We start from the raw sequence: 71195 nt of genomic DNA, 5'->3' as shown, positions 1-71195 counted from the left end.
GATTGAATATCAAAATGGATGCTTTTCAAAGTGGAGTGCTTAAGAGAGAGCATTATCATTTCTATTTAGGCTATCTCTCTGGCATTCTATTGAACAATCTTTCTTGGTATACATAGACGAGACCGTTTTGTAACACCCGGAAGGATTAGTTGAGCCGAAAGTTCGGATATCCCGCTTTTGAGAAATCGGGATTGTCACATAGAAAAAGCGTAAGTGCGAACATCTCATTGAGATGCCAATAATGTATGATTGTTTTGAGAATGTCGGTGGCTACATATGTGAAGTCATCACGGTGGATGATAGAAGGGGGACCGATTGACTTTTCTTTACAGCTAGAGAATTCATATAAAAACTAATGGGGTCTTCTTGCAGAATTGGTACCAACCGACCAACGTTTGTATATCAAGAAAACTACCATCTCACTTGCACAAATATAGAAAACTTGAGAAGGGCGTTAAATCGATCCTTCACTCGTGATTCTTAATAATATGTCAGTGATATGCGGCAACAGATCCGATGTATAAGGACATTGACATTTTGCCTAAGAGATTCAAGTTCAATTCTGCACTCTTCCCTTTGCATATTCAATTTCAATTCACTCATTCGTACTGCCTTCGCATGCTTTAGGCAGTTGTCGCCCTAGGCAATAGCCTTGCAGGAGACGACACACTGGAATAGATCGCTTGATGCCATCGAATTCCAATGGTTCCTTTACCCACACGGCGCATGTCAGCATTCGTGTCCTTCACGCTTTCGTCCTCCCATTAGCTTCACGTTGGAGGAAGTATTAAGATAAAAAACATCCGCATACGTACATATCACGAACAATATCGAGTGAAATACGTATGACTAAATCGGTCAAACGATAACAAGTTTAGGAAGCTTTGAGAACAAGGAAGGTGTCAGGTGATGACAAATTAGCAGTCTCAAGTGTACAATATATGTATATCGCACTGACTTCGTCTACAAGAGTACAAGAAGGGACCTGCATGTAAGACGTGGAAAATAACCTCTAAAATCTAATTAAATGTATGCTCCAACAACCTGATTACATCCACTTACCACCTACATTAATACAAACGTCAACGATATCTCTAACATTGCATTCACATTCCAAGACATGATACACTGTTATGCCTGACCGTCGTAGTCAGACTCAGAGTCATCAAGAATAAACTTATTGATACAAGCCACAATGTTTCATAACTAGCATAACTTATTTAATTATGTGCCCAACATTTAGAAAGATCGATCCAAGAAAGCACCCAGCAAAACCCCAATGGAATGACAGAGTTCAGGTGAATGATCTTTCAACTTTCAAGTATGAATTAGAAAGGCCCTTTCAATAGTAAAAGCGCAAAATGCAGTAGATATCCTTGATTTGATCCTCAGATAACTTATGAAGATTAAATCATCACCTTGATATTGTAGATAAACCACATTGCAGAGTACTCCGGGCATATAGAGAACATATCTGGTGTAAATTTTCCTTCCTGACATTCTGAACCTTGTATTCATCACCGCTGTGACCTGAGGAGTGACTTTATGAAGAGTGTAGAGACCGTTCAGAAGTAGTCTGATCACTCATCTTATAAATTTCATTACTAACGAGGATCGATGACAACTTGTTACCGTTTCCTGCAACCACATACATATTCTGCAAAATGAAGACCCAGAAAGTACAATTACAGAACAATTGGAATAAGTACTTTAATATTTTTGGATAGGAAATAAAGGATTTTGTCGAAATAAAAATTCAAGAACATCAGAAATGTACAAGGAAAGAAAGAAAGAAAGAAAAGCAATATACACAGGAAAACAACACAAGACTATGTGAAGTTAGACCAAGATGTCCAAAGCCGAATAAAAGAGTACAACGCAGAAGCAACCGAAGATTCTAAATCCTCAAGGAAAAATACTTCTATAGATAGGAGGTTGCTATAGGTACTACTTGCTGGGTGGAAGAAATGATGATGTAAAAAGATGGCAAACCGAGGTTTAAGAAAGGAAAGGACGATAAGTCAATGCAGGTAACAGAATTGCTAGTCTAATCACTAGAAAATGATGCTAAAATAAATCTGACATGTAGGCTTAATGCATTCATGATATTCGGAGTTCAGGAAGTGAGTGGTGGTTGCTTTTTTTCCACTATATACTGTATTAGATGGCTTAACTGCATTTAGAAACTCTTGCATAGATGTGTGAAACCTCTGAGAATATCTTAGTTCATCCATGAATTGAAAGGAATAACAATTCAAATCTGCAGAGTCAATAACTTGATATATAAGCCAGCAAATGTCAAATTTACGGATTATTTGACTATGATTATTCGTGGACTGAGCAACACTAGAAGTGGACAATGAAGCTTGAACCGAGAGCCTAGGTCTTAAAGCAAGTGGATCAACCTTAGGACTCTGATAGTTAATGGCCCTGATAATTCCTGAATGAACTTGGAATATAGCAGGAGATAATCATTTCGATGCAAGTTTGGCCAAGTAATTCGCCTCAGACTAATTCAACGATGCACCTAGGGGACCGGCGGACCCGTTATGCGACTAGACGAACTGACGGGCTCGAAGTCAACGATCTCAAATTGAGCTCAAATTTAGCCGGTTGAAGCGAAACGGCGTGCTGATCAATACTCACAGCCGTTGGCTGTGATTAACGATGGATTTTCGCGATTCGGGATCGTTTAGATGGGTTTTTCTATTATTTTAGTATTTTTTATAGGTTAATTTAGTAAATGGCAGTTTCGTATTTTTGCGTTTTGATGTTTATTAATCCTAATAGGGTTAGATTTGGGGATATATAAGCTTGTTTTAGGGTTTCGTTTGAGCAGACTTTGGATATTTTGATTGTTAATCGATTGAGAGAACAGTTTGTTCCTCGTTATCGTTTCGATTCTTCTGTTTAGCCTAATTTCTTTCGCGCTTCGGTATCAATTGGTATCAGAGCATAGGTTACCTAAATCAATGGCTGAACAGAATCGAGGTGGTCGAAGACAGCGTACTCGTGGAGGCCGGGGGCGTGGAGTCGTTCCTGATGCAGATGAATAGCCGCGTCTGAGAGACCTGCGAGATATAGAAATTCAAGAACAGAGAAGGCAAATCCAGGATTTGGAGCGACGTCTTGCGGAGGCAGGGCTTGACGCTCAATCCGAAGAAGAAATAGAATCTGAGGATCCATCCGATGATGAATAGGAGGACGTAAACCCTTTCGGGGTTCTGAACCAGGGGCGGAATCGAGGAGTACGACCTGGAAATTAGTGCTCTTCTCAAAATTTCGGGATGAAGATCGAGATTCCCGAGTTTAATGGTAAGGCTCATCCTGATGAGTTTATTGATTGGTTACATACGGTAAAACGGATTTTTGATCTTAAAGACCTAACTGAGGGGCAAAAAGTGAATTTAGTAGCTATTAGGCTGCGAAAACATGCTTCGATTTGGTGGGAACACGTGAAAAAGCAACGCGCTAGAGAGGGGAAGCCGAAGGTGGATCGCTAGGAGAAGATGAAAAACTTGTTGCAAAAATTTTTTTTGCCTACCCATTATAGGTAAGAGGCGTTTATCGAGTATCATAACGTCAAGCAAGGTGATAAAACAGTTGAGGAATTTACAGAGAAATTTGATCACTTGCGAATGCGTTGTGATGTGGCGGAGGAAGACGAGCAGACGATTGCTCGATATCTGGCAGGGCTGCGATATGAGATCTCTGATGTTGTCCAATTACAGCAGTATTGGACATATGAGGATGTGTGCAGATTAGCCCTAAAGGTGGAGGGGCAGTTTAAAAGAAAGAGCAGTAAGTCCAAGTGGTCTAGCAGCGGTTCTAAGTGGTTAGGCAGCAGTTCCAAGTGGTCAGATAAAGAGTCCCGAGAGAAGGCAGGGAGTTCTTTAGCCCCAGCGGCAGTTAAGGGCGCTGGTTCAAAATCTGCAACAAAAGGAGAGCAGGGTAGTGCTAGATCTAGTAGGGGAGGAGCTGCAGGCAAGTGATGTTTCAAGTGTCAAGGACTCGGATATTTTGCTGCTGATTGTCCGAACCGACAGTTTGTGACACTTGTAGATAATTCAACTTTCGATGAAGACCCAACTTATGATGAATCTGATGGAGAGCAAGAAGATGTGGATCCAGATCAGGAGGACATTGTCTATGCCGATTCTAGTGAGTTTTTAGTTGTGCGTCGGGTTTTAAATATTACTAAGGTAGATGATGAATCGTGGCTCAGGCATAATATCTTTCATACTAAGTGCACTAGTGGGGGAAAGGTGTGTAGTATGATAATTGACGGGGGAAGTTGCGAGAATGTGATATCTACCACTATGGTAGAAAAGTTAGGGTTGAAAACTGTTGAACATCCTCAACCATATAAGCTATCATGGCTTAGGAAGGGGAATGAGGTAAAAGTGAGCAAGAGGTGTTTAGTGCAGTTCTCGATTGGGAAGAAATATACTGATGAAGTGTGGGGTGACGTAGTTCCAATGGATACTTGTCATATTCTGTTAGGAAGACGTTGGCAGTTTGACAGAAAAACACAAAATGACGGATTCAAAAATACATATACCTTCAAGAAGGATAGTCGGACCATTACTCTGGGTCCTTCAGATTTGAGAAAAGAAGGGAAAAGTAATCTGCTTTCCAAATCAGAGTTCCAAGAGGAGGCGGTGAATGCCCCAGAGATTTTTGCTGTTGTAGTCATGGAGCAGAATCTTGATAGTCCAGAAATTTCAACTCAAGTTCTGCCTATACTTGAGGAGTTTGCTGATGTTGTACCAGAGAGTATTGTATAGATCTCGTTCCAGGAGCTGCTATTCCTAATAAGGCAGCTTACAGAATGAATCCTAAGGAGCATGAGGAGATGCAGAGGCAAGTGCAGGAACTATTAGAAAAGGGTGCAATTCGAGAGAGCATGAGCCCTTGTGCAGTGCCAGCTTTGTTGGTTCCTAAGAAAGACGGGTCGTGGAGAATGTGCGTGGATAGTAGAGCTGTCAACAAGATCACGATCAGGTATCGCTTTCCTATCCCGAGATTTGATGATTTAATTGATCAGCTGTATGGAGCGACTATCTTTTCAAAGATAAACTTGAGGAGTGGATATCATCAGATTAGGGTGTGTCCTGGAGATGAGTGGAAGACCGCTTTTAAAACTCGAGATGGTCCGTATGAGTCGATGGTGATGCCTTTTGGGTTATCTAACGCGCCGAGCACCTTTATGAGACCAATGAATTAGGTGTTTCGTCCTTTTATAGGCCAGTTTATCGTCGTATATTTCGATGATATTTTGGTTTATAGTGCATCGACTGATGAACACTTGCAGCATTTAAGAAGGGTATTCGAGACATTGAGGGAGCAAAAATTATATGCTAATACCAAGAAGTGTCACTTCCTGACTGATCGTGTGACTTTTTTGGGATATATAGTAACCAAGGAGGGCATTCAGATGGACCTAGCTAAAGTTGAGGCTATTACAAATTGGGAGATTCCGAAAAATATTCATGAGGTACGTAGCTTTCACGGGTTTGCGTCTTTTTATCGGAGATTTGTTCGGGATTTCAGTACTATAATTGCACCTCTGACGGATTGTCTGAAAGGAAGTAAATTTGTGTGGACTAAGGAGGCAGAAGCTGCCTTTCGATTATTAAAGAAGGTGACTGAAGCACCTGTTCTCGTGCTTCCTGACTTTAATGAGATTTTTGAGGTGCATTGTGATGCTTTAGGTGTTCGTATTGGGGGTGTCTTGAGTCAAAAATGTAAACCTGTAGCATTCTTTAGTGAGAAGTTGAATGAGGCGAAAAGGAAGTATTCAACTTATGATAAAGAATTTTATGCTATTGTGAGGAGTTTGGAGCATTGGAGGCACTATCTTATTTCGAAAGAGTTTATCTTATTTTCTGATCATGAAGCCTTGAAATACATCAATGGGCAGCACAAATTGAATGCAAGGCATGCGAAGTGGGTGGAGTTCCATCAAGTTTTCAGTTTTTCCATCAATCATAAAGCGGGAGTGCTAAATAGTGTGGCAGATGCATTGAGCAGAAAACACTCTTTGCTGTCTACAATACAGGTAAAAGTTCTAGGCTTTGATATTTTTAAAGATTTATATGTTGATGATCCTCATTTTGGAGATATCTGGAGGAAGAGCAAAACGGAGCCTTTTCAGCAATTTCAGATCGAGGGTTACCTATTTAAAGGTAACAGATTGTGCGTTCCTCAATGTTCTTTGAGGGAATCTATTATTATTAAAGGACATGCAGGCGGTTTAGCTAGGCACTTTGGCGTGGATAAGATGAAGGCCTTGTTGAGTGAACATTTTTATTGGCCTCGGATGGAGCGTGACGTGACGCGTTTTATAGAGAAGTGCAGGGTATGTCATGTGGTAAAGACCAAGAGTACTAATGCTGGACTGTATATACCTCTACTTGTTCTAGTTGCACCGTGGGAGGATGTCAGTCTTGACTTTGTCTAGGGTTTGCCAAGAACGCAGCGGAGTAAGGATTCAATAATGGTGGTTGTCGATAGGTTCTCGAAGATGGCCCACTTTGTCCTGTGTAACAAGTCCTATGATGCTTCACAAGTTGCTCGATTGTTTCTGCAGGAGATTGTTAAGCTGCATGGAATTCGTAAATCCATAACCTCACATCATGATGTGAAGTTTGTGAGTCACTTCTGGCGCACTCTTTGGAGGTGCATGGGCACAAGTTTGAAGTTTAGTTCCTCTCATCATCCTCAGACTGATGGTCAGATAGAAGTTGTCAATCGAAGCTTAGGGAATTTGCTGCGGAATTTGATTGGAGATAATCCGCGACAGTGGGACTTGGCATTGCCTCAGACAGAATTTACATATAACAGATCTGAGAACCGAACTACAGGCAAGCCTCCTTTTGAGGTGGTTTATGGGCGTAATCCAATTACTCTATTGGATCTCACACCGATACCAGTTCTCAAGCAATTTAGTTCGGAAGCTGAAGAACATGCAAAGCATATCAAAGAGCTGCATTCCCAGGTCCATAATCAGATCAACAGGCAGAACATGAAGTATAAGCAGCACGTGGATATACGTAGGAAAAGAGTCGTCTTCAAGGAAGGTGATCTAGTTTGGATTCACCTTAGGAAAGAACGATTTCCAGTAGGTAGGTTTGGCAAGCTTCAACCTAGAGCTGATGGACCCTTCAGAGCTTTGGAGCGAATTAGTGACAATGCTTACAAGATCGATTTGCCGGGTAAGTATAATGTATCCGGAACTTTTAATGTAGCAGATTTATCACCTTACTACACTGAAGAGGAAGAAGATCCTGAAGAGATTGACGACAATGAAGACGAAGCAGATTCGAGGACGAAGCAGATTCGAGGACGAATCTTTCTCTAGCAGGGGAGGATGATGCACCTAGGGGACCGGCGGACCAGTTATGCGACTAGACGAACCGACGGGCTCGAAGTCAACGATCTCGGATTGAGCTCAAATTTGGTCAGCTGAAGCGAAATGGCGTGCTGATCAATACTCACAGCCATTGGCTGTGACTAACGATGGATTTTCGAGATTCGAGGTCGTTTAGATGGGTTTTTCTATTATTTTAGTATTTTTTATGTGTTAATTTAGTAAAGGGCAGTTTCGTATTTTTGCGTTTTGATGTTTATTAATCCTAATAGGGTTAGGTTTGGGGATATATAAGCTTGTTTTAGGGTTTCGTTTGAGCAAACTTTGGATATTTTGATTGTTAATCGATTAAGAGAACAGTTTATTCCTCGTTATCGTTTCGATTCTTCTGTTTAGCCTAATTTCTTTCGCACTTCGGCATCAAATTCAAACCGATAAGATTATGAGAAATTTCACAATCTTTTCAAACTAGAAAATTTCAGGCATGTCAATGCATAACATGTTTTTAGTTCATAATATAGGTGATCTTATAAAGAAACCATAAAACTATTTGTCAAACTTTTCAATGATTGGTTGTTAAGCTCCAAATACCAACCCAAAAGCAGTGAAGGGTGCACTTCATCAATTCAATCCAAATACTACATCATGCCATGCAGAAGCAGATATGAATCTTAATAAGGAAAGACACATGCAAGTGAAAAATGCGAAAGGTATCGATGCAATTTCCACGAGCAAACACATTTTAACCATCAATTAAAATAGCAGATCAGCGGAAGTCAATTACCTCCTCAGTAGGTGGAAAGAGAGTTTCACACTGCCACGTTGTCCGCCAAATAGGCGTTCATCTAAAGGGTGCCATATCATCTACAGCTTGGCTTCTTCATGGATTCCAAATTTTCTACGTACCAGGTTTCCAACAAGGTCGCCATTCAGCAAAAGCAAGTGCACTTCATTTATCTCGTGTAGAATTTACCAACTCAAGTAGACTACTCTCCAGCGAATTGATTTCAGATCCGCAGTCATCAATAAGTGCTTCCCAAGTCATAGCTCCAGGAATAATACCCTTCCTGACAATCACCTCGAGTAAATCTGGCACTTTTGAGAACAACCTTCTCTTGCACAAACTACATAATATCTCATCAACTGTTATACATTCAAATTGTGAACTCTTAACCAACAATTCATCCACTAAATCACAAGCTTCAGTAATTTTACCATTGCCACTGAATCCCTCGAGCAGAAGCATATATATTTGCAACATTAGCCCGAAACTCTTCACTCCTATTTCTCTCACAAGCTGCCTTGCCCTATTCAGCTCCCCAACTTTACAAGATCTCTCAACTATCATGATGTAAGTAGCATCATTAGGCCTGCAGCCAAGTTCTTTCATACAAGCTACCATTTCAACAGCTGCTTCAAGTTTATTCTGCTTACACAAACCATCTATATACACGTTGTAGGTATACACATCAGGGACCAAACCCAGAACAAGCATTTCATCAAATAACTCCTCTGCCTTCTCATAATCCTCCTCAGCAATGACCCCACTTAAAACCATTGTGTAGCAAACAGTATCAGGTTTAATCCCACCAACCTTCATCTGATTCAAGACATCCAAAGCATCATTACCTCTTCTATTCTTCACCAAATACTTCATCACATTTGCATAATCTACTAGCCCAGGGGAAAAACCCATTTTCCTCAATTCTTCCAAAAGGCCCAAAACCTCAACACTAGAAAAGTTCCTCTGTCCACAGAATGACGATAGTATCAGCGAGCAGATTCTCCCATCAACTGTGAATCCATCACTCATCATTCTATTCAATATGTCGATAGCATAATTCACCTTCCTCAACTGACAAAGTGCACCAATCAATATTCTAAAAGTCGATTCATCTATCCTGATATTCATCTGCTGACTCTTCAGCAAAATCTGAGGCACCATCTTCAAGTGATCTCTGCTACAACAAAGTACTGACAGTAGAGCATTCAGTGAGCAGACAGAAGGGACACACCTGAACTTGGGTATATCGAGAAACAAACCAACAGCATCTTCAATTTTGTTACAATCACCATAAAACTCTATAAGATCGCTCAAAATGTACTCGGGAGTTTCAAATTTCTCGACGCTTCGAATGTGATCGAGGACTGGTGGAATCAGGTGGAACTGCAAGGTTTCGCATAGACTCTGGATGACGAAGTGGTAAGCATTTGGGGTTGGTTCACAGTTGTAAGCAATAAAGGAGTCTACCAGAGTGGTAACAAGATTGGGTTCAGCAGGATTTTGCAGTATATGTTGATTACCGCCGTGGCGCAATGGCTCTATGGTGGTCTTGACTGCGTCTTTTAGAGTTCGCATGGCTTGTTCTGCACGGAAAGTTTGGTGCCACTTGGTTTTGTACGGAGACAATGGCCGCTTCCTGTTCCTCCTCAAAAATTGGTTCGCACCCTTCAGAGAGGACAGCCTCCTCATATTGAAATCAGAAGCGAACGGCCACGGAACAAGGACTTTAGATATTCCCAAACTGTAGCTGCTCTACCAACATGAAGGCAGGAACTCCCCTGTTATTTCATTCAGGCATTCCGTCGAACAACAAGAAGGCAACTATTAGCTAACCACCAGCAAAGAACTGTGTACTTTATTTACTGCTTAATGGGTCAAACAATCTTGCTCATAAACCAAAAACAGTCAATCTATCTGCAACAATTCAAGATTGTATAGAGATCAACCGAAGCACGTTCATTTCAAGCGTCACTTAGACCATGACAACTGTTCAGGAAAAAAATTGCTCATAAAAACGAACGTTGTTATCAACCTGTGAATGGAAAGCTTCAAGAATGGACGACGACTGCTTTCATCAACATGGGTTCCGTCAGAAGCAATACCACCCCGCGTTGTTCTTATCCTGGATTCGTTCTTCGGACGAAAAGTGTGTCCATAGGATTGGGTTTCTAGTCTAGAGATCTTTGATTCGTAAGCCATCCTCTTGACATTTCTCATTTTTTCAAATAAAAGTCTAAATAAATCTTTAAAAAAAAACAGGCATGAAATGATTAAGGAATTGAGTAAATATATTTTTCATCATTATTTGAAAGACCAGGGATCGAGCCAACCCTCTTGCCTATAGTCGCCGCCCAATCGTCAGTGGGGCGTCGGCCCATCGACAATAGGGCAGCAGTCATAGGCGGAGAGCCTGGATTTTTTCTTTTTCTTTTATATGTGTCTTCTTGTTTTTAAAGTTTTGCCTTTTTTTCTTTTTTGAGTTTGTATTTTTTACTGAAAATATTTTGGATTTTTTAACCTAATGTAATTAAGATTTTGTGTAAAAATTAGGATTTAGATCAAAACGACTCTTTTTAGTGCTTTAATTAACATTAACGCCACGTAGGACGCCATGTGAGAGAAATAAATATAGAAAAAACCGCATCAGCATTTTCCATTAGTTAAATTGGACGAAGTTAGCAGAATGATTCGATTTTCAATGAGGGTCTGTAAGCTCTAACCGGGCCAAGTCCTCGCTAGCAGCAAGCAAGGCAATCCTCGCCCAGATCTGGCGAGGGCTACCCAGCACCGGCCACAAGCCCTTGCCAATGGCTTTCGAGGGCGGCCTCGCCCAGCCCTCTCTGGGTATCGCCGGTGGTCGACCATCGTCTGAGACTGGCCACTGGCGAAAAGGAAAGAAAAAACAGAAAAAGGAAAAAAGAAAGAAAATAAAAAAAAATCAAAAAAAGTAAAGGACGAAAATGCCATTAACCAGAAGGTGAGATTAAGCCCTTATTTGAGACTAACATAACCAATTCATGCCCTTATTTAAAACAAGATCAATTTCAGACTTCTTATTTGAAAAAATGAAAGCACTTCAAGCCTAAATGAGAAGATGAGAAGAAGAGCAAAGACACCGATTGATTTGTGCAGAATATTTACATCCAATCTATGTGAGTGTGAACACTATGGGTTTGGGTGTAATGTCGAGGTTGGGAAATACTCGAATGTGTGAACGATTATAATCGTATAACTTTCCAAGTTATAAGTAGATTATTGGCAGTTGACTCTCTTCGTGCTCGTAAGTTTCGACATTCGTACAAAATTACATAAATCTTTCACATCTATTATTATTCCTCGTTTCATTTCTCTGTCGATTTCTTCTCGCTCCTAATTTAATTGCAAAGATTCGATCGGCTTGTGCAACGATATTTTTCACAGCATCTTTCAAATCAGTTACATTGAGGAGGAAACAGAGGGCTCAAAACCAGGTGTTTTAACTGATGAGGCAGCATCATTGATCCATATAATTTAGAAAATCAACGTTTCAACCAAAAGAGAAAATAAAAAAAAAAGACCACGCTTTTTCCACTCCTCCTTTGGCTTAGAGACTCTTACTTTTTGTGTTTTGATCATATTATCCTTTATGGAGCCCACCATTTCTAGTACAAGTCTACAAAAGTAATCTTTTTTTATTATTTGGATATCGTTTCTTTTTTTTTCCTTGCGGGTTTCACTTTCCTTCTTCTTTTTTTCAGGCCTTTAACGTCTTAATTCTTCACTCTTGCAAATTGCATTTGGCCTCCATTGTCATCAAAGAAAATAGATTACCTTAATTCTCCTAAGATCAAACAACCAGATTAAACATATCATGTATCATTATTTCCAACAAGTCAATTAATGAGAAGCAATAATAGCGTCACAAAACTGATGATGAAGAACTTATGGAAATGATAATAAGAAATTGAACCCAAAGGAAGAAAAAGTTTATAAGACGTAAGTATGCTACAAACTACAAAGCAACTGTGTAATTGATTCACAAGCACTGTTTTGATGCACACTATGCTCTAAACGCAGAATTGAATCACAAAATCAAGAATTTCCACGACCCAAAAGTCAAATTCACTTTTAAGAAAAGATATCAAGAAATAGTCAATAGAAACTGGGATGAGCATGATTCGAGAACAAGAAAACTAGAAAGAAAAAAAAAACAAGCTTTCGCCAGAACCGTACCTCCGATAGCGAATGAGTGTGCGGATTGTTAAAGTAAGCAGTTTTTGGGGGATTGTAGATGCAGGATAGATTTACTGAAGAAGAAAGAGAAGGAGTGGCAGGCCTAAGAGAGTGGCTTGTCAAAGAGAAAATATAGAGACGATTTGCAAAAGTAAAGAATTGAGACGTCAGAGAGGTGGAAATAAAGAAGAAAAAGGAAAGTGGGACCACAAGAAAAAAGAAGAAGGACGAATAATTAAAAAAAATCACTCTTCTAGAGTTGTATAGTGATGGGCTCCACAAGGGATGTATGGTCAAAACATAAAGAAAATGAGTATTTAAACTAAAGGAGAAGTGGAAAAAACGCGACTCAAGAAAAAAGAAAAAAGGTGAAACAGACAAATTCGTTTAACTGTCCATGTCTTGTTGTTAATCATCCGCTCGTTGTTTCAAAACAATGGTGCTTATTCGTAAAATTAACGAACGAGCCTGCCTTGACCATCTTCATAGCTAGCATTTGCACCACAATGATCAACCCTTCTCATTTGCAACCCCCACCTCCTCCCTCTCCCGCCCTCCTCATCGACTCGCCATGGCTGGAACACCGCTCCAAACCCCGCTGCCGCCCCTTGCCACGGTGGTCGGGCCCCAATACAGCATCCCTTACCCGATTGATCTCGGGATGGTGAAGAAGCTCGTCACAATCACCGAGGGGAACTTTGCCATCTCTGACTCCGCCGGCAACGAGATCTTCAAGGTCAAGCACGTATTCAACTTGATCCACACGAAGCGCGCCCTCGTAGACGCGGTGGGGAACACGATCCTGACCTTCAAACAAAAGGTTCTTATCTTAAATTGGAATTTGTCACTTATCTTCACGAAGCAACCGATAAGAGAATTGAAACGCATTTCTTTTTCTGTCATGATATGGTATTGATCACCAACAAAACCTACTCATCACCCTCTCATGTCTAAAAAAAGAGTTACGAATTTCCCCCTCTAACGCTATTCCAGATTGGTGGTTCTTAAAGGATTCTCAAAATGAACAATCTTCTTCTTGCTCTACCTCTTTCTCCTTATGAGGTCAAAGGGGAAGGGGTTTATGTTGTCTCTGGTATGATCCTTCAATGAGGTCTATCGCATTTAAACAATAATAAGATGATAACGATGACAACAGTGATGCTCTAGATAGTCAGATGCCGAGACTGAGCTTTAGTTACAATATTATGATTCGACGTGTTTTCCGCATTTCGATCATGCTACCAGTGTCACTAGTATCTTTGATAAGTTTTTTTTCGAGTGTATTTGCTATAATTTATATCTTGATTAAACCCTCTTACTTAGGCGCCAAACATTTCGTATGCAGAAAATCACTGCACATTCGAGATGGCAAGTCTTCAGAGGGGAAAGCACAGAGCCAGACGATCTGTTGTTTACTGCTCGAAACGTCCTCAATGTTCCAACTCAAGACCAAGTTACACGTGTTCCTAGCCGGCAACAAATCCGAAAGCGCCTGCGACTATCGGGTCAAAGGAAGCTGGACAGACTGGTCTTGCTCGATCTACATCGGAGACAGTAACAACATAATTGCCCAGGTGTGTTATTCTTTTGCCCTAATTTCGGGGAATACTCAGATGGCGGATTCAATGATAGCTCATAAGCATTATCATCTGTCATTTAGACACGAATAAGCAGCTTTAGATACAGATTGTTCATCGTTCCATTTCTGTATCTTCGATTCCGACGGACCAAACAGGACCACAAAGCGAATTAGCTTAACTGCTTTGGCGATCTTTGACGAAGCAGCTAGTCAGCACAAAGAAGAGAAAAGCACGGTTGATCATCGAACTGAACCTAACTATCGGCGGTGTTACGGTGTCATATGGCTATGCAGATGCACAAGAAGCAGACGATTCAAAGCATGGCAATCGGAAGGGACATCTACACAGTGACTGTCTATCCCAACATCGACCATGCTTTTATAACCGTACTCGTAGTGATTCTTAATGAGATCAATCGTGACAAGAAAGACGAGTAACCGTGACAAGAAAGGACGGAAGAGTACTCGCTGCGAGGAAAGGAAGAGGCGACGTTTGGTCACTTACCTAGTTCGTGCCATGTTCCTTTAAAATCCTGCACTTTACAATACGTGATTTAGGGGGAAAAAAAGCTCTGCGCTTTTCCTTCAAAATAAATGCCACAGCTTTTTAATAATTCTCCCTCCATCTTTGAGATGCTGTAACTTTGATAAAGGCATTACTAAATACTAGGATGAGCAAAATAACCGGTGACCCAAAAACCCATATAGGCCAGAGTTTTTCTAGCCTTATAGGTCCGGGCTGGGCCACCAGGCCTACAATAAAGTTTTATTTCGGGCCGGGTTTCAAAGAGTATATTTAATACATTACAAATATATCTCTTCTTAATAATGTATATTTCCTTTGATTATTTATAATCGCAATTGATTAAAATTAATCCTACAGATTAGGATAGGACAGTATGGATATTGCGTTACCTTAGATAGTCCCTTGCTACAGTCTATAAACACTAAGAGTAAGCAAAAGAACCGAACCGAGACCACACCGAACCGGTCAATTTTGGGCAATTCTGGATTCCTAAAAATTGGAACCGGTGAATATCGGTCTAGTTTCAGGTGTGGATCCACTCACCCAGACCACTCGGACCAGACCGATATATAAATTTTAATTCTTATTATTACAATACTAAAAACACTAATTACTAATTGCCCATTCTTCACGGTTCACTATCAATCTCGCTGAAAAGTGAAAATCCTAATTGTCCCTTTCTTCACTCACGCCTCTCTCTCGCTCACGATGCTCACTCTTAGACTCTCAATCATGCCTCTCGCTCACGACGGTGATGCTCACTCTTAGTCTGACGAGTCACGCCTCCCTCCTCATTGTCCTCAGCCCCTCTTGCTCGCGACTCAACACCACCCTTTGTCTCTCTCGCTCGACGTCTCCCTCTCGCTCACGGCTCGACGCCACCCTTTGTCCATCACTCCCTCTCCTGTAAGTCCTCAGTCCCTCTCCGGTCCGACACAAAAATACCTAGTTAGAGTGGTCTACATGAGGAATTGCACTGTGAGAAGGTCCATTATGTTTCTTGGTTTGGAGAGCCGATTACGAATATTTTGCTTTGATTTTATCTATTAGTGCTGTGATGGGACAAAATTGATAATTATATGAGGTCCCTGCGCTCAAATTTGCGGCTAAAGCATCAACGACTAATTTCTGAACCCACTCGGGAACTGGACCGGACCGGTTGGTCCGGTTCCCATGTTGGCCAATTCTCGATTTCACAAATTGGGAACTGGCGCTTCCGGTTCAGTTCTCGATTTTAAGGTAGGAACCGGCCCACCCTAGAACCAGTTGCCCTAATGATACCTATGCACATGCTACGGAATATACAAAATTATGTAGTTCTATTTTTGTCTACTTTGCCAATTACAAAAAAGTACTTTTTCAAAAATATTTTTATTTTTATTAGTTTTTTGGTCAATTACAATATTTGTACTAAAGGACGCCCTTTTTGGCAAACAGTAAACAAGATAATTATATAACTTCGTAGCTTTAATTGTTCAAGGAAATTCTACAAATAGTAAAATGTTGCTCGATAATCCTAAACCGCACAATGTTTTCCCACACACTATTAATTCTTATTTATAACATTCAATTTCGGGATGTGCACTAAAAGTTCTAAAACTTGTCGCGAAAGTGCAGTTGAATCCTAAAATTTACAAAAAGTGCAATCAAATCTTAAAACTTCTCAAATTGGTGCAATCGAGCTCTTTCGTTAACTCCGTCCAAATTAGCTAATGAAAAATGCTGACATGGCTTATTTTAATATTTTCTCTCCCCCACTAAGCGATGACGTGGCTAAATAATGAAACATAAGACTACAATAATGTCGTTTTGGTTCAAACCTGATTTTTATACAAATTTTATTTAAATTAAATTTAAAAAATAAGCTAAATTATTTTTTTTAAAGGAGAAACTTGGCGGTGCCCTCGTCGCTGCTGCCCTGCCCTCACGGACCGCAAGCAAAGGCCGCCGTTGGCATGCAAGCCTTTGCCTGCGGTCGATGAGGGTCCCCGATGACTCCCGCCAGCCATCTCCCACCCTTAGCAGCCTTCCCGGCGAGGGCTACAGCTCTCACTGCTTGGTTTCTCCCCTTTTTAAAATTTAATTTAAATAAAATTTATATTAAAAATCATATTTAAACAAAAACGACGTCGTTTTTGCCATCTGATCGCCATGCAGGATAGAGAAAAAAAAAAGATACGTCGTCATTTTCAGTTAGCTAAATTGGACGTAGTTAATGAAAGGACTCGATTGAACAAATCTGATAAGTTTTAGAACTTAATTACACTTTTTGCAAGTTTTAAGACTCAATTACACTTTCATGATAAATTTTAGAACTTTCAGTGCACATATCCATTCAATTTCTAATTAAAGTTAAAGATCTACCTATCGTTTATGCATTTAAATTCACCTGACAAGTTTCATCTTTCATCTGCACGCACCAACGCATTACCAATAGCCTAAAAGACTCGGTGGCAAAAAACCAGCATGCAAAGTCAACTTCCCTGATTCGACCCAAAAAAAAAAAAAGTCAACTTCCCTGTCGCTCTTAAACAGTTGAGTTTGTTACAATTGACCAAGACTTAGGCACGGCAAGTCTTAACATAACCTTTTTCCCAGTGAATTTGATATTCCCAACAACGTTAGATTAAGTTAGTTATGTTGATAGTCGATGCCGCTCTTAAACAATTGAGTTTGTTACAATTTACCAAGACTTAGGCACAACAAGGCTTAACATAACCTTTTCCCAGTGAATTTGATATTCCCAACAACGTTAGATTAAATTAGTTCTCTAGATAGTCGATTTCTACAAGTTTCCACGGAGAGAGAGTAGTGTGATTGCTCTCAATGGTACAATCAAGTGGTATGATGCAATTTGCTTCCCAGACTGTAAGAATATATATTTTGACAATAAATCACGCTTTTATCTGATACCGTTTGTTGGGAGCCCGCGTCAAAAGCTCGATGCCTTTGCCAGGGGAGATTGTTAATAAGGAGCCCAAGTCCGAGCCATCAACATATGTAATTAGATCCACATTCACTCAAAAGTCTAAACTTTTATAACAGCTGGCAGTGGTTCGACATAATTTCACATAGTATCAGAGCATAAGGCTATCAGTTCAAATCTTTCAAGGCCCCATTTGTCTCTCTAATTAAATATATTCACGCTTAGTTTTGGGCAAAAAAATCAGACTAAGCATGAGGGAAAGCGTTAGAATATTTAAATAATAAACCGCGCTTTCATCTAATAACTTAAATTTTTAGAACAATTGACAGTAGTCCCATAAAATCTCACACGGACCCTAAAATGTAGTTGTGTATCATTACCGATAAAGATACTCCATAGTGCTTCAATATGAAATTCGTATTGTGACAATTGACCAAGACTTAGGCAGAGCCAGAACAGAGCCAGACAGAACCACACCTGTAACCCACGTTCATTCCGCAACTAGCTTATTGACATAACGTAACAATTGACCGAGACTTGCGTAGATAACCTTTTTCCAATATATCTATCCCAAAACGTTAAACTAAGTTGCTTTCCAGACTGACACTTTCTGCCATTAGGTGTCATTATATATAGAAGACGCCCTAATATGGAAACCCGTAGGTCCTCCCACCCCCCCTACACACACACACACACACACACACACACACATACACACAGCTCAAATGGCAGAACCAGCAGGTACAATGCAATCTGCTCCACAACCCGTTGTGGGGCTTCCCTATTGTTGCCCTAACCCGGTGGATGTGGCCATTGTGAGGAAGGTGATGACCCTAAGCGATGGCAACCCCGTGGTCACCGACAACAATGGCAACCTCATTTTCAAAGTGAAGGGAGCTTTACTCACCCTACATGACCGTAAGGTCTTGAGCGATGCCTCCGGGCAGCCGATCCTCACTTTCAGGAAAAAGGTTTGCTCTTTAATGTAACTCTACACAAGTAATGGGTGTTCATAGTGAATTCTTTAATACTCGGGAACAAATGTAACCATCAGTTCTAGAATTAGATATCTACAGTTGCTTTGCATTGGTTCTAGAGCTAGACACCCAGTTATTCTTTTTTCTGTATTTGTATACCTAACACCGTCGCATGGTCGTTACACACACACACACACACAAACAGAAATATAGCATGAATAGGACACAGATATGTACAAAACACAGTACAGAAAACGAGAAATTGGAGTGAGTGAATAGTTATTGAGAGTGTGAGAAACAGTGAAGAAGGCGGTAACTGTTTACGCCTTAAAGACGAGTGAGGACCTATTAACTAGGCAAGTACATGAACCAAAGAAACTGAAGTTCGACGAATTGATTAAGTGAAATGAAGGTTCAACAGCGATCCATTTGCAGACTATATAACATGCAGAATCCGCATGAAAAAGATGTTTTGTTATCAAGAGGCTTAGGTTAAGATGATTGATGCAGATAATAACTGCTCATAGTCGATGGCAAGCATTCAGAGGGGAGAGCTCGGACATGAGAGACCTCGTTTTCACGGCCAAAACGAGTTCAGTGATCCGACTCAAGACCCAGTTAGACGTTTTTCTAGCAAATAACAGGAATGAGGATGTCAGCGACTTCAAGGTCAAGTGTAGCTGGTTTGATCGGTCTTGTGTCATCTACGCTGGAGGATCTTCTAATATTGTCGCCCAGGTAAGGAATAGACTTGAAATCTGACTTGAAAATCATGAACATATCATAAAGTCTGATTGATCAAGATGGTGCAGATGCATAAGAAGACGAGCATTCAAAGTTTGTTGCTGGGAAAGGACAAGTTTATGGTCACGATCTACCCAAACATTGACTATGCATTCATCGTCGCGCTCATCGTGATCCTCGAAGAAATAAAGCCCTTGATTGGAAGAGTTTATGCGCTTATGTAATTTTCAGTGTAATTGCTAACTAGTCCTACGTTGTCAACTGAATTGGAAGAGTTTATGCGCTTATGTAATTTTCAGTGTAATTGCTCGTTCTTACTTCCGTTTGCATGTTCGTACATATTCCTAGTTTACATTTCTATGTATTTTCGTTAAAGAACAATCCTGCATCTTAAGTGTACTTCGTCAAGCATTTTCGGAAAATGTCAAATGGCACCCTCATATTTTATCTCCATTTTACTCTGCATCATCTATTTTTGAACACATAATTGAATTCTTGAAATAAGACGATGAACAAATACTCTTCACCAAAAAAAAATATCAATCCTTCTCCTTCTTTACCACCACCTTCTCTAACAAAGGTACAACATTCCGACGTATTTAGAACAGTGACCACATGAAAGAGAGTGACTCAACAGATGATTGTGGCCGGGATAAAAGAGAAGTTATTGTATGGTCTATGCAATATTCTTTCCATAGTAATTGTTGGTGGCGGTCGTGGTTGCGCTACCGGTGATAAAAGTGGCTATAAGCGGGTGGATGGTTCGATTATGAGTAATAATTTATACTCGGTGATATGAAATTTGTATCATGCATCCTACGTTTTATTATTGACAAAACTTCTAAACTAATAGAAAAGTATTCATTCTTTTTCAGTAAAACGAATTACAAACATGGTAAAAATTCCAATGATTATGAAACCTATATAGTACCGATATGGGATAGTAAAGTACTTGAGTTTTTTATCTCGTGTATACTTCTCGGTCACATAATAATCATGTGACATGTCAATACAAAAATTGGATGGTACCACATTAAATTTATACAAATAAGCATAATTTTTTCCTTAATTCTGATCATTTAGTAGGAAGTAATAACAAAACTCAACTACTAGGTTAGTGTCATTTTTTGCATTTCTTTTAACTAATATGGTCATTGATAGACAATCTCTGATGAAACATACTTCAAGTAAACTTAATAACTTATGATATAAGTCTTTTTTCGGTCCTGTCACAACTGCGTTGATTTTCCCTACTTATATTTCTGTAAGAAGTGACAACGTATAGACCAGTCGCATGTAGTAAAGTGACATTTCCGTGATTTTGCCTAAATTATATTACAAACAAGAAAAACTTACATATTATAATAGAAGTTTTTGTATTACAAGACTTTATATAAATATTGTATACGATAATGAATTTTGTTGCTCATATACTACTATATTTTTTCTGTTAAGATAAGTCAAAATAACCATATTTTGGTCATATAAATGATTCTTTATATGCTGCATTTTTATTTGACTAAAGAAAGTACATGAAATAAGCTGGAAAATTTGTTCAAAAAGTCCTCAATTTATTGCACTATTGCCAATTTAGTCTTAAACCTTTTAATTATGTCGATTGAGTCATAAACCTTTTCACTTATTACCAATTGAGTCCATTCGACCAATTTTGACCGGAAATCACTGACGTAGATGCCAATTTTCCTTCATGGCGCAGTCGGCACTGACGTTGACATTTTTAATAATATTTTAATTATTTTAAAAAAAAATTCTTGTTTTTTTTATTATGCCAATCAAGGGTCGCCAGGCCCTCACCGGCCACTTAGCGAGGGTTGTTGAGCCCTTGCCGACCGCAAGCAAGGGCAGCCTCGCCCAAATCTAGGCAAGCCAGCCTCGCTTGCGATCGCGATGGTTGGGGCGAGGGCCACAATGCCCTTGTTGGCCATAGGATGGACATCAAACGAATTCCATGACTAGGGTTGAGCTGAGCGTACTTAGTACTAAACTCCTCGTCCTCAGGGGAAGCCTCGATGACTTGGCTAAACTCCTTAAAGGTCTCAAGAGTTTCTTCGATGGGTTTTAGCTTCACCACCATCATTATGACTGCGCTCGCTCCACTCAGTTTACTTCTAAACAGAGGATTACGACGTCGATTGAGAGAGAGAGGAGAGTTCAAAAGAGCGCAACCTCGACTCTAGTCCAGATCTGGCTCACCTAGGGTCGTGACCCCAAGCGAACATTATACTGGTGTCCCTCCAGCTGCTCCGACAATTCCGGCCACTTCCTCCTCCAATCCCAAATATGCAAATTGAGCGTCGGCCGACCCAGGCGATTGCTACATAAGCCGCCCAACGCGAGCATTGGCGAAGCAATGAGAACTACCATAGACTTGGCAAGGAGGAAACGATGAATAGTTCCAAGGGGTAAAAGAGAAATACGAAAACTTAAAAAGGGCCACGGTGCCCTCACTCGTAGCCGGCGAGGTTGGCCTCGCCCAGACCATTGCGGCCGCAGGCAAGGCTGCCTTACCCAGACCTACGTGAGGGCTGCAACCTTCGCCCACGGCCGGCAAGGGCCCGATGGCCCTCGTCAACATAGTTAAAAAAAAAAAAAAGAAAAGAAAAGATGGAGAAGAGAAGAAAAGGAAAAAAGGAAAAAGACGATAAAAAATCGAAAAAATATTAAAATATTATTATAAATATCCACGACAGAATTGACCATGCTGCCGTCCTAGGTTGTGCCACGTAGAATGGCCGACGCAGGATGATCGGCTTCCATGTCAGCAACTTCTGGACAAATAAATTGGCTGGATGAACTCAACTGGCAAAACATAAAAATGTTTATAACTCAATTAGTACAATTAAAAGTTTATGGCTTCCATGTCAGCAACTTCAGGACAAAATTGGCTGGATGAACTCAACTGGCAAAACATAAAAATGTTTATAACTCAATTAGTACAATTAAAAAGTTTAGGACTGAATTGACAAAAATACACTAGGCTATGACTTTTAGGACAATTTTCCTAGCTGAATAGTTATGTCGTGCTCGAGGATATTGCGCGGTAGATTAATGTAGGTGATTCTAATGTCTTAAGACTTGCGCATTTTCTCGAACTGATTTTTGATTTTGTGTTTGTTTCTTTTTTCTCTTGCTCGATAAGCATTAGAATGCTGTGTAAGAACTAGCTAAGAAACATCCAATGAACTAGCTGAACAAGAAAGCATGATTTTAATAATGGATTCTACAAGTATTTGCTTTTTGGATTGCACTGCCTTTCTCATTAAAGAGTAGACGCGTAAAAGATTCAAATGTTTTCTTCAGGTTAGTTGTACTTCTCAAAACGTCAAGTTGGGGATTACCATTTTAATTATATGGAATGTGTTTGTGTCGCTGCAATCTCATAAGGTGGTACGCTATTCCTCTTACTTGTAAGCCTCGGCAATGCTTTGCATCCTTTCATGTCCTTAAGGTGTGTCTGTACTTTGTTTGATAACTGCAATTTCCTTAGATGTGATGGCGTCCGAGCCACAGCCCTTTGCATTAGGTTCTTTGAGTTTTCTTTTCTTCTTTTGTTGAAACAATGTAACTAATTTAATCACTTAATGTTGACAACAACAGACTAACCACTAAAGAAGACAGTGCTTTTATTCATGTAGATTTCTCGTGGACCGCTAGTGCTGCTGGAATGCAGCTGCCGCCGGGGGCGATCTGCCTCCTAAAATAGGCGGATAGTTCTATTGATATCTTTATAAATTCTTTATCTGACTCTGTTTAACTTGGACAATGTTCTTTTGTTACATGCGGGTTCGCTTGTTTGAGTTTGAAAACTCAATTCTTTATGGACCTAGGCTCGAGTGTCAGGGCATCGAGCACGGGCACCAGGGGTTCGGGCCCAACCTCGATGGACTCGTGCGTGGGCGTCGGGGGCTTGGGGCCGGGCACTGGGGTCCCAGGCCCGGCTACTGGAGACTTGAGAACCAAGGTTGGGGGTTTTCGTGCCCAAATATAGAATTTCGGGTCCAACTATCAATACCTAGTCATATTTTGAAAAATGATTTCTGGTTTTTCACAGAGAAAATCATTTTCTTGAATTTAAATATAAGTTTTACGTTGACTACATTTCTCATTGGCTTATTTTATTAAGCGAACCAAACCAAACATCAGAAAATATTTTTCAGAAAAATGTTTTTCATAAAATAAATAGAGCCTTACTGACGAAAAGTCGCCGCTAATACACATCTTTAGGGTCAGACACTGTAGCCGTCCTTAAGAGGCTCAATAATGGGCTTGACATAGCAGTTGCCACTTCTCTTTAGCAGAGCACGTTAGGCAACGACGGGACGGCAAAGGGCGGATCATGGACTTTTAGGGACGATTTTGCCTGTCACCTTTGTCCTTCTTTATTAATAATGGAAAGCAAGTAGATAGTCTTTAATATTTGACAGCAATTATAGTTTTACGTACTACGGAAGGAATTATCTTGTTAATGCCATTTTGCTTTTTTTTGAAAAGCATATTTGTAGGCGATAACATAATTCTTTATGTGGAAAACTTTGAATTGAAGAATCTTAGATCTTCATGACTTTTTACACTAAGAGGTATGAAAATATACGTTTTATACTTTACCAAAAAAAAAACATACGTTTTATGCATAGCAATAACTTTGAAAATGATTGTTGCAAAAATAGGAGAAATGAAGATATCCGATTTCTCTCCCTCTGAACTCATTTTCTGTCTTAACGTATCTTATTTAATGGAGGATAAAATACAACATTTCATTGTCTTGGGTGGAGAAAGGAGCGGGCTCTATTTATACAGGCTATCAATAGGTGCCTTCATTAATCCATTAAATAGGTACCTTTCATCAAAGCACGTTCTATCTTTATAAGAATAGTATATTTTCATAATAGCTATTACTTCTCATAAGAATTGCACTTCTTCATAATAGTTGCATCTCTTCGGATGAACGGTAACTTCTCATAAGAATTGCACTTCTTCATAATAGTTGCATCTCTTCGTATGAACGGTAACTTCTCATAAGAACTGCACATTTTCGTAAGAGTTGTATCTCTTCATAGCCAATACGTTTTAGCACTTAAATAGTTATTAAACCATAATTAATAATATCATGTGGGCCACAATTATTATTACAATATTCTGATTATTGGACACCATAATGATGTGAATGAGACGGTTCATCTTGTCCTCGAAGTGGAGGAAAGCATTCTTATCAAGTCATTCTCTCTCTATGACATACTTTGGATGATGAGGACGAATATCTGGGAGCGACCCCTTTTGCTCCACGAGAAGCAAGAAAGAATGCAAAGAAATTCCTTTCTTGTATCGACGATAACTGAGAAGGCAAATAACACCTTTCCCGATCTCCTGTGAAGACCGGAAAGCAAGAAAGGTATCATTTCCCACGTTTCTTTCTTGTGTCGACATAAGAAAAGGAATGTTCTTTTCTTTCTCCATTTAATGTGCAACGAGGACTAATGCAGGCAGCATTCGAGAACCATTTCTTCACTCAAGAACCATTTCTTCATTGTTTCGTATCTTGTTGCCTCCAGGCTCGCCACTGTCAATTTCGGTCCTTTAATATCACCAGTACTTCTGGTAATCTCGCTCTCAGTTATTTTCACCATGCACGCATCCTTTTATTGTTTTATAAACTGTAGGACCAGAGATTTATTTAAATCGGCGATTGATTCACGCAATTTGCAATGTAGCTTAACACGTTAAATATTGATTTACTTCGAGTGGGATTAATTGATTTCGTTTTTCTCGGTTCTTCGTTTTAGTTGGTGGTACAAAGGTAATTCAAAAAGAAGGAATTCTAAGAGCAAAAGTAAAGAGACGAGAAAAAGGGTCTTAGAACTAAGTATATACGAGAGAAACATGCTTCAACGCCTTCAATTTTTTTGCAGCTTCAACCACGCTTTCAATTCTTCTCTGATATTTCATGATGTTGAATTTATGTCTCGAGTTTGAATCGTTTACGGAATGTGACTCGCTTGGATAAATTTCATATTTATCGTGAAGATATATATATTTTCTTTTGGAGAAAATATTCAAAATTGCCTATAAAAGAAATCCTTCTGATGGCACGTAAAGTGAAGGACGTCTTCAACAGAGAAGGAAAACTGGTGGGCCTTGGTCAAGGTTATTCTTTGTTGACTCTTGAAATTAAATAATAAAATAAAAGAGAAAGAAGGGGCACACGTATAAAAGGCATGGTATCTTCTGGGAGGGTTTGAAGCCGCACACGCACAGAGCTGCACTAGCCGCGAACGCCCACGAAGCTCTCAAGGAAAAAGACGCCGCGCGAGAACAAATAGAAAGTACGTACGACGTTCTTGATTTTGATCATACGAGAGCGTTTCACTTTGGGCTTCAACATGCGGGAGATTTGTGCAATGAGTTTATTTTGTCCAATTGATTTGTTTATTCGTAAACACTTTCGCTTTGGGCTTAAATCTATGTGTGGGAAACACTTGAGCGTTTGAGCGATTTGTAACTCTGATTCTCCGATTATAGTGGATTATTTATTGCTGGCTCTCCCCGTGGATGTAGGTACCAATATTTGGACCGAACCACGTAAATCTCTAGTGTCATTTATCGTTCCTCGTTTATTTATCTAGTATTTTCGCATTGACTTAATTTGCAAGATCCTATCGTTTCCGCGTTATATTTCCAACACATGAGCTAATTTGAGAGACGTCCAAGCTGCTGAATCTGTATGCTTTTCTGTCACGAGTCCATCAAAATCTAGTACTGCTAGAGAGGCAATTGGCGCGGTGACATCTCTTCTTTAGAAGGGAAAATACAGGTCAATGATTCAAATCTTGAAGTTTAGGTGCTGTTGGAAGAACAAGTGTCTTTGTAGAGGACCCACAGGGCCAATCTCAGTTAGCCAAAAGCAGGAAACTCTAGCAATAAATATGGGTAAACTTTCATTAATGATCGTTGAAAATACCTTGCAATTAGCTCGCTGAAAGTGAGATTTGATTTCATTCATCAATGCACTATGAGCTTTTGTTTTATTTGTATTTTGTCTAAATATTTTGGCAATTGATATGCTTTAACCAAAATCCAACCAATTTCCCTCCAGAGTACTAACATGGCGCCGCGTTTCAACGGCCATCAGGAGATTTCACTACACAAATAATGGCTAACAAATTCATCAAATATAGCGCCCTTGATTTTGAAGCTTTTACATTATATTCTGTGGTAAATTTCTGAAATTTGTCAAATCTACATGGATGAAACTACAGAAGAGGCTAGGATACCTGCTAAAGAGTATTTTTGCAAAAGACAATCTCTCATGGCATAACAAACTAACGGGTTAAGCAACAAGTAAAGAATTAGAAGCATCTCTATGCAAATGCAAAAGACGATGGAACTGGAACTTAAGACATGGATAAGATCAATTTCCACATAGAACTGCTAAGCAACGACACGAAAAAAGTGATTTGTAAACCGCAACTTGTAATTCAGCATTCTTTTCACTGCTACAGGGTCTAAAAATCTTTCCATGAAAGAGCATGTGCATTGTGGATAGGGTTTCGCTATAATTACTTAGAGCAGATCTCTATATTTGCTTCTGGTAGGTCTCACCATACCTTGTTACAATGACTTAAAACTTATCTCTACGTATGCTTCTAAAAAAAATTAGCCTCCCTATCCTGCACCTGGTTATCATATTTGGGTAGCATTTCAAATCCTTGCTGCCCAGAGAATTTGCACGAGCCTTCGTGGTTGAACTTCGCATTGATAGTAGTTGCTGCTATTTTTTGTCTTTTGTACTAAATGGAGCCTTACAAGGAGAGCGTATACAAAGAACCAATAAGTAATGTTGAACACCTGTTCTGATAATCAGGAAATGGAGAAGTCATCAGGGTACGATTTCGAAGTGTTTTTGAGCTTCAGAGGACCAGATACTCGTAGGGACATTACAGATTACCTTTACACCAGCATGATTGACGCTGGAATTCGGGCATATAAAGACGATGAAGAGCTTCGCATTGGGGAAGAGATCTGCGGCCAGCTTCTCCAAGCAATTGAACAATCAAAGATTTCAATACCAATCTTTTCTAAAGGATATGCTAATAGTCCATGGTGCCTTAGGGAGTTAATCAAGATGGTGGAGAGCAAGAATACAAGAAGACATAAGATCATGCCCATTTTCTACGATGTTGCACCATCCGAGGTAAAATACCAGACAGAGCACTACGGCAGTACCATTGTTTCTCATGCGAACAAGAAGCGGTTTGATGATGAGACTATCTACAAGTGGAAGGCTGCTCTAAATGAGGTTGGAGCACTAAAGGGATGGAAGCTCCAAAGCATGCCAAACAGGTATTTAATTATATCTTGCACGGTCTAGTTGTTCCAATATGCATTATTTTGTTTAGTTAAACCTAATGTGTTGATGTTTTTTCCTCCAATACTATCAGAGGCAAAGGTGAATTTGTGAAAGAAGTTGTCAATAATGTTTTGACTGAGTTGAAAAGCGCCTACTTGGAAGTATCTGATTGCTTAGTTGAAGTAGACAATCATGTGGATGAAATCATGAGTATGATAGGTTCACACAACCATGAAACGAAGATTGTTGGAATCCATGGCATGGGTGGCATGGGAAAGACGACTCTTGCTAAGATAGTGTACAATAAACTTTCTAATGATTTTGTTCATTGCTGCTTCCTTTCCAACATCCGAGAAACAAAGATTACGTGCTTACAAAATCAGCTCATATCGACCATCCTTAAAAATAAATGGACCAATGTCAATAATACCACGGAAGGGACAAAGTTGATCAAGGAAAGGATAAGCTCTAAAACAGTGCTTCTTCTACTTGATGATGTTGACAAAGCAAGTCAACTTGATGCACTCGTGCAGAAGCGTGAGTGGTTTGGAAAAGGTAGTAAGATTATCATCACTAGTAGAGATCGGGGAATTCTCAATGTGCCTACACTTGTTGATGGGACTTACGAACTTACTGGCATGGATTTTGATCATTCTCTTCAACTTTTTAGCAAACATGCATTTAGAAGAGATTATCCCTTAGAGCAATACATCTCTCACTCTAAAAGAGCAGTAAATGTATGTGGCGGTCTTCCTTTAGCTCTTGAAGTTATAGGTTCTCTTTTATCGGGAAAAAGTGTTGAGGAGTGGAATACCATATTAAAGGAGTTAGGAGAATTTCCTCAAGAGGATGTCCAAAGGAAGTTGATGATCAGCATCGAGGCATTAAATGAAGACCAAAGAAGAATATTTCTTGATGTTGCTTGTTTTTTCATTGGGTTTGATAAAAGAATTGTGACTCACATGTGGGAAAGCTGTAAATTTCTTCCTCATCAATCTCTGGGGATCCTCCAACAAAGATCTTTGATAAAGATTAGAGAAGATAACCGACTGTGGATGCATGATTGGTTAAGAGATGTTGGAAGAAATTTTATACGACAAGGAAGTGGTAGGAAACCAGAGAAGCAACAATGGGTGTGGACTCATGCAGAAGCATCGAAGGTTATGGAGAAAATGCAGGTAAATCGTATAGCTTCATTTCTTTTTAAGGAGACTGGTCACTGGCATATTCATTTTGGTTTTTGTTTCTATGAGAGTTGATTTATGTCCTCTGCACTTACCTGTGTGGTTTATCAATCTTTTTCAACGTTAAGAGAAAAGATATAATTGCTTTCCCCTTGAAGGATACAATGCTCTAAGTCATGGTTTTTTTGTAAATTTCATTTTAGTTTTTTTTATTTTGGCAGATAGGAGGTGATGTTCATGGAATTGGAAGTATTGAAGCAATATGTCTCAAGTTTGAGAAACCATCTCAATACTCCTCGATAAAAGAATGCCTAGCAAGTCTTTCAAATCTAAGGTTCCTTCAAGTGGATAGCCAAGACTTCAACGGAAACACAACCTCTATCGCTACTCAAGCAGGTCGTTTCCTATATTACCGATGGTCAAATTTTCTTCAAACCACATTTGGCCCACTTATCCTTCCAGAGTTGAGATGGCTTTCATGGAATTGCTTCCCTATGGTTTTTAAAATGACTCATTTTTCCCTGAGGAAGCTAGTAATCCTTGATTTCTCAAGGAGCAAAATCACGGAAAAATGGGATGGATGGAGCCACATCAAGGTACGATTTTTCAAATAAAATTGATGTGATTTATTTTGTTATAGGTTATCTTAATTTAACCTGAAGAGCAATATGTTGTTTTCTTTATAGTTGGCCGTGGGTTTGAAGGTCCTAAATCTAACTGGGTGCAAAGAATTGCGTAAAACTCCAGACTTGTCTTTTCATGTGAATTTAGAGCGGTTGATTCTCGAACAATGTAATAGTTTGGTTCTAATTGATCCGTCCATCAGTCACCTTAAGAAGTTGGTCTTCTTAAACTTGAAGAATTGTAGTAGTCTCCGAAAGCTACCAAACGAGATGGAAGCACTGGAATCTTTAATGGAGCTTCTTCTTGAGTCTACATCTATAGAAGAGGTCCCTGAATGGAGAAGGATGAAGAAACTGGAAATTCTCAACTTGGTCAAATGTAGATCGCTGAATAAATTCAATTTCGTTGGATGCGCTTCATTAGTGGAAAACCATTTGACTCAACTGCCTGAGTCGATCGAAGATTTCAATTCGTTAATTGAGGTGAATCTATCAGGTTCGAGCATTCAGGAGTTACCCGATTCAATCGGGAACATGAAGAACTTGAAAGTACTCAAGATGGACAAGAGCCCTGTTAAAAAAACTACCTAGCGCCATTGGAATGTTGGAGAAGCTCGAACAGCTAGAGGCAGGGGGATCTACAGTTTTGGGAGGAGAAATTCCTGATAATATTGGGAAGCTACCATTTTTGAGAATCTTGATATTGAATAACACTAGAATTTCGGCAGTTCCTCGGCTTCCAGAAAGTCTGATCACTCTACATATTGATTCATGCTCAATGGAGACATTGCCCGACCTCTCGAACCTATTAAATTTGAGAACTTTGCAGTTGTATTTGACGAGTGATCTCAAGGATCCTTCTAAACTTGAAGATGCTTCGAGTCCTTGGTGGATTGGAAGACTAAGTATGCTCGAGGTCTTGCACTTGCGTTCTCCTCATATCACCACGCTATCGTCCGATGTCGTTTTCCTTTCTCAGCTGAAGCGACTCGAGCTCACCTGCTATAATTGGCAATGCCTGCCTATGCTTCCGACAAGTTTGTCATACTTACAAATCGGGTTTTGCAGCAGGATAAAAACAATGAATGATCTTTCGAATTTGAAAGTGTTATCATATTTGCACGTTACTGATTGTGACAAGCTACTAGAGATTCAAAGCCTTGAAGGTTTGGAGAACTTGAGAATATTACACCTCGGGGAACTTCCATCATTGGCGGAGCTACCTGATCTAACTAACTTGAAGAAGCTCAAGAAAATTCATTTACAGGAATGTAAGAATGTGTTGGCGATTCATGGTTGTCCAGAATCGTTGGAGATACTTCACATTGACGAGTGCTTAAATCTGCGAAAGTTGCCTGACCTGACTAACTTGAAGAAGCTCAAGGAAATTTATATAAGGTCTTGTGATAAGTTGTTTGAGATTCAAGGTAATCCAGAATCGTTGGAGACTCTTCACCTAGTGAACTGTTTTTACTTGAAAAAGTTACCTGATCCATCGAGCCTCAAGAATCTGAAAGCCTGGATTGCAGATGATGTGGATCTGCTTTATTAACAATTTACAAGAACTCTTTCTTTTTGTCATATTCACGTTTTTCTTCCGAATATTTCGAATTATGTACGTATAAAGGCCCTTAATAAATGCGGTCTCCGGCTTTGTAATGTGATTTTGGTCCCTGAAGAATAAATAAATCCGTCATGCTCACCAGTAAAATGAATGAGAAACTTTTATAGATATAAATCAATATGGAGAAAATCGTGATTCTACAAGATTAAAAAGAGGTAATACGACAGTAACTCTATTATCTTCTTTGCTCATTAGGAGTTGTAATCTTTGACGAATGAGATAGAAAAATTGTTCCATGTCAACACAAGAATTGAATAATTTTTGTATTCTTTGTTTCCACTTGTTAAAGTCAGAGATCTGAGTAATTATTGGGTTACGCTTTTCTTATAAGAAAAAAAAAGAGTTGAACACTAAAGCTTGAAATAAATGCTGATTTTCTTTGGCTATTGAAGTTTTATTTAGTTATTATATAAGTGATTATTTAAAACTAAACGTTCTGTTTATTTTGCGGAAAATAAATAATTTAAAAAATATATTTCTAAGAACGACCACTCGTACCATTTAAAGCAATTACTCAATAAAAAATGTTTCATTACCGACAACAATTTTTGTTTAAATGTTTTTGTGGATGATGAAATTTTTTTCCATGCGATCACTTTTGTAAACAACGTTGATGATTATTTTTAGAAAAATATTTTCCAAATCATTCATTCTTCGCGAAACAAACGGACCCTAAGAATTCATCATTTTTTTACCTTATACTAAAATAGCTGGAAGTCCCTTTTAGATTGAAATGCCCTTAAACACACACACTCAAGAAGGCAACATTAGTCAAAACCAATCTCTCCCTCGCAGACAGCATCTCCCACTGATCCCTTCCAGCTGCAATAACATCATTTTCTGTAAGGGCTGAGATGTAGGGGACAAACTCAAAAATAGTAGTGGTATGGTAGGAGATGAGCAGGAAAAAGAAATAAAAAAAAGTTGTTAATCCTTCACCTAAGGCAAATTTGAATGAAATTTGAAATAATTGCATAAATCTTTTAGCATTCAATTTTATAAAAATATCCACGTCGGCGCCGGCCATACCACGTAGGACGCCCCGGTGTCCATGTCAGTGATTTCCAACTAAAATTGATTGGAGTCGGATAAACAAAATTGGCACAAATGAAAAAGGTTTAGAATTCAATTAGCCAAAAAAAAAAGTTTAGGATTGAATTGGCACAATTGCAATAGGTTTGGGACTGTTTTGGTAAATTTTCCTCAACTTTTAAGTACTTTTACCAGAGTGTAATGACGCGTATGTTTTTTACTTGTAATTCCAATTACTCCAAAAGAATGGATATTTTTCTGTATATCTAATAACTTAATGGGTGATGAAAGTTTTATTAAAACTCACATACATACATACATACATACATACATACATACATACATACATACATACATAAATGTATTTCACGTAAAAGTACAAATATTTTACTAAAACACTCCCCAACAAAGTGTTTGGACTATTTCACCCATTGTGAGTCCTAGCTTTCAACATCTTAAACCTTTCCTTGATGTCTTTTCTTTTATTTATTTTTTTTGCGGATCCTACTTTCCGTTCTCTTCATCCCATCTGTCAGCATCTTTCTCTCTTTCTCTCTCTTGTAAAGAAAATTCCACCATAATCACCTCCATAAAAGCACAAAACTCAGCGAATGATATTTTCTTGGTCTAATTGGTGGTTGTGCAACATATGGAAGCCATTCTCTATCCAAAACCAACCCAATATAATACAGAGGAGAGATTTAATCAGACTTGCACCCCCACCAATAGACTTTACTAGCTAAAATGTGTTTGGCGTGCCCACTTATTTTCCACTTTATCAAGAATCGCAAACAAAATGATAAAAAGTTTTAATAAACCTACTGAAATGAGAAGAAAACTGAAATTTATTTGATAAAAACCCTTCATCCTTTACTGAGTCCGAACCATAACTAAACCAATATATGCATCTTGAAATCATTATGCCAAACAGATTGCTAAAAAGAAAGAGGTCAATGGAAACCAATCTAGGGAAATTTTCAATGAAAAGAATACTCAAAATTCACTCAAAAAATCAAATGCATGCTCTATCTGAACAGGGTCAAAGAAATCACTAAGTTCAATCATTATAAGTTAATGGGATGATAAACCTTTTTTCACTTGGTGAAAACAAAACTCTTTAGGATCGAAAAAGACCCTCTTTACTCTTAACACTCTCCCCCATTAAATTTCAAAAACTTCAACTAATATAATCATCAGAATGAGAGAAACTCAGCAATGCCAAAAGGCCTCACTAAAGATTATCCTCAAAAGTATAAACTTTAATCAGATTCAACGGTAAACAAGGAATGAATCAATACATACTTTTCCCATACATAAAAAAAGAGATGAAAGAAGAAAAAGAAGAAAAAACACCTTCAGACTTCATTGACCTAAACCCATCACAAGGAAAATTACCACATTACTCAACATTAACCAACACTTCAAATTTAATCAATTTATCCAACACCCACCATGAAAAACGATGCAAAAATCATCTCAAACATCAAAGAAAAGAAAGTAAAAGGAGGGAGATAAAGAGAAGGGTGAAGATAAAGGAAAATAGGACCCGCAAAAGAAGATTCCAAGAAAAATGACACTAAGAGAATGGAGACGATGCTGAAAGGTGGGACCTACTATGAATAAAATGATCATAATATTTTTTTTAGGAGTATTTTAGTTAAAGTAGGAGTGGAAAAAGCACGGTCATTTTACTAACCCATTTTTGCTATTTTTGCATTATAAGGAAGATTGCTTCAATATACAAATGGGCCAATGGCCCGTTTTGGCTGCTGTGAATTAGAATAGCATGGTTATTGGGCCCGTAAGAGCCTTCCAACTCCTCCATGACTAAACAGGTTCTACTTTTGTGGGATTAGCATTTAATAATCAGCGAAATATTACCAGGTTAAATATTCTAAGTGTATTAAGTAAGTAGTGTGAGTCCTGACCGAAAAAAAAAAAAAAAGTTAAGTAGTGTAAGAAGACACGCTAGAGATGGACATGGGGCGGGGCGGCACAGAGATCAAGGTCCCTTGCCCGCCCGCCTAGGTGGGCCAAGGCCGTGGCCTGGGCGGATTTTACTTTAATGGGTAGTGGGCGCCACATCTATCAAATGAAAAATTTTGGCATTTATTTTCATTGTAGTTATTATTAGTAGATATATTGACAAAATGATTTCATGGGGTTGGTTTTAATGAGCCAAACAAGCTCTAAACTTCTCAAAATAGTTGAAGCGGACATTGTGAAAATGCAAAACATGGAAAACAATTGTCCCATATTACTTACCAAGAGCACTTTGTAGCTTGTATCTCCTATAAAAGCAAGACATGTAAGAAGAAGAGGTTGTTCTTAACGGAATGTTTTCATATTTTTATTATTTTTTCTCAAATACGGAAATAAATAAAATTATGGTCTAAGTTATACAATCGAGACGGGTTAGCAGGGCGAGACAGGGGCTAATACCAACTTCGCCCGAACCTTTGCCTCGCTTAATGCCCCGTGGGGCATTTTTTGAGAGGAAAATTTGTCATGTTCGGACATTACTCATCATCAAGGTTGTTGACCTAATGATAAAGGGATCAAATGTTTTTTACTAGATCACGAGTTCGATTCACATCATGAACAAATCTGTAAACGATTCACGTTTCGTTGCCTAGTTGAAGCACATGCAGTGCGGAAAAACTTATTGACTGCTAGCATCTTGATAAAGTTGTGATAATGAGCTCGTCAAGCTTGGATTTTCATGTTGCGAGTGGTGAGGAGTAGTTATGCTTTAAATCAAACATTTCATAACGGGTGTGAGACCATTATGGTAATACTCACAGGGAGACTTTAGCATTGATTTCCCCTTTCCATGCTTTTACTTATGAAAAAGTTAACCATCGATCAAAACTCTCTCTCTCTTGATCATTGAAAGTGCCACACCACTTTTCTTTTCTTTTCTTTGCTTTTGAGTATTTTTACAAAAACAATTTAACATGAACTCTCTTTGACATAAGCGATCTTCCTCCTTTATTTTGAACTTTTTTTCCTCCAAATAACATTACACTCAAATTTTCAATTCGATTTGTCCCGATAAATACATGAAATTGTCCATTTTACGTGTCTCGAATGCAGTTCCACTCACGTGGTCGGCAAGTACGGCTATTTGAGGTTAACTTGAGTGGAAAACGCTTTGATTCTAATACGAGATCGATCACATTCAAACCAAGTCTCTGACCAACTGAATCAATATATGAACAAATAATTAATCATAACATAATAGATTATTCTTATGCAGATCCAGTTCACAAAATGATCTTCATTCTAGGAGATCATTTAAATGCACAAAAGAATAGTAATGCGAATGACACAAGATGATCGGATGTGCCCTAAAATAGTGCTTCATGCATACGTTTTTAATAAATGTTCACTATAACATTTTCGTAATGACTCATCTATGTGGTCCCCACATAGAAGATGTAGAAGATGTAGATTCTACTTAGGGGGGAAATAATTTGATAATGCTAGATGTATTGAAATTGATATGTTAAATTGGGACACTAAGACTCATTTGATAAGACTGAAAAAATAAGGGGTGAAAATTTGAGCAACGAACTTTCAGTTTTGACCATTTCAAATGCTGAAAATATAAATAGAAATCTATCTGATAATAACTCAAGATTAATGGGTGAACATTATTGATTTCTTACTATACATGAAATTATGATCAATATTGGTAGGATTTAACAACATTTGACAATATTCTAATTGTCATCATTTACCTTTTCTACTCAATGAATTAAGTAACCCACACTTTACTTATCTTGTGAGGGGAACAAGAAATATCCTCTCAAAAAAAAGGGAACAAGAAATAGGCAATGCACCATCCTTGCCGCTATGTACGTTGACCTTGACTTGAGAAATTCATCCAATTGAACCCACACTCAAAGAGGACCACAGTTCTGACCCCGAAAAAAAAAGACTACAAGCTCACGGTTCGATAACGGATAAAGTATCGGCATTAAGAAACTTCTTAGGGTTAGCAGTGAAAGAAAGAGCTCATTATCTAATGGACTTTCAAACCAATGTAAGTTAAGTTGTCAAATAAGGTTCATCTCATCAAGTGCTGAATTTTTTTTTTTAAATTTTCAGCACTTAATTGAGTTATTAAGCCGTACTTGTGTGATGCCACAAAATCTAGCAAATGTTAAAGAGATCCACCTATTCAAAGGCTCATTGAAGCATTCAGAGTCTAGCAAAATACTAAGGCCCGTTTAATGACCCAATTAAGTGTGGAAACTTGAAAAATTTGTACTAAATTAGATTTTGAACTTGTTTGAAATCCTTAATGAATAAAGAATTTTTAAAAAAAAAGTCAACTAAAATCAGGAGAACTTTTTCTAGCTCCTTCCCCTCCACACGTTCCTCAAGGGACCAATCTCCCCTCGCAAAGTATTTCCATACAAAGTGTTGCCTATCCGAAAACAATGATTAATCGGAAATTTCTAAGCGTTTGTGGGGTGACGATAATCGGTATAGGAATCATGACAAAATGAACTGGAGCACGACAAGTTACGAAAGGAGACAAGCTCCTCGTGGTACCCCAATTTGGTGGGCTCAATTCGTGAAAATGTCTTTTTCAGTTGCTTTTCCAAGTCCATCGTCTCCCGCGTTGCGATGGAGTTGGGAGTGTCCTAGGCCCTGCGAGCGAGAGAAGTTTCTTCTCTGACTAATCAATGGAGAGAATTCGGTACGTCCATGTCTTGACGAGTCCACTTCTAGGACTTGCACGACAGAACTGGGAAACTGGCGGTTCAATACACGCACTGCTTCGGGGAATTTCCCTGGAAAACACAAGGCTTGTGAAATTCGTATGTGAATAAGGGTACGTTTATTTGAAAGGAAAACTGTTTTCGGGGAATTGTTTTTCGATTTTTCAGTGTTTAGATGATAGAAAATTAATCAATTTATGGAAATCTTTTTTCATGAACCGAACACAATTTGCTTAAATCGAAGGAAAACGACTTCTTATTCTAGTAAGAAGGATATCACTTTCCCTAAACTACCAAACAAATGAAAACTTTTCATGGAATATATTTTCATTTATCATGAAATTTTCAATGAAACACACTTACCTAAGGATCCGTTTATTTGGAGGAAAACTGCTTTCGGGAAATTGTTTTTTGACTTTTTGGTATTTGGATAACCGAAAACTAATTGATTCATGAATTGAAAACAATAAACTTATATCGGGGGAAAACAACTTTCCCCGAAAGTGTTGAAAATGATCACCATGGAAAATGTTTTTCAAATCACTCATTTTTCGTGAAATAGAGCTTAAATGACCATTGATGTTTTGTCCCAATTGTTTTTTGCGACAAGTAAACAGATGACCGAGATTGACCGGCGTAAGGGCAGAATGTGACGATGACCGAGATAACCTGTCACACGAGTTCATTCTAATGAATCTGACCCTACACATCAAACCAAGCTGCTTTCCAGATTGACGATTTTTTCAACTGGGTGTCCTTGCATGTACATGAAGCCCTAACACAGAAAGCCATAAGATTTCCCACAAGAGAAAGAGATAGAGAGAGAGATAAGCAACTGGTACGATGCAATTTGCTCCTCCGCCCGTTGTGGGGCTCCAATATTGTTACACTTACTCGGTGGATATTGCCATTTCGAGGAAGGGGATGACCCTAAGCGACGGCAACTTCGTGGTCGCCGACAACAATGCCAACCCCATCTTCAAAGTGAAGGGAGCTTTATTCACTCTTCATGGCCGTAGGTGCTGTTTGATGCCTCCGGGCAGCCGATCCTCACACTCAGGCAAAAGGTTTGCTCTCTAATGGCACTCGACGCAAGTATTTGGCATTCATCCTGAATTCTTTTATGCTCGGGAACAATCATAACCATCAGTTCTAGAATTAGATATCTACCCTAGCTTTTCACAGGTTCCAGAGCTAGAAACCCAGTTATTCTTTTTCCTGTATAAACCAGGCAACCAAAGAAACTGAAGTTCGACGAACTCGTTAAGTGAAATCGAGGTTGAACATCGATCCATTTGCAAACTATATTACAAGCAGAATCCGCACGAAAATAAGGTTTTGTTATCAAGAGGCTTAGGTTAAGGATGATTGGTGCAGATAACGACTCCTCATGGGCGATGGCAAGCATTCAGAGGTAAGAGCTCGGACATGAGGGACCTTGTCTTCACTGCCCCGACGAGTTCAGGGATCCAACTCGGGACCGAGTTAGACGTGTTTTTTAGCAAATAATAGCAATGAGTATGTCAGCAACTTCAAGGTCAAAGGTAGCTCGTTCGAGTGGTCTTCGTGTGTTATCTATGGCAGAGAACCTTCCCATACTGTTGCCCACGGAACATCTCTTTTCCAAATGCAGCTTCTTGTTCTTCAAAATTACTCATGTAAGTTCACAGAAAAGGAAAAAGAATGGGGATAATTATCCAATCGGTTCTAAATATGTTGTATAGATGTCAATTCAGTCTTAAACATTTCAATTTTTTCAATATAATCCTAAACCTTTGCGTGAAATTCCAATGTAATCATTCCAACCAATTGCCGCTAGAAATCGCTAAAGTGGCAATCCACAGGTTGTTTGCGTTAGCTTGTCATGTAGGACAATTGGGTGCGATGTCAGCAATATCTGGCAGCAACTGGTTGAAAGAATTACATTAGAATTTCATGTAAAGGTTTAGGACTTCATTGGAAAAATTGGAAAGTTTATAACTGAATTTGTAATGATATAATGGATTTATGACTGAATTTATAATTTTTCTGAAAAAAAAAAAAAAAAACATGTGTGCGTGTTTGTGAGTCAACCTAAAAGTTTAAAGTAGTAATGAGAGGCGCATTTGATATTTGAGGAACATTGAAATACTCACCCATAAGCATATTAGTGTCCAGGTTAACATTTTTTTGAAGATTAAGAAGTATGATGTTTGTGTATAAAGTGAATAGGAGGGGCTTGGATCTTCAAATCCAAATTTGCAATATGACAATTTAGTATAAAGAACAAGAAAGCAGATGATGATAATATAAATTTATGTGATTCGATGTTCAAAAAGTAAATGACACAAATAATGCATGAACTTTAATCCAATATGTAATGTTGTCCCTGTATTTTATATTTGTTCAATGTGATCTCTGAACTTTAGTCTAACGTGCAATATCGTCCCTGATGTTCAATGTAGTCCCTGAACTTTTGATACATGTTCAATTTAGTCCCTTAACTGTATCAAAATATTTAATATTGTCCACGAACTTGAATTAATGGAAGGGCAACATTAAATATTTTCATACAGTAGAAGGACCGAATCAAACATGCATTAAAAGTGTAGAGATTACATTGAACAATTTAAAAATTCGTGGACCATATTGTATATTGAGTCAAAGTTCATAGACCATTTGTGTCACTATTCCATATTCAAATAACATAATTTGTTGCCCTACTGAGATCACATCATATATGACCTACAAAATATATCTCGAACACACATCTTTTTTCGAAGCGATTCAATTAAGTTAATTGTTACTATTGTGGGTTAATACCACCAAAAAAAAACCCAAATTGGTACATCTGTGACGAATTTACTCCAAACTAATTTTTTTGACCACAAAAAATCACAAACTAGTATACCTGTGACAAATTTACCCTTTATTAGTTTCCGTTAAATTTTATCGTCAAATTGTTAAGTTGAATGACACGTAATAATTAACGAGTACACCAGTTTGACCCCTCTGTTTGTTACAGATTTGCCAATTTGTGGTTTTCCGTTGTATCAATCCAATTTAATTGAGGGTAAATTTGTCAAAAATGATTCAATTTGGGATGTCTTATGGTTAAAAAATTAGTTTATAGTAAATTTGTCACAGGTGTACCGATTTGGAGTTATTGATGGTCAAAAAATTAGTTTTAAGTAAATTTATCGTATGTGTATCAGTTTGAGATTTTTCGTGATATTAATCATATTATTTTCGATTTATATGATAAGAATCATTCTATAACTAGCTATATTTATATACACAACAAAAAAAAAGGGAATAGAATCATTAATTCTGACTAAGTCATGATGGTACATATGCAAAAGAACACTAGCATTCAAAACTCAAGGTACGCTGATGGCGAAGGACGAGTTTATGGTCACAGTCTACCCGAACATTGACTGTGCATTCATCGTCGCGCTCATCGTGCTCCTCGATGAACTAAATGGTGGGGATTGATGACCCAGTACTACGTTGTCGACACAAGTGGGAAAGTTTGCGTGCTTGTGTAATTATTGGCGTAACTGCTCATTTGTAATTTTTTTTTATCAGTCCTGTTCTAACTTCAAATTTACTCTCAATTTTTTATCATATCTCTTTGTAGAGCATGGAAGTCGAAATCCAGATCTTAAATTAATCATCCCCACCCTCTAGCTCCCTCTGAGAAAGTGGGGAATCGAACTCCCTACCTCCGCCTTCCCAAGTAGAAAGGATGGCTATTCAGGCAAACCCTAGTGGTTAACTGCTCATTTATACTTCTTCGTGCATTTTTCGTATGTATTTTCTAAGGGTGAACAAAAGAATCGAAAACCGCCTGAACCACCCGGATATGGACCGGATTGGCCCAAAACTAATGGTTTCCATGGGGACCGATCCGATTCCCCAATTCCAATTTACCGGAATCGGTGAGTACCGATCCAGTTCCCGATATCAAGCATGGAACAACCCACTCGAATCGAATTGGTGTGTATATACACACACATCCGGTGGGTATATATATATATATATATATACACACATATATATTTTTTTTAAAAAGGAGCATTCATCCTAAAATTACAGTATCATTTCATATTTGATAAGCAAGACGCAGATTTCTTTTTTATTGTTACGTTTTTTTCCCTTGAAAAGAAGTACCCACATAAAAATTAGGTTCACCATTATATTAAATTATGAATGCAATTTTATAGTGATTGGGGATCGGTTTTTATGGACCCGGGGAACTGGCCCGGACCGGCTATCCGGTTCCCGAGTGGATGGATCCATAAAACCAACAGGCGATTCCCAGTTCCAATTTTTCAGAATCGGTCTTTAGTATGTGGTTCTCGATTCTAAGATGGTTCCCACCCACCCGGACCATGCTCACCCCTAGTATGTTCAACACGAAATATCATACATTCAAAGTGTACTCCGTCACATATTTTCGGAATAAATAAAATAGCAATGTCTTATTTTATCTCCACGTCACTTTGCGCCATCTATTTTTTAACCCATATTTTTTTTTATTTTGAAATAAGACAAGGAACAAATACTCTTCACGCAAAAAACAAAAAATAAAAGGACCCTTCTCCCTCTCTCTTCCACCACCTTCTCTAGCAAAGGTACCACGGTCCGACATTTTTAGAACGATGACGCAATGAAAGACTATGCAATATTTGTTTTCATAGTTGAGAATAGTGGTGGTTGTGATTGTGTTGTGCTACCGGTGGCTATGAGCGGGTGGGTTCTTCAAATATTGAAGAAGAATTAATACGTTGGTGATACAAAACTTGTAAGAGGTGTCCCACGTTCTATTATTAGCAAAACTTCTTAGACATCTTGATATTGTGAACCAAAGATACATGCAGGCAAATTTTCTATTGCTATCGACAAAATCGTATGGCTAGTTTCACAAACTTTGAAGTCAGGGCCTATCCAAATTATAATTAACAATCGGATGCGAAACAACCGGTGCAGTAAAGTACTTGGTATTATTGTGTATGTTGCACATTAGGAGTGTACAAAAGTAACCGGGACCCGAAACCGGACCGGACCGGCCCTGAACCAGCGGTTCTCGTGGAGACCGGCCTGGTTCCCGGTTTCAATTTACTAGAACCGGTGAGTACCTGTCCGATTCCCAATTTTAGACGTGGAACCACCCGTCCATCCGAACTGAACCTGCATACATATCAAACCAAAAAAAAAAAAAAAATTTTAAGAAAAATGAAAACCTTAAAATCTCTAATCTAAGCTCAATGCCCATCAACTGAATGCTCATCTCATCCCACTCCCACCTTGTCTGAGTCATCTCTATATCTCTCACTCACGATCTTGACTCTCAAGCTTAAAGCCCATCGACTCACGGCCTGGACTCTCAATTCCCATTAACTCACGGTTGCGTTTCCAGCCGTTCATCGCCTCCCTCTCTTACTCTCGGTCAGCTCCATTTGCGTGAAACTTGGTGGAAGACCAGTTCCATGGACCCACTCAGGAATCGGGTGGATGTATGAAACCAACGGACAGTTCCCGATTCCAATTTTTCGGAACCAGTCCTTAATGGGCGGTTCCCGATTCCATGGTGGAAACCGCCCACCAAGACCATGCTCATCCCTATAGCGCATAGATATATGACTATCGATGAAAGACGTTTTCCCCACACAAGCGGGCCAATGGCCCATGGCCCATTGAGGAAGATTGCTTCGATATACGAGTGGGCCAATGGCCCATTTTGGCTGCTGTGAATTAGAATAGCATGGTTTTTGGGCCTGCAAGAGCCTTCCTACTCATCCGTGCCAAAACCATTCATGCCCATCGAGATGTGTTACTGTTTATGCCATAATAATGTGCACAATGTTATGGGATTATCATTCTGTAACCTGTGAAATCTAACCGGGTTATGTATTCTAAAATGGAAGGGCACGGGGCGGGGCGGGACGTGGATCGCATTTCTATTTCTTTTCCCCCTCCTATGAACAAAGAAACTTGCCCCGCCACTGCCCCGCCCGTGCCCCCGGAGGGACCGAGCCTAGGCTGTTTTTCCTTTACGAGGTGGCGGGCACCACTTTCTATCGTATGAAAAATATTCGGTTTTTGTTATCATTGTTAGTATATTATAAAAAAAAAATTAACAATGACCTCGTGGGTTGGTTTTATAGAGCCGAACGAGCTCATTTCGGATAATGCAAAAATAGAAAATAGTTGTCCCGCCTTACTTAACTAGAGCACTTTTGAACTTGTATCTCTTATAAAAATTAAGTCTTGTATGAAGAAGTGATTATAATATGACATTTTTTTCTCAAACGAGGCCGGCCCATGTGGCGCGACAAGGCTAACACTAACTAGCCTTGCCTAATGTCCGCGGGGCGTTTGTTTTGAGGAAAATTTGCCCTGTCCAAGACGGTGCCCCAAGGGGCACGAATTCCTAGTGCCATGCGCACATCCCGAACACTCTTTACCAAGATAGTTGGTCTAATGATGAAGGGGCTATCCATCTTTCATAAGATCAAGCGTTTTATTTACATTGCAAATGAACCCTTAAATAACCCGTGCTATGTTGCCTAGTGACAGCATATTTGTGGAGAGACTTCCTGACTGCTAGCATAGTGGTGAAGTTATGGTAATGGGCCCATCAACCTTAGATCTTCAGGGTGCAAATGGTGCGGAGCAGTTATACCTTACGGGTGTGGGGCCCTTATGATAACACTTATAAGATATCATACGTTGCTACTCTCTTCGTTTTTACTCGTAAAATAATATTGTATCGGGAACACTGTACATCTTATATAACTGTACAGTAATTCTACCTTTAAATATATCAGGCGCAAGTATATATATATCCACGCCTTTATGATTAGGTAAATCCTACTATCCTAGCTAACCATCGATCAAGATTCTCTCTCACGTGATCATAGAAAGTGCCACACCTGTTTTTTTTAACTTTTTTAGTATTTTTCACCACTCCAATTTACCATAAACTCTCTTTGACATAAGCAATGTCCCCCTTTATTTTGACCTTTTTCCCAAATAACTTCTGTATCCAAATTTACGAACAAAATTTATCTGATGAATGCATGATAATCGTCCATTCACATGTGTCGAATAAGGTTCCACTCACGTGATGATAAGTATGGCTCCTCCAAGTTATGCGCAGCGGAAGACGCTTTGATTCTAGTACAGGATCAATCGCATTCAAACAAGCGTCTGACTGCTGAATCGATGTGCGAACGAAGGATTAATCACCGACTCGATAGTCGACTCTTCAAGCAGATCTAATTCGCCAACAGATCTCCATTCTAGGATACCCCAGGAAATGTACAAAAGGAACAATAACGCGAACGACACAAGACAATCTGATGTGCCCCGGGATGGCAATCCATGCATCCAAAATTTTAAGTACATTTTTTACAAACGTTGGCCATAGAATTTTCGCGAATCGCCTATGTGGTCTCCACAACGTGCCTATGTGACCCGAAGATGAATGTGGGTCGCATTCATCGAATGTAGCTGTTAAGTGGACTGACGTCATAATGCCTTATCTAAGTGGGACTAGCACGATAATCAACGCTGTCTGTGCCCAAGTCAAAAGTGACAACAGATTGCAACACTTTCTAATTGGGCCGAAGGGGATATCCACATCTCTTTGCTCGATTCGTGGAAAATGATTATGAAAAATGTTTTCCTAACCCCTAACTCTCTCATAAATATGTCGTCACCATGTTCGTGTTTATTTCCATTAATATTCGGAGATTGTGCGGGTATAAACCGGTTTGACTTGAAAACAAAACAAGATTATTCTTGAATTTCAATCTGAAGGTTTGGGCTTCTTTTTGTTTTCTCAAAAACCTTTTGTTGTTTTATTTTCTAATTGCATGTACATAGCTAACTACAAAATCAGCCGTAGTATATGTCAATGAATCTCACGTCGCTTGTCTATGAAATTTATGTACTCGCTATTTATATAACATTCTTACATAGTATCACAGGTTGTGTCCAGGTATATTTTGCATTTACAGTCCCTGTTGATCAAATGTAATATATCGTTCCTAATCCAGCTTGTATTATATGCTCTTTGTTTACAGATAGTCTCCCTTCATCCGTTACATAAAGCATCATAGGTATTGATACCTTGAAGTCAATATTTCATTTTATTTGGATTCCGAAGATGCGTGCGGAAGTCATATCATCGAAACATTATCAAATTTGGTAGAACAAACAAATTCTAATTGGGTAATTTGTCCTGGTAAACAACTGGCAACATGGTGAATGATGACAACAAGAAAAGAATTGTCATCACCTATGAACAAACTTAGGATGAATTGTTTTGTCTATCGTGCCCTAATGAGATAAGAAGTCGAATATGCCTAGAAGTTGTAGGGATTCACGTGCCAAAGAATTGACCTGTGATTAAGGAAGCAGCTAGTCACCTAATGGGTTTCTAGACAGGACTTAATGTTATTTCCTTGAATGAAGAAGGGACTAATCGTCAAGTTTGAATTGGGTTTTTCAGTTTGAAACTTGATTGTGAACTTTCATTTTGCACTAATGGAGAAGGCTTCCGTAAGTTCTTTAAAGTTTGGAGAAACGCTATCAAACTTCGTGGTTTTTAATTCGACCCGATTGATCCTCGTAGAAGATGTAAATTTTACCTCAGAGGAAACCAATTCAATAATGCTTGATATATTGGAATTGGTACGTTAAATTGGTACGCTAAGGCTTGTTTGATAAAACTGAAAAATAAGTGCTGAAAATCTAAGCATTTGACGTTGAGTTTTGACCATTTAAAATAGAAATAAAAAGCTACTTTTTTTTGTCGAATTATAAAAAGCTACTTGATAATGATTGAATATTGATCATTGCATTAGTAATTTCTTCCCATACATGATAATATGAATTGTTATTAGTAGGTTTCAAATCAATGTTAGTTAAGTTGTCGAATTAGGTTAATCTCATTAATTAAGAGCATATTTTAAAAAAAAAAAATTCAACACTTAATTAGGTATAAAAACATGTCCTAAGTGAAATGATAAAAGCTAGTAAATTCTAAAGATGATTAACTTATTCAAAGGCTCACTTAGGCATTTAGAGTCTAGCGAGTCATTAAGGCCATTTGATAGCCCAATTAACTGCTCAAACTTGAAAATCTTATTCTTAATGAGGTTAGACTTGTTTGATAACCTTACTTAATATTGAAATAAAGAACTCGATCAAGTTAAAATATCTCAAAAATATGATAGGTTAAAAATAGGATTACGCAATTCACTCAACAAAATAAGAAAAATAATTGGATGACATTTAGATACTCGCTAAATGTATTGCCAAAACTTATATCGATAAAGATCACCGTTCCATTTTAGGTAGGAAACCAACAATATCTAGCCATCACTTTTCGATCATCAACAACCGATGTTCCAATTGAGGTTTTCAACCTTTAAAACCTGTCAACGCTCACAATTCAATATTGACACGTATGTTACAATTATAGTGGACGAACCCTTATCGTACCTGGAAATAGTCATCCTTTTTTGACTTTACTTAACCGAAATGGAATGAGGAAATTTCTAACTCCTTTCCCTCGACACTTTCCTCGAGGAAATCGAAGATGCCCATTTGGGCCATATTTCTATACAAAGATGTTGCGTCTCCGAAAACAGTTATTCATCGAAAATTTCTAAAGCTTTTTGTTGGGGGGTGGTAACGATGATTAACGTAAAAACTATGATAAAACGAATTCGAGTACGACAAGCTAGTTTTACAAATTGACTCATCTATATGATCGGTGGGTTGAAAGCTATCGACTTGTCCATACCAGTCTAAGGCTTCGTTTGTTTTAAAGGAAATGAACGATTCAGATATAAAAAAAAAACGATTCAGATAAAAAATTATCGTTCGTATCGCTCGAAATAATTAGTTAATGAAAAATATTTTCATCATCGACATAATTGTGCATACAATAGAAATATTTTTCGTTCATTCATTTTCGTAAGTTATACAAGTAATCATTTTTTAAAAACGTATTTCCCAAAACATTCAATCACCTTAAAACAATCGGAACATGAATATAAAATCGGGCGATGCCTACGACCCAAAAAATGTATCGATTTTACAAGCCGATGGAATGAAGATTGTCTTCGCTGAGGGCGAGTCCCATCTTTAAACAGAACGATGAAAACATTTTTCGTTCCATTCGTCTTTACAAGCGACACGAGCGACCGTTTCTCACCAAAAAAAAAAGAAAAAAATGCTTTCCAAATCACCCGTTCCTCTCGAAACGAAACAAAAACGGGGACCTAAACACGTAAAAACGGGCGATCTGTGCTACCCAGAACATGTATCGATTCTCTTTTGCAAAGAGGGTGGGTCCATCCTCTGACGTGATTCCTTGCGAGCCGATCCCTTTCTTTGCTCCTCAATTTCTCCCCCTTTCCTGTTCACGCATTTTGACTCCGGTGGCAGCAAACGAAAGCCAAAAAGGAGCGAGGGAATCGCGACTGTGGATTTTTAAGACCGACCGAGCGGTGGTGGCGATCTCTAACCCAAACAAAAATCGAAAGACAAGCACACCCCCCACTAGAAAAAAACATTAAAAATAATAATAATAATAAAAAAATAAGAGAGACAAGAACAGACGACAGAAAAAAAAATCGATGCTTTTTTCCGCTTTCCCCTTCTTTTCTGATTCGTAAAAGAAATGTCTTTTTTAGTCGCCTTTTCCCCAGTTGTGCTCCTCATCATCTCTGGCGTTGCGCTGCGCTGGAGCGCTTCTTCTAGGAAATTAAGCCGCGGAATTTTCCCCATCGTTCCCTTGGGAACGAAGAGTGCAGCCCCCCCCTCGACCACCACCACCACCACCACCTCCTCTTTGTTTGCCTTCGCCTACCACCACCACCCCCCCCAAAGAAGACCGGCCAAAGTCAAGAGCTTGAGGGAGAGAGAGGGAGGCAGGATGATGTCTGCGTCATCTTCTTCGGCTGCGGTTCGGGTGGAGAAGGCGACGAGCGATCTTCTGATGAACCCCGATTGGACCATGAACATCGACATCTGCGATTTTGTCAACTCGTATCCTGGGTACCCCGTTTCTTTTTGTCTTTTTTCTTCTTTTCTTTTTAGCCTTGCCTTGAATTCTCTCGTGGAAATTTTGCTTTTTTCGTTTCTGGGTCGGTTGACTTTGGTCTCGGCTTGCGTTTCGTTCCGTGCCCGTAGTTTGAAATTTGAGTTTCGGTGCGTTGCCGGTGAGCTTTTTGGCAGCTGATGGTTGTGATCGTCGCTTGCATGTGTCCCTTTTGAAAATTTTTCGTTCGTTGGCTCTTTCCGTGTTGCATGAGACGGAAGAGATATGTATTGGGGGGAATAATTTCTCAGGGGAGAAAGGAAAATTTTAGTCTTTGAGGACAAAGGGGAAATTAGATTGTTCTTTTCGCGGTATTCAATGGGAATTTTCGTTTCTGATTGAGCAGAAAGGCTGATAGCAACTGTTAGTTTTTATTCAAGGGATTGGGTTGAGGAGTGATGCCTATGGAACACTTGATAATTATTTGCTGGTCACATTGATGATATGAATTTACAGTTACGTGATATTAGAATTGAAGTAGAATAGAATTTGACAATACAAGGAAACGAAAGTTGTAAAAATTGCCTTTTTACCTTTCCAAAGCGCGTTAGTCGAAGCTTAACTAGTTATAAGAGAGCAGTAGCTGACAAATCCATTTATTAAACCTTGATCATTTTGGTTATGCATGAGAGCACGCTAGAGAGAGAGAGAGAGAGAGAGAGAGAGAGAGAGAGGGAGATGGTTTTCTGATTGCATGCTGATTTTTATTTTTGTTATTTTGGATTTCTCAGACAGGCTAGAGAAGTTATAAAAGCAGTGAAGAAAAGATTGCAGCACAAGAGCCCGCAAGTCCAATTCCTTGCTTTGACGGTATTTTTGGCTCTTCAGATATGTTACAGTATGCATGCTGTAACTACCTAAAGATGTGCTTCTTAACATGAAAATTGAATTTTAACATGCACAAAACATGCCGCTTTCTGTCTGCCGTAAGAATTTTGTTAGAAATCTGATCTCTGTTTTAAACTACTGTAGCTTCTGGAGACAATGGTGAAGAACTGTGGTGAGTATGTGCACTTTCAAATTGCGGAGAAGAATATACTTGGGGAGATGGTCAAAATTGTTAAGAAGAAGGTAAATGCTTGATGAACTATTGTTTAAGTTATAAAGTGCTTTCACACAGCTTCATTCTGAATTGTCACTAGTTTGATGTCTTGGGGCTGTTTGCTTTCATCAAGATTTTGATAACATTTTTTGCGTCCTTTGGATATGTAAAACTTTTCCTCGTTTTGATAAGCATTTAGTTCATTTTCAGATGAGTTTATGGGTAGTAGTTGTGCTAAGGTTCTTAATCCACGCCAGTTTTGATCTGTATTCTGCTCTTTGAGCCCGTGTGGTCGGAGATTTATAAAAGTGTGGTTGTAAAACCATAGCACAAGAGTGAGATTCTGGGCTTGTACTGAAGGCTTCCTACCTACTGCCATGCTTTCTAATGCTGGAGCATAATTCAGTTTTTAGTATTTTAAGTTTTTCTCTTTTGATAAGTCTTTTATTATGTTTTAGGTTAATAAATAGTTACGTGCCAGTCATTTGACTTTTAAGGAACTCTATATCAGTATTTTACATTAAGGGTTGAGATCATCTGGCATCTGTAATCGTAGTCTAATTCGGTCTTTTAAGTCTATGTCATTAGTTTTTCCTCAATCCTTAAATTTCATCGGTTTTATAAGCCCTAAAATGACCTTTCTCTGGTCGAGCTTCAATTCTACTCTATTTTAGCCCTACTTTGGTTCTTTTTGCTACCTTTTATTTCTCCGACTACGTCAAATTGGTAACAGAGTCCTTTGTCAGTGTTTTTTCTACATTAATTTGGTATTAAAGCGGAAAAGGTCCTAACTTGCGATTAGGATTTTCGTTTCGACACAATGGTTGTACATGGAAGTGGAAATTGAGCCCAACAAACAGAGATGGTGTAGATGAGACGTATAATTGAAGACTTGTCGCGGGCTGTACAGTGATAGGAACTTGTGGAAGCCTGTATGGGGAATTGGAATGCATTGCGATCCCTTGGACATGCCGGAAGGTGGTCTTGAGGATGATAATGATGATGAATTTGATGAAAATCCCTTTCATGATGCCGGACCGGTGAACAATGCGGTAGGAGGTGGATTGGAAGAGCGATTGCGTTATGCCTTTGATCTTGATGAAGAGCTCTATCCTTTTTGTGAATATTTTGAAGATGAAGCAACAACAATTAAGTGGGATGATCGTGAAGTCATATGAATAGTTTTATGGGATGACTATAGTGATGAAGACAAAGTGTCTACGGCAAATTTACTGGCAGAAGATGAAACAGTTGAAAGTAATGATGATTCAAGCGAGGAAGGAAAAGTATTTCTGAAATTTTGATCCGGCAAAATGCATTAGGTATTAAGAAGAAGATGAGTAAGCACGTGGAGGAGGTGCTAGCCAATTAAAGTTGAAGAAAGATTATTCATTTCGAGATTGATTTTGTTTTTTCAGAACAATTTGAGGGTTCGGTTGAATGGTTCAATTGGCAAGCTTTCTTGAAGCAAGAAATTTTCGATTGTTTGGATGATGTGATGTATATATTGATGATGATCGGAAGGAATTCACTATTTCTCATTATTTGGCATTTCAAAACTCGAGGTAGAGTTTTCTCCAATCGATGGAGATGGATGCTGACTAGGAAAGATAACATGCTAGGAAGTTCCTGATGAAATGATTGGATAATTCAGCTTTCGAAAGTACATGGACTTGTTTAGATAAGATAGAGAAGATTGATCAAAAGACATGCTGAGTTCATCATAGTTTTTGATGCTGAGCTTGATTTCCTGCCAATTCGGGGAGAATGATGCGGTTGCATAATTCAGCTTTTTTTATTTCGAGTCTTTCCTCTTTTATTTAGTCTCGTATTATGTTTAATAGTCAGGTGCCAGTCATGTGACTTTTTATGAACTCCAGTGGTCCAGATTAGAAGAATTTATTCTAATTTAAGGGTTTGAGATCGTCTTTCATCAGTAATCCTAGTATGAATAGGTCTTCAAGTCTCTTTGTCATTAAATTTTTCCTCATTCCATTATTTTTCTTTAATGAACCCTAGAATTACCTTTCTTTGTTCCGGCTTTAATTCAACTCTATTTTAGCCCTGTTTTGTTCTTTTTGATATCTTTTACTTCTCCGACTGCATCAAATTGGTATCCGAGTCCTCATTAAGGTTTTTCCTACACCACATTATTTATCTTGTGTCTGTATTGAGTTTCTTTTGGGTAGAGTCGTGTTTAGTTAGAAAGAATTTAAAGCTGTTGGCCTTGATAATAGTGAAAGGATTGGTTTACTTGGGGTTTATGATTCTGAGAGTGAGATCTTGACGGGGCTTGTTGCCAATAGTTTAGATTCACTTTTATTTGTTTATCACCTTACTTCATGCTCTAGCAGATTAAGTTGACACTATTTGATTTATCACTTTTTGTAGTTGATGGGGCGTGGTAATTACCTTTATACTTAACGTCAAGATTATCTAGTACTTCAGCTGCTTTCCTTTTTATTAAATGATTGTTGTTTACTTCTTACGTTAATAATTCTGCATTTCTTTGGAGCACTTAGAGCATGTGGATGTCTTATGCAGACAGATATGAACGTCCGCAACAAAATTTTAGTGTTGTTGGATGCTTGGCAAGAGGCTTTTGGTGGACCAGGAGGAAAACATCCGCAGTACTACTATGCATATGACGAACTTAGAGTAAGTATCCATCTGATGAGTTGCAAGTGTTTCTGGATCAGATCGAATTGCTTTTTTTTAGTACTTTTCTTGCCTGAAAGGCTGATGATACGCTGTTTGTTACAGAAAAGTTATGAACATGCTATTATTATCTATTTTTTCGGCTTATAGTCGGTGGTATGACTAGGTCCCTTCAAAACACATCTATTTTTCATCGAGAAATATTGTGAATCTGACTGTTAATGATCATTTTACATTTGTGCTATTCAAGTGCTCTGCTGAGGATTCCATCTTCTGCAGAATTGAATTATAATGGCATCTTCAGTTATTTTGTATGTGCGTGGAATTATAGTTGGGTATCACGAAAGCATAAAGCCGGACAGTTGAAGAAGAAATGCTGGTTGTTCAACTGTGTAGAGGCATTGTGTGGAAATACTATTTTCATGTGAAAGATAATGTTTGTGTTTTCATTTTCACAATTCCAGCGTTCTGGCGTTCAATTTCCCCAGCGCTCATCCGATGCAGCACCAATATTTACACCACCAGTGACCCATCCAACTGAGAGGCATCCTCAAGCTGGATATGGTATGCCAATCAATTCAACAAGAAGACTTGACGAAGCAATGGCAACTGAGATAGAACATCTGAGGTCGGGGTTTTGCCTTTTTAAAAAGCCATGCATGGTTTCCGTCATTTTCTTGCTTTCTTTAGTGCTCGTCCCTGTCATGTTGCCTTCTCTGAATTCTATTCCCTGCCAATTCCCTTTGATCATCCAGTCTGTCTACCATGGATTCGATGTGGAACATCATGGAGCTCTTAAGTGAGATGCTGCAAGCTGTGAACCCGAGTAGTCGTGAGGTAAGTGGCACAATATTCTGAAATGATGGAGAGTTAACTGACTTCTGAGTCGCTGACTCTTATCTTTGTTGCTGCAGTCGGTGAAAGATGAAATTATAGTCGATCTTGTGAATCAGTGTCGTTCCAACCAAAAGAAGCTTATGCAGATGCTCACTACAACTAGGTAACCTACACCAGTGTGTCGTGTCTCCTTTTTGTCTTATTCGATGCACCTCATGAATTTATCTATCTACTTTAGTCTTGAGGAACTTTCAGTTCACCTGTGCTTATTTTTTTTGCCTGTTTACTGCTATTTTTTCCTCTCCATTGGGCATTATTTTGCCTGCTATTCAGGATTTGCTTGTAATTCTTCAGTGGATGTATGATATACGTTGCTTTGTCGCAGTGATGAAGAACTTCTTGCTCGAGGTCTTGAATTGAACGATGGCCTGCAAATTGTATTGGCAAAGCATGATTCTATAGCTTCTGGGTCCCCATTGCCAAATCAAACAGCAAACTTCAACTCACAATTGGACAAAGCTGGAGCTTCTGGCGTTAAACAGGGTGAAGTTAAACAGAGCGAAAAGAAAAGAGATGCCAGCCCAAGAGCAAATGCAGCACCCTCTACACCTCCTGCTACTCTTGCAAGCCGCTTTATGGATGAAGAGGACGAAGAAGAAGACGACTTTGCTCAGCTCGCACGAAGGTCAGCGGATTCTAGAACCTTGAACAATAGATGGCACTAAATTGTTTCCTTAAAAGATATCGTTCTGTTTTATAGTTGAACTAGTATTTAAATCAGTGCATCAGCAGATTTTTGCAATCATGCCACAAATAAAAGAAGATTTTATGTATCTGATTGCAAAATAAAATGAATGTTAAAATTTCACCAATGTTTCAAGGAGTTTCGTACAACCTACATGGAGCTAAATGTGCATCTTGAAGTCAGTAATTTCCATTTGCTAGTCATGGATAGTTCTCTGGTCACTCTATTCTCTGAAGCATGAGTGAGTCATGTGGAGGCTCGTCTGGGCCGTCAAACTAATGTTTATCCCCCAAATGCAGGCATTCTAAACCGCAAAATGTTCCTGGAAACACAAGTGCAGTTGGGAACGCCGGTCTTGCATCGATGAACAGCCCGAGCAGCACAAGTTCATCTGCTCCATCTACATCAGCTGCCGTTCCAGCTGATGCTTTGGCTTTAGCTTTGCCTGACCCGCCTGCTCCTGTTAAGACTACAAAAGACCAAGACATGATCGACTTCCTTAGCCTTGCCCTGACGACCAAGTCTCCCTCACCCCAAACCCCTCACACTCCATCCTCAAATCAAAATATGAATCAAGTACCTGTTTCTCCTAGTACGGAGGCCAATCCTTATGCTACCCAAAATAATTCTGGATCTCAAGGTCAGTTAGCATATAGTAGTTATGTGGTTCCATGGGCCCAGCCGCAGCCACAGCTGCAGCCTCAGCCTCAGCCTCAGCCTCATCTACAATCATACCGTCCATTTTCTTCCCAAATGCAACCTCAATATTCGTCGCCCTACCCTCCACCACCATGGGCATCCGGCACTAGTTATTCCAATCACCAACACCAAGCTCCCCCATCAAATGCTGGCGCATTTTGGACTCCTCGAGCCGAGACCCCTGCGTCTTACACACCTCCACAAGGAATCAGACCATTGCAGTCTTTTAACTCGTTCCCTGCTAGAGGAAGCAATGGACCTGCTCCATCTACGGTTCCTAGTAATATCTCCGCGCCTCCACCTGGACAGAAGCCTTTTGTTCCTTCTTACAGGTTGTTTGAAGATCTAAACGTCCTTGGCAATGCTAACGGAAGGCTGAAGACGACGAGTGGCGGGTCTCCTACGCTCTCCGGGAGTCCTGGTCCAAGCATGGTTGGTGGGAGGAAGTGAAGTGCACATAACAAAGCTTGCTTTGCTTCTTATAGGTTGTAAATATGGGGCAATTTGTCTTTAGGTTTTGAGTGTATCTAGACTCTGATTTGACACGAGTCACATTTTATCGATTTCTCATACAGAAACGCTTTCTTCGTCAAATTCTTCTTAATAAGGCTTCTGGGTGCTGCGCGGACAGGCGCTTGATGGCGAATGTGCTATTTTAAGATTTGTTTTGCAAAATGAAACTTCGACTTGTAAGTTGATTGTAATGGTTGATGGCGTGGGCCGATTGATTACTGCATTGTAGCTTTTTACCACTAGCCCTTTCTTTCTTCAGAGTCTTACCAAAGGCTGCTTTGTTGTTTTTGAAGCTGGGTTGACCAGCTATTGCCTGATTATTCAAGTTTGTGAGGCTTGTGTTGTGATGAAAATTTTGGCATTGCCAGTGTCCTTTTGGAATCTGTGCAGAAGAGACTAAAGATACGAGGGGTTTACTGGATTTACTTGAGCTTCCCGAAAATTCAAGTGTCCACAGAATCCCGGAGAGGTTTCATCGGCTGCACCAAATTGCTTTTGCAAGGGAAAAGGTTATTGTGTCGGTAGGGAAAAAAGTAACTAAAGTACACATCATGAACCTCATAGTTTCTTGAAAAAAAAACCTCATAGTTGAATTACAATACCAGGATTTGTACAACTTCAATGACATGCACGTATCAATGTGCTTAAAGCACCGCAGTTGCAACATGCAAGAAAGCAGTCCACGTTTACATGGTTTGATTTCAAAATGTAAGGCTATGGCGATTCTTTAATACTGCCGTCGCACATCTATGTTCAAAATTCTCGCAACCGTGCACATCTCATCAAATTTTTCAAGATGAATTGGAAAACCATCACTTGAGATGAAGATATACAATGAAAGGTAGAGCTCAAAATCATAAAATCTGAATAAGAGGGTCAAAATCCTGTCAGCGGAACATTGCTGAATGCCTTTCCTATAGTGATATCACCGGTATTTTACAGCCTCAACCTTTTGTATTAACGAGGCATTAGTACAACACACGTTCGAGTTAAATAATCGGTGCAAGAAATTACCATCATTCTGGGCTGCTTCAACTAATTCAATAGCACAACACTCCTACTTTCGCATGATATACCTCGCAGTCCACAAACCAATTCCATGTTACTGCTACTAGCGCCCAACATTGTTTCATTAGCTGGTGCCATGGAAATTAAAGAGAAGACATCAGACAAACAATCAATACGAAACTTGATGGAAAAATATATAAACAGACCTCAGTTGTAGCTTAAACTAAAGATTGCCATCGGAAAATCACGTTTAGCACATTTGAGAGTTACTAGAAAAAAACAGATGAAACACATCATCTCAATGAGCTTCCATTTGGAAAAGATTACAATATTCAATATCCCCAGAATAAAGTGCATGCTTGTGTCTCAAGAACTATTCTGACCCTAATGCCAACGGTTGAGTCTGATACCACCTTTATTAACTGAGTTCAAATATTTGAGGTCAGAGTATCGTAGGCTGCAACATTAAGCGTTCCCATCAATTAATACCTCTCTAGTCTGAAAAACATGCAATATCGACTAGGAGCCACTTAAAAACATATCATCATTTGCCATATTTAAACCCAGGACAGTCCTAGGTATCAGACTATAGACAGAAAAGGCACTTTCTAACTCCAGCTTTAAAAAAAAAAAAAAAAACTCCAGCTTATACAAAGTATAGTCAATCATTAGATGAGACTCAAAGGAAAGGAAACTAGAGGAAGCACCATATTAAAACTCAGGACATCATGACCCGATGCATTCATAAAAAGAGTGGTTACAAAAGTTCACTGTGAACCATTTTAATAGATCAGAAAATAGACCAACAAGAAGTGATATAGAAGGAGAGGACCCAAAGTACAAATATCTCAATGGGCGAAATAGGAAGGGAAAATGGCATTTTGAGTGAATCCACCTCAAAAAAGTACAACAATCTCTGCCACTCAACAGAAAAACAATTGTTCATGTCTATCTCCTGGAAGTATTTCCAAAGGTTCCATAAAGCACAAAGACCCTAGTTTGACATGAATTGCACTCAGCCCCATTCCCAATCTAGCCACTATGAATTAGCTTTCCACTATTCTCCAACCCCAACAGTCAAAATATCGTGATGATTTCATGTGATTATCATGACTTATTCAGTATTAGCCTTGTCTCTGTATCCTGAGAGCAGTATATCAAAATGCACCCTAGTGGTAGGAGGAATTCTGCACGCAGTGGGGACTGGTGTTCTAGGCTTCAAAAACCCAGAATGACCAAAAGCAAATGGGACTAGAGGGAGGGTGGGAGGATAGGGTTACAATCAACTCGAAAGATGCGCAATCAAGCCAAGCGCCAATCAAGATGTGAGGATTACCTGAACGGTCAGTACCAATTTCTCTGCTTGGGTATTTGGGGTATGTTGAGATCAAGAAAGCTATTATCTTCTTTAGCTTTCTCATCTTTCTGCCACAGACACTGTAGAATTAGATGCTGTTGATGATTCCAAGTCATTGGCCACTTCACTCTCTAGTTGACCGTCCAGAATTTCCATGACATTCTCAGGTGGACATTTATCAGCAGGATTATTTGTTGACATCTGGCAGAAACATTCAGGCCAAGAATTTGTGTAAAAGGACTCGGGAGAGACACGCTTGTGGGGCCCGCCAAAATTCGTTTTAAGCATGACTCGCCTGACAGCTTCTTCAAAACCAGCTACATGTCCCTTCTCTCGATTGAGGAAGATCGGTGCAAGAGCTTTTCTGTCAGGTCTGATTGTAGTCCTAAAGCCATAATATAGGCGGTGACCCAGAAGATTGTTTGCAAAGTTGCTTGGGCCGTCGTAGGTTGGCATAAAAATATCTGAAAGTAGACAAACCATGTAATCGACAGCAGAGCCTGCCAATCCTCTGGCATTTGCCACTAACTCTTCAGAGGGATCCACTGAACTGTGGTTCTCAAGGCGAGGAAATAAAGCCCTGAAGGGTCTCATGAATCTTTCACCCCCAAATAGTTCACCAGCTGCTAAATATATTCTCGTGGAGTTGTCAAATCCCATAGCTCGTAGGACCAAACCTACCTGCAATGTGGCACAAGAAAACAGGGCATTCATTACTAGCTACAAGACTACGACTACTCAAGAAAAGGTACCAAATTAATATGAATTGGTTACTAGGGAGCCCTGCTGCTAGCAATTTACTAACAGTTCTTTTCTGTAAGATGCTTAATCAAGGTTTACCTCTTCAGGAGTTAAAGGACATTTTCCAATTGCCCTCCTTTCACTGGGGACAAGTCTTTTCTCAGCAAAATTTTCTTCTCGATACTTCTGCAATATTTTCTGCTCCGCAGGGGTAAATATATCGAAGCACCTGTAGAGATGCATACCATCAAAGAAAGCAGCAGCAGTCAATTAAAAAGCAATTGCACTCAATCTCGATAACTGTCCAGTATGGGGAGCATGAGAATCTTAAAGATTCTTGCAATCTCATCTTAACAATAATATCTAGCCCTTCAAGTAAACAGGTCCCGATAATTAGCCGGTCTTTCATTTTCAGTGTAAAATAAGGTTTTCTTGTTAATCAGCATACCATAAAACCAGTTACAAGATTCTGTTAATCAGCATACCATAAAACCAGTTACAAGATTCTGTTTTCTTTCTTCTTGTTTTTGGCAATAAGTTAAAAGATTTTGTCATACTTCTCCAAAACTACACATTGTCCAACAACTATCGTAGATGAAAGACTATATATAGCAACATCAATAGACTACAGCCCAGAACAATCTCAGCCACTCCAATAGCTGGTTTGCAACTATCTTCCAGAGTTGAATGACACCGAGGCAAGTAATCTATTAACCATGTCCTGAAAGATCCATTACCTACTAGTAGATAAAGCAACAAATTTCTTAAGCATCAACTAATGCAGTTCTTAACCTCAATTGCCTGAGAAACATAGTATCTTTAATACCCAACTCCTTAGTCCGACAAGCACTCTTACTATATCACTAACCTCAACACAGAAACGCATTCTATCATCAGGTTTGACTCTAAAACCCATCATAGAAAAGTCTCAGGAAGCACAAGACGTACCCAGCAAATGCCAGCATATCCTTCTCAAAGCGAAGATGTATTGACATGAAGTGACCTTGCGAACGGAGTTTTTCCACTATGCCTTTGCTTAACTTCATAATATTTGGCTTAAACCTCAAAGCATGATAATTTACTCTGCATCTCAATCTCTGGTACTCGGGGTTGTCAATTTCTTCAGCCAGACGGTGTGAAAAGGGGGTAAGATAGATAGCACCATGTTCTTTCATCTTCTCTAGAGCAGATGTCAAATACCAACTGACTGGAGCATCTCTAGGTGGACGTAGCTGAATCAAAATTTGACAAAAGACAAAACCATCAATATTTAAGAAATCATATATACAGATGTTTGATTCCCTTACCCTTCATTCACTAGTTTAGACAAATTCTAATCTACCAGCTAAATAACTTCTTATGGATTACCTGATGAGATTTTATCTTCTTCGTTTTTCCATTCTTGCGAACTTCCGGTATCTTTTCCACTATCCGCACATCATATCTCAGTGTCTTGATGAAATGTTCGACATCATATATACCGTGGAAACCACTGCATTTAGCAAAGTTAATGAAATTCCTGCTAATCTCATAAAAACCAGCAAAACCAGATTACAGTATCTACAGAATCTTGACCATTTTGTCTAGAGTATAGCAACAAGAACTGTACCTCTCATCATGCCAGAATGAGTTTGCATCCAGCTCAGGTAGCACAAGAGTAGCATTCATAATCCGGGCAGCAAGCACAGCATTACAAATCTTAAGCAGCCAAAAGGAACTAGACATTAGTTTGTGTGATCTGTATGGTGCTAGAGGAATGATCAGTTTAGTGTCCAGATTCAGAGAAAAGAACTTTTTGTCTGATCTAATAACACAATATCCACCAAGAGCCATCACTGACATTAGGACAGAAGAAAGGGGGAAACAAAAATCAATTTCTATTGGCCATAAGACCTGCATGCAGATGAATGCTGATAACAGTATCTAGAAGTTCTTAAAATTTAACATCACATGCAGCAATGAAGTTCTACAATCCACTCATAAGCAATTGAGTCCAAGTTGAATATGGCATTTCAGTTCATCACTCGAATTCAAACTACATCCAAATTAGCGTCCTGTGCCTGTGTGTGCTTGTGCAGTCCAAAGTAGAGGTAAAGGCTCTCTGCACTTAGAAACATTAATCAGATAAAATATACTGCCCGCTTTTCTCTACCACTGTCTTCCATAAGGAACTAGTCTAGATACTGTATCAATCGCATCCTCAAGTGCCAGCAGGAAAATAAGCACCAATACAGCAGCAAGCTCCCAATGCCAGTGAAGTATATTACCCATGCCACTAAGGATGCAACTTATCCACCAAATGAAGAAGAGTAGGATGGGGAAGAACGAATGAGTCGGGAACTAATCCAACTCCAAATTGGTTAGTATCAGTAACCTTTTTTTAAACCCGGCCATGAGTACTTGTATCATCTCGTACATCCTATTTGATTGACTAACAACCAAACCAACACCACCAATTAGCCAGAAACATCTGCTCTTGAGCAGAACCTTTCAGATTTAAGCATCGAGGCTGCGACTTCATACTTGTGACCCAACCAGTTCTCCAAGCATTATATTTACCCAGCAAGTAATATTGTACTATAAAACCTATATTTCTGATGACTAATTTTGCAGCAACAACATTCAGCTTTCTTTTATGTCACTATTAGTCCTTATAAAGACTAAATTATGTCGGCAATTATGTAACAAATGCTTCATTATTACAAAACAGTGGAGCAAAGTGCAAACCCCTCACTTTATAGGGACAGCTGGAGACTGGCCATTGTCAGCGATTGCTTGACTCTCTCCTCTTTTAAAGCCAATCTCTTTGTTATCTCCATTAATGCCTTCCACCAAACAATCCAAGGCATAATCCTATTTGATAAAGTTGAAGGCCCAACAGCTACTTGACCCACAAAAGTCAATAACTCCCACACTCCAAAAAGAATTACGAAGGGGAGCATCTTCCACAAAGTCAAGATCCTTTGCAATTTTCCAATTTGGGATGCTCAAGCCACGAGCAAAAGGCAAGATGTTACCTTAGTCGGAAGATTCCTTCCAATAAACATCTGAAATTGGGGGTTCTAACCATCATTCATGTGCAGCCTTAATCATACTCCACTCAACTTTGCCAAAATTTGTTGCATAAAGGATGCCAGAGGATGTTCATAACTCAGGCACAACTTACCCCAACAAGTTGTTTGCTTTGCCACATCAAGTATCTTAAGAACAGGATACACAAGATTGTGGACTAGCAAAGGGCAAGTAATAGCTATCTCAGCAAAAAACTGGATTAGATTAACTACCAAGAAATATTAGTTGATTGCCATATCAGAAAGCCCCACTAGCATCTTTTTCAAAGGATTTTACTAGCATCTAATATGCAATTTCAAGATGCACATCATTTTCACAAAAGTTACTTTTAAGAATGCTTCGAGTTTAATTTAATTAAGAGGAATACTGAACTTGTTGCAGATTACATTCTAATATCAATTCTCTTTCCAACCAATTAATGAGCCACCAAGTAATTATTACTTCATTGCGATCAGACCATACAACGTAATCACAAAAGATTACCAAAAGAAAGCATTGACCAAACAAAGAAAAAAGAACCACTTCATGGCCAGAATAAGAGACGAACCGCACTGCGTTGCTGATTTAAACCACCATTACAACGAACTCGTAGATAGCCATTGCTCTCGCTTGGAGGAGCTGCAGCAACATAACACAAAGAAAAATATTGAATGTTGGATTGTACGAGCCAGATATGCATTGCGACAGCTCATATTCTGGAAAGGTTACTTACGAGGCCAATCAGTTCTTGGAGCAGACGATGGTCTCCAACCACCAGAATAAGCAGGTTTCCAAAGGTTCTCTACATTAGCCTGATTAGCAAAAGAATATGTGAGGTGATATTCAAATGGTTGGAGAGGTCAAAACCAAAACCACTAAAAATGCAGCGTACAAAAAGGGCAGCTGAGATCTCAAAAATTATCACCACAGATGAACTTTTAAAACATTACTTGCTAGTTGCTAAAGAAAGACAAGCGAACAACCATACAATATAAATCTCCAACTAGGAGCCTTTCTTCTTAGGGATAGATGGCATCGATCACTCAATTCTGGTCACTCCCATATATGAGTTTAACTCTACCTATCAAAAAGAAGTTTTGACACCTAGCAATTAGCATTTGCTAGTACAATGAAATCGCCAAACATAGTTACCCTTCGGTCTACTCCAGCATCCCTGATAACAACTGATTGATGCACATAGATCTGATGCAAAATGAATTCCGTACCCCATCAACATATTGTGGGAGGCCCAGTGCCACCAACCGAAACGGACAAAACATGCGCAGCACTTCATATAACTTCCAACAGTAACTAGCACCCATGATCTCAGTTTGAAATTGTTAAAGTTCATAACAGCCAAAGACTGCCTAAAGGATCTTCAGTCCACCAAGTACTTCCGATGGTGTAAACCCACAAACCAACTGACAACCGAAGACAATCTAGTTGGTCTAAGAACAAGGAAACGATTAATCAGATAATCTAGCATTCCCTAATTAACAAGTCATCTGGCACAGATCCTGTCTTCCCTAAACCTGAACAAAGACTCCAGATTACTTCCCCCACATTATCTCCGCAACCAAACAAGCTAACTAAACAGTTAAATTAACAGACCTCCGAGGAGTAGCCGGATCCGCCATTGCCGCTCATCGAAGAGGAGAACAAGAAAGACACGGTGCAGATCAAGACCACGACGGCAGCGAGCGACAGCTTCCCCAGAATTCCCCTGAGCCCGCCCTGCCGAGCGTGCTGCCTGTGGTGGAACCCCGACCTGCAAACAACCCAACAAACACAAATCAAACACATACCGAACCTCGACGCGACGCGCCCGGTCGCGAGGCGAAAAACCAAATCTTTTTCCTCTGCGCTTCGTACCTCCGCATTGTTCCGGCGATCTTCGGGCTTATGGCCTTCTGGGTCTGTCGGCGTTCAAAAAGACGTGAAGGAGAGACAGCGACAGCAAATGGGTGTCGGAGATTTTGAGCCCGCTGATCCGAAGTTGCACAGAGGCGATGGTTCTGCGCAAGATGAACGCTGGCAGCAACAATGGGTCGAGCTCGAGTGACAGGACAACCTTTCGGAGCGCACTGCAATCGAAGCAAGACTTGCTCCTGACTCCCGACGTCTGCCCAGATCTTGGCGCAAACGGAGCTTTCACACGGTAGCTTTCCCCGCACCCAGACCCGTGTGTCCGAGGTTAGTGGCGGGGAAGGGCAGGGAAACTCGCGTAAAAATCACTTCTTTATCAATGGCCATAGTTGCAGCTTGCCCGTCACTACTGACTCATTTTATGCAAAAGGGCAAAGCTTTCGAGGATGCATGCCATTGCTCTAGCTTTCTCGCGAATTGTTCAATCGAGTGCTTAGACATTTCTTTATGCAATCATGTCCTAAGATCATGGAGTCTTTTTGTTCTAGTTACCGTTTCTTCAAATGTATGGACGGAGATGCTAATCCGGCGGACCACTTTGGTTTGGTGACCCGAAAATGAAAGGGGAATAAATTTTTACCGAAAAAGAAAATCCTAAACAAAATGTGCGTTTGGTTCGGCTTTTGGAAAAAGTTTTGGGGAAAATGCGAAGGCTTTTTTGGTTAAATGGTATTTTCGAAATGCAATTAGTGTGTTTAGTAAATTGTAATTTAATAATGCATTGAGCAACAACTTTGATTTGAATGGCGTTTGTGTTTGAGGGTCTCTGTGTGTGAGTTCAAAGACGGAGGTGGCGGCGTCGGCACCAGGTGCCAAGTTGCTTCCATCGACACTCCTCTCTACGTTTTACTTGGCATATTTTCTTGTTCTTTTTCAGATTTCTCTTCTTTTTCGAAACTTTGTAGAAGCTAAGCTATATCGTTCAAGGTTTAGTATTGCCATCCCGACGTGGCACTTGACGACAATTTCATCGCCACACCATCATTTTCGTTCCCTTTTATCTGTTTTTTTTTTTAACAAAAGGGACCAATTCAAATGAAAATAACACGTAGTTCAAGGATCCGATTGAACAAAAAGAAGTTTAGAGGCTTCATTGAACATCTCACTAAAGATTCAAGGACCTCCTATACCTCTATCCCATATTTTCAACCCATATTTTCAATCAGTCCCTTCAAGCAAGCTCATCTTCGCATGGTATCTTTCTCCTTGAGTTTATCTCAAATGATACTGTATACACTTGACAAATGTGCACCAATGGGCATGAAATTTCTAGTCCCGGTCTCCAAGACCGGCCCCATTATACCGGAAAAGGCTCGAGATCGACCTAGCCCAACAGCTTTTTCCTTTTTAAATTAAAGATGGATTCATTATTATATTTTCGGCCTCAAAAAAATTAACTTTTTTTTATATGTGTTCAACCATTTCTTTTTAAAATTTAACACATGTCGGCACATCAATTCTGGTTCATTTGATTTTAACTATGTATTTTTAACTTATTTGTACTTTATTAAAGTGTTTCGAGTATAAATCATATATTTTCTATCACTCATATTTCATATTGTATATTCTAATATATGTCATTATTTTTGAAAAGGGTTAACACCACAAAAAAACTAAAACTATGCCCGTTATGACAAAAATACACCAAACTTTTTTTTGTGTTATAAAAAACTTCAAACTTATACCAGTGTGTCAAATATACCTTAAATGGAACTGAAATAGAGGGTATATATGTCATACATGTATATATTTGGATTTCTTCGTGACACAAAAAAAGTTAGGGTATTTATTTCACAGGGAGTATAGTTCGGGGTTTTTTTTTGTGTTATTCGCCCTTTTAAAAATTACATCAAGTAGGTCCAAGCTATTTCAAGCTTGAGAATCTCAAGCTCGGAAGGCCCAGACCTACTCAGATAAAAAAAAAATGACAAACTCGAAATTCCAACCCAAGCATATTCAACCTCCAAAAATCGAGCTAGTCCAGGCTTTCGGGCTCCGGCTCTATTTTGCTCACCCCTAAAATGAAGGAGAGTGAGAGAGGCACAAAAGCTAGGGTGGAGTGGCAATAATGTGACCGTGTCGCATTCGCCTAAACCCGGTGAAGGACGTCGGGCCCTTGTCAAGGCTGAATTGGTCCTCGACTTCGCCTCCGCCTCCCCCTTTTGCCTTCCATCCGTTCTCTCCGGGATTTGTTTTCAGCTTAATCTTTTCCCGAATTTTCGCGTGTTTTGACAAAACTGCCCTTGATTTGCTCCGAATTGGGTACTCACGTAATTTGTTCAATCAAAGTATCCTTCCAATATATGGGCTCAACACGGCCCTTCCGTCAAATAAAGCGCGCCATGTCATCAATCTCATAAAATATATATAATAAAATAATAATAAGGAATTAAGTTTACTGATAATAAATTATTCAGTTAAATTAAATCTTGAGGATGGCATAAGCTAGCTAGAGCACGCCGCACCGCCAGCGAGTGTTCTTTTTATTTTCTTCTTTCTTTCTTTTTTTTTTACTCAATAAAAAGAAATTGGACCGTCCAATTCTGTCATGGGAGTGTCGACATATTTGAGGGGAAAACTTTGGACTTTGTTCGTATCGAACGGTTTTCAAGAGATCGAGGGTGGGGTCAGCTACAAATGAGTTCATGATGTCTTCATTCGCCAGCACTTGATCTTGTCCCTGCCGGGTCCCCCTTTTTCTTTACGGTTTTGCCCTCGCGCTCGCTCCGTATCTCCCACGAGCTGCCACTCGGAGGAGCTCGAGGTGGGAGTGCGATTAGGTTAAGTTTGATGATTAATCAAGTATCGGTTGTCGTGAGTTATTCATAGCTTCTTTTTTTCAAGGAGACGTGTAATTGGGCAAAGTTCGATCTAAATCGAAAATGATAGAGAGTTTCGAGGACGCTTGACAATCTCTCGTGCCAAAACGAAGGAGCCTTTAATCAGCTTGATTCTAACATACGACATTTTACGGAACAAGAGAGGTAGATGAACATATTTGGAATACGTACATAACTTTTTGTTTATGCCGAACTCGATTGATTGGCTCAAAGAAATTAAGATAGGGTTTCATCTTATAAATAATCCCGGCATCGTAGCTTTAGCATAAAATTGAATCTCGAGTAAAGTTAGGCACAAATGAACTTTTCGAATCATGTGGCATTGAGTCGAAGAAAAAAGTACGACTAGGCTTTCGATTTCAAAGTTGTCATCTCTCCCTCCATAAGGGTCCTATTCCCTGGATAACCTATCAACATTAAAGCACAAAAAAAGTTTAAGCGAATGTCGTTTTGGAAGAGCATATTTCACTATCCTTCATGTGTCGCTAGGAGGAGCCGTCAACAACTCACCTCACCTGAGTTGCTATCGATACATATGGACATAATTGGCAAAAGGGCGTTTCCGTAAGTCCGCCCTCCAACAGTATTCAACCCTTTCTTTCCTCTTACGTAGCCACCCAAACGCTGTCCAAATCCAACCCAAAACCTAAGTGTACCTGTGCGTGTGCGCGTCTCTCTCTCTCTCTGCGAAGTCCTTGCCAATGCCAGCCACGACGACTTGAAGGGAGGAGAAGGGAAATGTCGACGTTCTTGGGAGACGCGGCGTCGCTGCTGATGAAGGTGCTGATGAGGAAGAGCATCAGCATGTTCGACGAGTTCTCCTGCCTGTTCACAGACCTCGCCTCCCTTGTCTGGTCGGCTCTCCGGTTCTCCACCATCATGGCCAGGCAACCTCCTCCTCCTCCGCCTCCTCCTCCTTCTACTTCTCCTTCTACTTCTTCTGCTTCTGCTTCTGCTTCTGCTACTGCCAGGAGGTACTCTTCTCCGATTCTGATGTCGATGGCCATCAGGCATCGTGTGTACTGAGAACGATCGATGTGATTGATACTGTGCTGTTGGATCTTTCTTTTTCTTGCCCTCTTGTCTTTAGGGTCGTAGACATGGGGTGTTTGGAACTTGCTCATGATTTGCTCGTCTGGTGATGAGCGGTATCTATACATGTCTCTGGTTTTCCAGTTGCAAAATGTTTGTTGTTCTTGATGATGGTGGGTCTCTTGGGGAGTTGTTATTTGGTACGCCGGTTTGTGTGTATGATTAACGGATCTAACGGAGGGACTCGATGAGTCCCGAACCGTAATAGCTCCTAAAACGGATCGCGATTTCGAGCTGCAAGACGAATTTGTGATTTCATTATACTTGTGAGGTTGCGATCGATCTGCGATCTATCTTACAGATAGTCAACGTGTCATTTTACTTGCTTGTGATAAGTCATTTCATGTATCGGAATACATAATAATTAATAATTACTAATCTACTTTTTCTTTTTGACGATATCTACAACTGTTTACCACTTTTCATGATTGTTAGAATTTAAGAAATTAGGGTAACTTTATGAGATCAAGTTGTTGACACCCAAAAGTGGCAAAGTGTTGTGAGATAGTCGACGAGCAGAGTTTGGTCAACAAGAACAAGATTTGGTCAGTTGAGAAGATTGGCAACGCAATGACAAGCACGATCGACGAGAGTCCTCTTCAAGAATTTAATAATTGACCGATAAAGTTATCGACAACAAACTCTATTAGATTTCGACCAAGTATTGAAGCAGAACAATCAATGAACTAAGTGAAGAGATGTCAGCTTGTCGATTAAAAAGTAGGGGTGGAAGATTGACGCGAATCTGTAACTGTCAGATAGTGGAGCCGATGATCTGGATATTTGTAACTTCTTTTAGAGAAGTGTTTTTGAATGACAGGAAACCACATATGAAGTATATAACTGTTCGGTAACCGTATATATGTAAATGGCAATGGTGGATTATAACCACCCCTGCTGTATATGTTGTAAAGGTTCCCCCAATCAATCACAGAACATCCAATGTCCTTTACTTTCTAGCAATCCTTTAATTTTCAGTATTATTTACATTGTTGGCAACGATTGTTCTCGGTATTCTTACATTTAAGTTTCCAGCCATTTACTTTCCAATTTAAAATCTATTAAAAAAAACCCCTTCACAGCCTTTATCAATTCATTCAGACCCATCATACTTGAAAGATTTTTCACTTTTCTGGTGAAGTAGATGAATATGTACATTCAGCATTAGCTAAATCTGTCTATCGAGTCATGGACACCATTTCAGCCGCTCTTCTTTTGGCATACTCAAGATGCGTGAGCGATGCATTGGTTCGAGACATAAGGCGCCCGTTTGACCTCCATCGGCTACTTAGAACTCTTCCGTTATCGTTATCTCATACATATTGACCGTGTACACTAGCTATGGACCCAAGAGAAGAAACCCGTATACACAAGCTACGTTGGAGATCGTGCAACATGTCCATGTCTTCTCGAGGTTGTACAAGACGTATAATCAATTGGGGAGCTTGCTGAGTATGTTACTATCGGTAATATAACCTTCTTAGGCATACTTATGTCTATACCTTTGAGACAAACATGCGATTCGACCTCATCCAACGATGACCAAGACTTTAAGAATAACGCCGGCCCTGGAGAACATGAAGAAGCATGCCATTGAATGTCTACAAGAAGTAGAAGCTCGTGCATCGCAATGTAAATTTCAATCGCCTTCCCAAACTGTCCACAAGGACAACTCAAGAACAGTGCTCGATAATCGAATCTCAGGTACAGTATCATCAAACGGGAATCCTAAGGTTTTTGTTTATTTATTGTGAGTGCATACACATTGACAAGTAAACATAGAACTAAACGAAGTCTAACACCAACTTCAAGACTATGTTGGATAGCCGATGTGCACATATAGACTGAAAATAGGAAACAAACCTGAATGCACGTTTAAAACACGAACAAAAAATCAAAACTAATCAGTAAATATAGTCCACAGTTGTACAGCAAAAACCTTAAAAACGAACTTTTAAATTATACTCAACAGTCCACAATCCAGATAGAAAAATTTCAGCTCGTTACTTTGTTACGTGTGCAGCATATGGAGCTCTTGATAATAGGTGTGCTCTAAGTCAGCTTCAAGGTACTCAACATAAGGTTGATGGATGAAGAGAGATCACATGTATATAAAGAGCATATATGTGCAATCGAGTAATAAACTTGTCGCCGGTAGATTTGTGACACCAAAAATCCGACATGGCTCTCAAGTACATTTGGGCCATGTAATATTTGTCCATAACCGGTCCTCATCGCTCCTAATCAAGCTTGACAACAGGTCATATATGCTCTTTTTGTACATGTAATTTTTCTCCACCTAATAATTTAAATTTTTGGATGAGACTTTCTACTCATATTAATAAAAGGCAAGTCGGAGACACGTAGAAATCCTAGTGTTAAAATATCCAACATTACTTGATAATGGATCTTTTTATTTTTTTGGTTGGGAACAATGGATCTTATATGCTCTTTATTATATGTGATCTCCCTCCATCTAATAGTTTAAGTTTTTGGGCTGGAATTTTTAACATGGTGTTATCCATTTTGCCTGTGTGTCCACTTAGCATTAGAAACATGTATCTTTAAATGACAAGATTCAATTGACCAACAACCAAAACCTACTTGTCGGTGCTCCGAATTGCGAAATACGATTCCCGGCAAATTTTTGGCCATGTGTGAGCAATCGCATGCTTAGACTCCTCATTTGGTTCCGATAAGACGTCCCTTTTGTGCTAATATACTATCTCGAGGTCAAATTTACATGCTTAGGCTTCTAGGACTTGTTAGGAAAGCAAATGATGAACCAGTGCAGAAAGATGGAATCAATCTTCATCGCCCAAAATTCTTCGACCCAAAAAAAAAAACTTAATTCTCACCTATTCCCTACAATTAAATGCATTCCATTTGAGATACCATACATCCAAGCCTTTGCTTGCTGGGAGGATTTGATACTCCGATTACAACTCGTCTTTGTGAGCTGCGCTTGTCGTAATTCCTAGGTAACGTGTCATGAGACACAAAAGCTTGAAAGTGCTACTCGAGCGATGATAGAAGCTCTCCACCGTATAATTTGGTTTCTTAAAGTAAAGACTATATAATGACTTCGTTGTCAAAGATAGTACATGAAAAGGACCACTAAGGGTACGCATGAATACCATTCTGTGCCCGGACGCTATTTCTGAACAGAAATGATTTTTTTTTTATTCTGTGCCCGGAAACAATTTCTGAGTATTTGAAGGCGTTTGATAAATGTCCAAAATTTCTATTCCTAGAGTAGAAAAGAACAGAAATGCGTTTGGTAACTATACAAAATTTCTGTTCCCAAATAATATTTTGAATTGTTTAAATTTTTTTTTTCTTTCTACTTTCTTCTTTGGCCATGGCCGGTCGCCGCCGCGCGGCGACCGGCCACGCCCCTGTGGCCGGCAAGGGCGTCACGGACCTCGCCGGCCGCCGCCGGAGGCTAGGGTCGCCCTCGCCGGCGAGGGCGAGGGCTGGACCCTCGCCGCCCGGGCGGGGCGGCCTCGCCCGAGACGGCGAGGCTCGGCCTCGCCCGGATCCGGCGAGGCCGAGCCTCGCCGTCGCGACCCACGGCGGCCGACCTCACCGTGGGTCGCGACGGCGAGGCTTGGCCTCGCTAGATCCGGGCGAGGCCGACCCCGCCGTCGCGACCCACGGCGAGGCTCGGCCTCGCTCGATCTCGGGCGAGGCGGCCTCGCCCGTGCGGCGAGGGTCCGCCCTCGCCCTCGCCGGCGAGGCGACCCTCGCCTCCGCCGGCGGCCGGCGAGGGCCGTGACGCCCTCGCTGGCCCTGGGCTGTGGCCGGTCGCCGGCCGCCGGCGACCGGCGGCCGGCTCAGCCAGGGAACAACACACAAAATAAGAAATGAAAAAAAAGAAAAAGAAGAAAAAAAACTGATTCTCAAAATTGTGCCGAGAAACAAGAAGCAACTTTTTTTTACTTCTTGTTTCTCTTCCAAAACTGTTTCTCGGCACAAATTTTTGCAAAAATGTGCCGAGGAACAAAAAGTTTACCAAACGCATTTCTGTTCCCAAACTATTTCTGGGAACAAAAGAACAGAAATTTTCACTATTTGGCACGTTACCAAACGGGCCCTAAACAGATGCGATCTGAAACGAAAATGGCTGCTTCCTATGAAAAGTCAAACATTATGTACGTGCCCAACTGTATATATATATGATAGAAAAACCCTCATCTACAATCTCTGACTTCCATCGATTTGATGGGTAGTTGGATTTGACACCGTGCCTCTCTCCGGCACTTCAGTATGCAAGCTGTTTCCATCCTCAAGTTCACTCTAGTTACAGAAGAACCTCTAATGTTGCTTTGAGATTCCCCTTTGTGCCATGAGAGCATCATACATATTAGAGTTATTATTGAAAGATATATTTGAAGATCCTGATTGTGGTGCCGATTCTAATTAAGGACTGATTGATTAGATAAATCTGTGATTGATACAGTGAATAGGAAATTCATAATTCTTTGTATATTATTTCTCTATTTACTTACATTCTTAGACTATAAATACATCAATGTAATTGTACAAAATTAATATATGACAAAGGCTTTCCCTTCCATTTTTCTCTTCATGGTATCAGAGCAAGGTAATCATTGAGCCCTTCTCTTTTTTGTCGGCTACCACCAGCCATCCGTCCATTTCTCCTCCAGATCAATCGTCTTTCATTCAGTTTGCTTCAATTGATTTTTCTGGGCACCGTCTTTTTTGGATTGATTATGATGTCCGAACAAAACTCCCAAACCGAACAAAACTCCCAAACTGAGGAACTCTCCAGCCACACATCAAATCATGAACGGACCAGCAGTCCGTTCTTCCTCCATGCCTCGGATAGTCCAGGTTCGAATTTAGTCAGCATGGTTTTGACAGGTGATAATTATAACAGC

At 39.5% G+C, this 71195-nt stretch overlaps 4 protein-coding genes and 2 pseudogenes across 8 annotated transcripts; 4 read left to right on the top strand and 2 right to left on the bottom strand.

The window, feature by feature from the left end:
* Window positions 1-449: 449 nt before the first annotated feature.
* On the bottom strand, window positions 450-10329 carry LOC115685114 (pentatricopeptide repeat-containing protein At2g38420, mitochondrial). 4 transcript variants are annotated; one of them, XM_056316458.1, is made up of 3 exons: window positions 8157-10329; window positions 1419-1638; window positions 450-768 (listed from the first exon to the last, which is right to left on the bottom strand). In XM_056316458.1, the coding sequence occupies exon 1, from the start codon at window positions 9843-9845 to the stop codon at window positions 8322-8324; it is 1524 nt and encodes a 507-aa protein (XP_056172433.1). In that variant the 5' UTR covers window positions 9846-10329; the 3' UTR covers window positions 450-768; window positions 1419-1638; window positions 8157-8321. The 4 variants fall into 4 exon arrangements, with proteins under 4 accessions (XP_056172433.1, XP_056172434.1, XP_030465989.1 ...); XM_056316459.1 differs by lacking the exon at window positions 450-768 and having other exon boundaries at window positions 1071-1638; window positions 8157-10070; window positions 10189-10319; XM_030610129.2 differs by lacking the exon at window positions 450-768 and having other exon boundaries at window positions 1071-1657.
* A 7795-nt stretch (window positions 10330-18124) lies between these two features.
* On the top strand, window positions 18125-19344 carry LOC115685135 (protein LURP-one-related 15-like). Its single transcript, XM_030610151.1, has 3 exons — window positions 18125-18370; window positions 18887-19114; window positions 19189-19344. The coding sequence occupies exons 1-3, from the start codon at window positions 18125-18127 to the stop codon at window positions 19342-19344; spliced, it is 630 nt and encodes a 209-aa protein (XP_030466011.1).
* A 7658-nt stretch (window positions 19345-27002) lies between these two features.
* On the top strand, window positions 27003-30844 carry LOC115685109 (disease resistance protein RPV1-like; annotated as a pseudogene).
* Window positions 30845-37524: 6680 nt separating this feature from the next.
* On the top strand, window positions 37525-40155 carry LOC115685134 (protein LURP-one-related 15-like; annotated as a pseudogene).
* A 7389-nt stretch (window positions 40156-47544) lies between these two features.
* On the top strand, window positions 47545-54518 carry LOC115685110 (TOM1-like protein 6). The gene is made up of 9 exons (XM_030610121.2): window positions 47545-47739; window positions 48514-48592; window positions 48755-48853; window positions 51369-51482; window positions 51947-52110; window positions 52238-52319; window positions 52397-52482; window positions 52705-53004; window positions 53364-54518. Exons 1-9 carry the CDS (start codon window positions 47618-47620, stop codon window positions 54211-54213), a joined length of 1896 nt encoding a protein of 631 aa, XP_030465981.1. The 5' UTR covers window positions 47545-47617; the 3' UTR covers window positions 54214-54518.
* A 588-nt stretch (window positions 54519-55106) lies between these two features.
* LOC115685113 (O-fucosyltransferase 1) lies at window positions 55107-62796 on the bottom strand. Of its 2 annotated transcripts, none has more exons than XM_056316456.1 (10): window positions 62306-62796; window positions 62045-62201; window positions 61167-61245; window positions 61002-61072; window positions 58992-59080; window positions 58751-58874; window positions 58331-58614; window positions 57482-57611; window positions 56621-57322; window positions 55107-55412 (listed from the first exon to the last, which is right to left on the bottom strand). In XM_056316456.1, exons 1-9 carry the CDS (start codon window positions 62311-62313, stop codon window positions 56702-56704), a joined length of 1563 nt encoding a protein of 520 aa, XP_056172431.1. In that variant the 5' UTR covers window positions 62314-62796; the 3' UTR covers window positions 55107-55412; window positions 56621-56701. The 2 variants fall into 2 exon arrangements, with proteins under 2 accessions (XP_056172431.1, XP_056172432.1); XM_056316457.1 differs by lacking the exon at window positions 55107-55412 and adding an exon at window positions 55496-55741.
* Window positions 62797-71195: the final 8399 nt, after the last annotated feature.

Source organism: Syzygium oleosum, unplaced genomic scaffold (assembly GCF_021117445.2).
Source record: "Syzygium oleosum isolate NSW1041296 unplaced genomic scaffold, Sole_v2.1 Sole_v2.12, whole genome shotgun sequence".
Classification (NCBI taxonomy): domain Eukaryota; kingdom Viridiplantae; phylum Streptophyta; class Magnoliopsida; order Myrtales; family Myrtaceae; genus Syzygium; species Syzygium oleosum.
The sequence above is the reverse complement of the archived record's forward strand: the minus strand, read 5'-3'. Positions and strand labels throughout refer to the sequence as shown.

Excerpts from the sequence above, each read along its gene's own strand:
- LOC115685113 (XM_056316456.1), bottom strand. Across the intron at positions 59,081-61,001 it reads TAAATCAGCAACGCAGTGCG|ATTTGTAATGCTGTGCTTGC; the intron begins GTTCGTCTCTTA and ends TGGCTGCTTAAG. Across the intron at positions 57,612-58,330 it reads GATATGCTGGCATTTGCTGG|GTGCTTCGATATATTTACCC; the intron begins GTACGTCTTGTG and ends GCATCTCTACAG.
- LOC115685110 (XM_030610121.2), top strand. The coding sequence starts at position 47,618 with ATGATGTCTGCGTCATCTTCTTCGGCTGCGGTTCGGGTGGAGAAGGCG. Across the intron at positions 51,483-51,946 it reads ATGCATATGACGAACTTAGA|CGTTCTGGCGTTCAATTTCC; the intron begins GTAAGTATCCAT and ends TCACAATTCCAG. Across the intron at positions 53,005-53,363 it reads TTTGCTCAGCTCGCACGAAG|GCATTCTAAACCGCAAAATG; the intron begins GTCAGCGGATTC and ends CCCCAAATGCAG.
- LOC115685135 (XM_030610151.1), top strand. The coding sequence starts at position 18,125 with ATGGCAGAACCAGCAGGTACAATGCAATCTGCTCCACAACCCGTTGTG. Across the intron at positions 18,371-18,886 it reads TCCTCACTTTCAGGAAAAAG|ATAATAACTGCTCATAGTCG; the intron begins GTTTGCTCTTTA and ends TGATTGATGCAG. Across the intron at positions 19,115-19,188 it reads CTTCTAATATTGTCGCCCAG|ATGCATAAGAAGACGAGCAT; the intron begins GTAAGGAATAGA and ends AAGATGGTGCAG.
- LOC115685114 (XM_056316458.1), bottom strand. The coding sequence starts at position 9,845 with ATGAGGAGGCTGTCCTCTCTGAAGGGTGCGAACCAATTTTTGAGGAGG.